General features: G+C 42.2%; 2 protein-coding genes across 14 annotated transcripts in view; both read right to left on the reverse strand.

Moving 5' to 3' along the window:
* Window positions 1–9,255: 9,255 nt before the first annotated feature.
* LOC147608379 (pentatricopeptide repeat-containing protein At4g21065-like) lies at window positions 9,256–45,864 on the reverse strand. Of its 12 annotated transcripts, XM_086789193.1 has the most exons (7): window positions 45,041–45,864; window positions 43,866–44,851; window positions 43,669–43,780; window positions 43,417–43,556; window positions 42,978–43,301; window positions 9,644–9,723; window positions 9,256–9,450 (listed from the first exon to the last, which is right to left on the reverse strand). In XM_086789193.1, the coding sequence occupies exons 1-3, from the start codon at window positions 45,436–45,438 to the stop codon at window positions 43,728–43,730; spliced, it is 1,437 nt and encodes a 478-aa protein (XP_086645319.1). In that variant the 5' UTR covers window positions 45,439–45,864; the 3' UTR covers window positions 9,256–9,450; window positions 9,644–9,723; window positions 42,978–43,301; window positions 43,417–43,556; window positions 43,669–43,727. The 12 variants fall into 12 exon arrangements, with proteins under 12 accessions (XP_086645319.1, XP_086645318.1, XP_086645317.1 ...); XM_086789192.1 differs by having other exon boundaries at window positions 43,669–44,851; XM_086789191.1 differs by having other exon boundaries at window positions 42,978–43,556; window positions 43,669–44,851.
* A 23,212-nt stretch (window positions 45,865–69,076) lies between these two features.
* LOC147608380 (MADS-box transcription factor 31-like) overlaps window positions 69,077–72,089 on the reverse strand; it is a 31,460-nt gene continuing 28,447 nt past the window's right edge. For both annotated transcript variants that reach the window (XM_086788979.1, XM_086788978.1), the window contains exons 7-8: window positions 69,540–69,685; window positions 69,077–69,418 (exon numbers count right to left, since the gene is read on the reverse strand). In XM_086788979.1, coding sequence (XP_086645105.1) covers window positions 69,340–69,418; window positions 69,540–69,685 — 225 coding nt within the window. In that variant the 3' untranslated portion in view covers window positions 69,077–69,339. The remainder of the gene's footprint in view (window positions 69,419–69,539; window positions 69,686–72,089) is intronic.

Below are 72,089 nucleotides of genomic sequence, written 5' to 3' on the forward strand. Positions count from 1 at the left end.
AGTGGGTGTACAAAGTAAAACATAACAGTGATGGAAGCATAAGCAGGTACAAGGCTAGATTGGTAGCCAAAGGATACGCGCAGACATCTGGCATTGATTATGAGGAAACTTTCAGCCCAGTTGCCAAGATGGCAATAGTGAGAGTTGTGATAGCAATGGCCACGTCAAAGCAATGGTCTTTACATCAGATGGATGTAAAGAATGCATTCTTGCATGGGGATTTGCAGGAAGAGGTGTATATGTTGCAACCACCTGGTTATAAGGATGTGAGTCACCCCGAGCATGTTTGCAGGTTGAAGAAGGCCTTGTATGGCTTAAAACAAGACCAAGAGCATGGTCTGACAAGATTTCTGAATATCTTATTACTATTGGCTTTCATGTAGCCAATGCACATTTCTCGCTGTATGTGAGACACAGTGATAGAGAGGTTGTGCTTGTTGTCATCTATGTAGATGACCTGATCACTACGGGGGACCATGATGCAGAGATCTTTGATGTAAAGATCTTGCTTAGACAGAAGTTTGAGATAAAGGATCTAGGGGAGCTCAGATATTTCTTGGGCGTTGATTGGATTACTGTAGAGACAGTATGGCGGCATGGCGGCATGGACATATTGTCTAAGTATGGTATGACAGGCTCTAAGCCTATCGCAGTGCCATTGGATCAGAATGGCAAGTTGAGTGCAGATTCAGGAGAGATTTTAGAGGATCCTACTATGTATAGGCGCATAGTAGGAAGCTTAATCTACACGACGATCACCAGACCAGATTTGAGCTATGCTGTTGGGTTATTGAGTCAGTTTATGCAGGTTCCTCGGAAGCCGCATCTGGATGCATTGAGATGCATACTGAGGTATGTGAGGTCTACTTTGCATTGTGGACTATTTTATGAAACTGGGATAGAGATATGTGTACATGGGTACACAGATGCTGATTGGGCTGGTAGTATCTCAGATAGAAGATCTACTAGTGGCTTCATATTTTCTTTGGGGAGTGCTGCTGTGACTTGGAGCATCAAGAAGTAGCCTACGGTTGCTCTATCCAGTACAGAGGCCGAGTACAGAGGTGCTGCTATCCAGTACAGAGGCCGAGTACAGAGGTGCTGCTATGGCAGCATGTGAGGTAGCTTGGTTGAGAAAGCTACTTGCAAATTTGGGTCTATCAGTGAATAGACAAGTTGTCATTTTCTGTGACAACGTTAGCGGTATACAATTGGCCAAGAACCTAGTTTTTCATGCTCGCATGAAACATATAGAGGTCCACTACCATTTTATCAAAGAGAAGTTTTTGGCAGGAGACGTTGACCTTCTTTATGTCAGCACACAAGATCAGGTCGTTGACATCTTCACCAAAGCATTGGGTACATAGAAGCTCTGCAGATTCAGGACTTCGCTTGGTGTACATGAGATGGAGTTGAGCTCGAGGGGGAGTGTTGAGATATCGAGCTCATCTATAGTTGGACACTGATGACCCACCTGGGGAATAGGCCCCACACTTACACCACTGGCATGGTTGGTGAGATCATGGGTGATATGCGGCCAGTGGGATGACAGGCTATGTGTGACAGCCATTCTAGAGACTGGCATAGTTATAGCACGAGCTCATTTAGTTGGGTTCACACTATAGATAACCCTAGTATGTATTTGGTTGAGTACCTTTTCATATGGTGTGTACTCTTATCTTTGTATATGGTGTGTTGAGTGTTGAGTGAAGAAGAAGAAGATTTTCAGCCTCTCACCTTGTGTGTTCTCTTTTAGGGTTTTGTGAGTGTGTGTGTGCTTGCAAGAGCTCAAGCTCTCTTCTCCCCTGCATCTTTTCACCAATGTGTGCATGAACCACATTTATAATTCCAATGATGCACTAAACTGGCTCCCACTCCTCATATGATGAGGGGTACACATTTGCAACCATAGACTGGGACAGTTTACCCAGTTCATTAGACCATTATGAGAAAATGAAAGATCGACAAAGCGATAGATTAACTTACATTTTGATCTATGCGAGGGCAATTTTATGTCATCTGGATTCTCAAGCACAAGCTCATTATGCATATATATATATGCTACACTAGGAGTTCCTTGATGGTTATCTTTCCAGCCGCTATCTTGAAGTCTTTCACTCTTCCTTTCCATGACGCCCTAAATGTATTCTTGTTGCTTGTCTTTCTTCTCTTCCTTGACTGCATAAGGACCCATGTGCCCTTGGTGATTAGCAATTCAGTCCACAGATTTTGTGCATTGAGAGAGTTGGATACAAGTATAGCAAACAATGATGATCTTGGTCTCCTTGCCCTAGGAATTGAATCATCTATGATGGCATTAGTGGGGCAAAATCGGGATGATATAAAACGAGATTTACTACCCATATTTTCAAGAAGAAATGGAGTACAAAAGGCTGAAGCTTTAGAAAATGGAGTGCAGTAGCAGAAGATAGAGGAAATCAAAAGAGCGTGAGATATTGTTTAAGCCCAAGAGGAAGTTTGAGAAGGAAGTAATTTTCTCTCCTTTGCAAAGATGTGTATTTAATACATTGATACGAATAGAAGTTTCCCTCCCTACAAAAGTGTAGGTGTGTTTAATGCATTCGGGTGTGAAAAGTGTAGGTGTGTTTAATGCATTCAGGTGTGAAAGTGACTATCAAGTGTAAGTAGAGTACATTTTGAGGTGAAAAAGAAGAGTTTTTGGATTTAGAAAAAAGAAATAACCTATTTTTCAACGTAATGTTGCCTTCTTCATGATTGGATGCGCTCCTTTTTCTCTCTCTACTAAAAGGCCCTACGAATGACCTCCAAAGTGTCCTAATTGGTTGTCCCGAGTGGCTCTAGCCTCGGCCCATTTGGTTGCATAGTCGATGGCCACCAAAACAGCGGGGTGGGACTTTGGGGTGATGGGGCCCACAAAATCAATGCCCCACTTCTCGAAGGGCTCCAAGGGTGGGGAAGCATGGGGGATAGGCAAGTAGTGCCTACTATCTGGTTTGGGTCCAGACCTTTGACATATGTCGCATTGTTGCACCCACTTTCTACAATCAGAGAACAAGGAGGGCCACCCTAGACCAGACTGCATGATCTTCCGGGTGATAACAAGGCCAGGCAAGTGACCTCCACCCGGTCTGGAATGTGCATCCTTGATGATGAGGGGAACCTCATGAGGGTTGACACATCTCCTCAACACTTCATCCTTGCCCCTCTTGTACAACTGTCCTGCAACAATGAGCTAATAAGGCCTAGTCTTAAGTAGAAGCCTCCTCTTTGCCCTGGCATTGGCATTCTGGGGAAACCTAGCTGTGTGCTAAACAGCATCACAATGTCCTCATACCAAGTAGGGGTGGCATCCACCGCAAACAACATGCTGTCCGGGAGATCATCACAAATCCCATCTTTAGAGGTTGGCTCTCCACTTAGAATTCTGGACAAATGATCAGCCATGACATGGTCCTTCCTTGGGCGGACCATAATCTCAAAGTCAAATTCTTGAAAGAGAAGGAGCCATCTCCAGATCCTGCCGGCCACCTAGGTTTTATTCAACAAATACTTCAGGGCTTGATGGTCCGTGGTCACCACCACAAAGTGATGCCCTAATAAATAATGTTTGAATTTTTGAAATGAGTATACTATGGCCAAACCCTCCCGCTCTATGGTGTAGTAGTTTCTCCCAGCCCGATTGAGCTGCCTGCTTGCATAGTGAATAGGCCTGTCCATCTTCAGTTCTACATCTGGCTGTGCTAGCACTGCTCCTACTGCTATTGCACTGGCATCCGTGTGCACATGGAAGATTAATTCCCAATTCACGGTGATGAGTACTGAAGCATGCACCAGCATGTGCTTGAGAAAATTGAAGGCTCTCTCTTTATCAGGGCCCCAATGGAAGGGAACATCTAAGTGGAGCAAGCGGTTAAGTAGAAAACAGATATCTGCATACATGTGGACGAACCAGCATTGGTAGCATGTATGCTCGAGCAATTCCTATATGCCTTTAGGATTGGAAGGAGGACCTAATCTAAGAATAACAATGATCTTGTCGGGATCTAGAGAAAGACCATCGGCTGAGATGATGTGACCCAACAAGGCACCATGACCCACAAGGAAGTGGCACTTGTGAAGGGAATAAGGCGGCGGAGACCGGATACCTTGCACTTCACGAACACCAGAGTGAGTTGAGGAGGCAGGTGTTCCTCTAGAACCACCACCCTAAGCATGCCTTTTTTCCCACATCTAGAAGTCATCCTTGGGCTTCGGTGAGGTATACCCTTGCTTGGTGCCTCTTGGGCCGTCGCCCACTACTACGAGATGTGGCTTCACCCCTAGTTGCCTTCAGATCCATCCAATGCTAGACCAAGCCTATCAATTGCTCTCATATTTCCAGGCTCAAACCACATAATTGAGGAAGGGTGATTTCCACCTTTGCTCCTACCAACTTTTCCTCCCAACTTAAATTACTAACCTTGGGTTGGGTCTGCCTTTCAAGGTGTGGTGGTTGGGAATGACCAAGGCGGGTGCTGCTTCCTTCTCCATGGTGGGTGGTGTTTGAATGAATTCCTCCACGGCCTCCTTATAAGCTTATTCCACAATGGATGGGTAAACTACACCATCAAGAGGAGGAATTGGTGACTTTGGGGCTCCTTGGGATCGGGTGACGGCTGCCACTATTGGAGTGCCAGTGGAAGGTGGCACCACAGCTTCCACCATGTCAACCAGTGGGGTTGTATGACAATCCCGGGTGTAGTGGTCTTGGCTCTCCGGGCAATTGAGGCATGGGGACGAGCCCTCTAGTACAATGCATTGAGCTTGCATGTGGCCGCTCCCCCCACAACGGTAACATATAAGAGGTCGGGTGGGGTTGTTGGGAGGATGACGATTGGCAAACCTTTGGTTAGGCCAAGCCCCATACGTGTTGTTAGCGGTCAGAGGTACTGGAGGAGCTGCCCCATAGACCACCAAGGGTGGGTTTTGATGGAGTTGGGGTGTTTGTGGGACCGGCACGGGTGGGAGGTACAGCTGATAGGTTGTGAGAGTGCCTGCTTGATATGGGATTTGCATAGGCAGGGGGTTGTATGTTAGGGTTGCTCCGAGATGAGGGGTATTGGTGTATGCTACGGTGGTTACTGAGCTCCCTCAGATGACGTGGCCTGGGGCAGTGGAGGGGTTTTTACAAAAGTAGCCATGGGGGAGGGAATGGTATGTGGGGCAACTAAAAGTAGGAGGGGCCAGGGGTGACAGGGTTAATATAAGCTTGGGATTGTGGGGTAGCTACTCCAACTGATTGAGGGTTTAAGAAGGGTGTTGGATTTGGTTGGTGGTTAGGGGCCTCGGAGGAAGTTGAAGCACTATTGGTTGGGGTCACCATGTAGTCTTCGGGCGAAGGGATTAAGTGGAGTGGCACCTTGCTTAAGTTGTTGTTGCATAAGGCGAAGTTCCTTGAGGTAGTAACACTCCTTGTCCTCACTGCCCGGTGGGACAATCATTTGGAAGATGGCCTTGCAAGCTACATATTGGGCACCATGGACTCATCTTGGGATCTTTGACCTTGAGCTTCTCGATCTCCTTCCTGAGCGCTACCACAGCCATGTCATCTTGTTGTGACCTTTTGAAATCTGCAAGCTCCTTCTTGAGCTTGGCTAGCTTGTCCATGGAAGCGGATATAGAAGCTACCGTCGGGGCTAGAGGAACAATTGGAGGAGCCGAAGACATGCCCAGGATAAGTGGGGACCAAGAGGTACTGCGCTCCTCCATGAGGCAAGCATTCTCCAGCTATGTAGCTCTGTCCTGAAACTCTTACAGGGTACCTTGAAGTGGAAAGGTCCCCCTCATCTTCATCGCCATTTGAGTAGGGAGTGCCCGAAGCACCCACTGTTGCAGCATGTAGTTTCCAGGATCTTGGGGTAGCCGAGCGACCAAAACTTTAGCTCTTGTGACAAGTTGGGCCATTGACTCCCCCGCCTTCATGGAGAGTTGGTTGAGCTCTTGAGAAATGAGGTTGATGTAGTTCCCTAGCCGAAAGGTAGCCAAGAACTATAGCCTGAGGATGGCCCAATCCGGGAAGTGGTTGACGGAAATTGATTGTTCCACCGGTCGGCACTTTCTTCCAGCGTTGTCAGGATCAAGACCAAGCGTGCATCATCTCGGTTGAGACCTCTTGAGTCACACATAGTGAGGAACCACTGCACATGGTCTTCCACATCTTAAGTGATGGTACCTTTGAAGGTTGGTAGTTTAACTTGCACGTGGTTAAGGACAATAGCCAATGGCTCTGGGCCTGGAGCTTCCATAGGGTTAGAAGAGGAAGATGCTGAGGGAAGAGTAAGGGAACGAGGAAGAACCCTATGATGACTAGTTCGAAGAAGAGAATGAAGGGGTGAATCACCTCATCTTTAGGTTTTGAGACTATCCTTGACCTCTAGGAGATTCCCACTGTGATTGCCAAATTTTGTCTTAGTTGTGGATGACTCCTCCGGTCCGCGCTAGGAAACTCGAGGACTGCCAACACAAACACTAGGGTTGGGAAAAAGGAAGCATGGATCCTCTCAGGGAAGTATACCTACCAAGGATGAGTCGACCTCACTAGCTAGACATGCAAGACCTATGCTCTACACTGTCTACCGTGCTCTCCGACCACTACCTAGCACCACAGTATCCCTACAAGCCTCTCACTCACACCACACCCACCACACTGACCACTCACTCACCTCACTCACACACAGAGAGACCAAACACAACAGCGTAACACTATATATCAAGATACAAAAAGGAACAATACAAGAGAGACTCTACTCTAACAGAGAATGTGCTACAATGTATGTCCTACAATGTATGTCCTACAAGAGAGTGTGTGTCTGAGAGAGTGTCCCATGCTGCTGCCGAGAGAGTGCTCCCCTTATCTCCTCCTTGGGTGTCCTCCTCCTCGAAATCCCAACCCTCATCATGTACTGTAGAGGGAAGATCTAGAGGGAAGATCTTCCATCGAGAAGGACGATGGTGCTCAAGAGGAGCTCCCCATCCCTCGGGAAAGGGAGAGGGGTGTTGCCTCCATGAGTGCCATCAGAGTTGGCCATGCACGTCGAAGATGTTGGAGAGCACTGGCGGTGATGGTGGTCGGAGATGTCAAAGGACACCGGCAGTGACGACAGTCAGAGGGCATCCGTGGTGACGACAGTCAGAGCCGTTGGAGGACACCGGTAGTTGGAGCGATCGAAGGGCAACGGCGATCGGAGCGGTCGGAGGGCATCGACGGTGATGGCGGTTGGAGCCGTCAAAGGGCACCGACAGTCAGAGCGATCGGAGCGCACCAACGATGACGGCGGTCGAAGCGGCGAAGGGCATCGGCGGTGATGATGGTTGGAGCCGTCGGAGGGCACCGACAATCGCACCGGAGGTGATGGTGGGAAGCTCTTGGTGGAGTGTGGAGGACCTGGCTTCCTATCCACAGATGGCATGTTGCTTCCATTGGTTAATGGATCCAGGATCAAGGCTTACCACCCAAAGACTACCCCTATCATTTCCACTTCTTCATAATTGCCCCCTTCTGAACCTTTTTTTTTAACGGGGGTTTTTGGTTACATTTCATCTGCAATTGTCTCCTTCCTCCGCTCATCAATTGCTTCTCTTCCCTATCCTTCCACTCCTAAACATTTCATCGGATACAAATCTCCCATCACAAGAAGTCATACTGTTATCCACAAACTAATGATCAAGTAGAAAGTAGTAACGAGATACTATGTGCTAATTTAATAAAGACAATGGAAGATAAGGACTAGGAGCATAAGCTAATAACAACACTTTAGAATTATAGAATAGCTTACAAGGTAGCTATAAAGACTTTAACCCAATTTTGCCTTTGGACTTGAAGCACTCATGCAATATGTAATAAATAGGGATCAAGAATGTTTAATTGGAAATGCTCTAACCAACACCTTGAAAAGCTGGACAAAACAAGATTAAGAGTTGTTCATGGAATGCTTGTTAAAAACTTGAGACATAAGGAATGGTTTAATAACAATCTAAAGGATAAGGATATCAATGAAGGTGACTTTGTCCTCATGTATAGTATAAGCGATGGAAAGCACAAGCTAAAATGCGAAGGATTAGGACCCTTCACGGTATCTAAGATCGCATTTCAAGGTTTGGTGAGAATCAAAACATTGCTTGGAATTGAAATTGAAGGGTACATAAATAGGAGTAAGTTAAAGTACTACTAGAGCCCTTTGACTAAAGACATGTTATTCCAAATTCAAAAAAAAAAGGGAAACAATAAGGGAATTGAACTCGAGAAAAACACAGAGAACAAAACCGCACAAGAGAGGCTTTGTGGACAATCCTCTCTATAATGCAACATGGCATCAACCATAGATCCAAAAGAAAAGCTCACCAAAGGTGTCCAACAAAGTTTTGCACAATGAAAGAACTATCAAGATACTTACACTTTTTGACAACGGAGCATGCCATAATCTTTTCTCATATGAAACTCGGTGTGATTTGAACAAGCTTGTGTTAAAAGCAACTCAAGTATGTGCAACAGTTTCTTTTGATTCCAGAGTTGTTGAAGTTAAGAGATTTAAATCTTTCAATTCACATTGGAAATAACCCCGTAGATGGCAAAGTTTTATGTCATGAATTCAAGAATGATGAATGAATATTTACTCTTAACATCTCTTGGGAAGGTGGAAGTAATTTAATTGTGATGAATCAACATAAACCTCCAAAAGCTCTTACACCAAAGATAGCTTTATCATTGACCATTACATACCTTCCATTCAAAACTGGCCAATCTTGAGTGCTTGAAGTAGAGCTAGCAAAAGAACAAGAAGGGTATCAAAGTAACTCTTGAAAGCTTAGGGATGCTATGAAGGTAATGCTTGGAGGTTAAAAGGACAATAAGGAACAAGAAAAGACTCCCCATACATGAATGGATCAATGCCACCAAAATTCAGCATGGAATTTCAACCAAGTAAGTGGATCAAAAGGGAGTAGTATAGGAAAACGCATAGGGGGAAGCAAGTGGATTTTGACTCTGCAGATCTAGAAACCACTGGAATTAAAAGTCATCATAGTAAGGAGACAAAAGATATAGTTTAGATTGCCAAAGGAAAGGAAAAGGTGTTTGAAGAACAACCGTCTCAGGACCAACAAGGGATTGAACCAACCTTGAATTGGAAGAGGCGTTCCAAGAAAACCGTTATAAATATTAAAAGGCGTAAATCTACTAAATGGTGAAAAAGGTTTAGTCAAAGCAAAATCTAGAGTGGGACAACCTACACCAAATGCATCGCCAAATCCATGGGAATTTTGGATCTGTATTCATTCACCAAAACTTACAGATATACACCATTACCCAAAGTGTAGCTACATGGCATAAGGCAAGGTATATAACTTGCTCAAATAAGGAAAAAATCAATGATCTCTTCATTCAATATCCAGCTTTATTCGAAAGGCAGGCTCCGCAATGCCTGACGATACCTGACACACCCATTTAAATGTTAAATAAAGAAAATTCCAGAAAAAAATCCAAAAAGCAACTAAAACTCTCGTCGGCTTTGTGAAACTCATAAATACACATAACATGAAACTCATAACAAATGTCAGATACTAATTATACACGAACAATTTTCAAAAATCTTAAAATGTCAGCCCTAGGATCAATTAAAAATACCAGAAATCGACGGCCACGATTGAACTAGGTTGAGCAGAAAATTTTGAATGAAAAAAACTCGCCTCACCCTTCACATTATCCTGCACAAGACAGGACCAAAAAGAAGAAAATAAGAGGCTTCTACCAGGCATGCTGACTTGATACACTATCTGTGAAAACCCAAGGCTGGATTGAGCCACACTCTCCATTATTTGATTTGGCAATAAAGTGTTTATACTAAATCATTTAGAGGTAATAACCAAATTTATATGTTATCCAGGAACCTGCTGACAGAATTGTTCCTTCATCATGAAGACTAGCTACTAATATTTTTGTGCAACTGAGAGACTGTGTGATAGAGCTTGACCATGAAAAGCCATTCTTTCATACTAAGTGCACTATTGCTTCACCATATAATTTGTGCCTAATATAAGTCTTGCAAAGAAAACACCAAAAAAATCGATGAAGTTCAATCTAGTCGAACCCTCACCATTGCCTCCACCAATGTTGGAATATGATGTAATTACATCATGTTCAATGCTGTAATTACATCGTGTTCAATGCTAGAAAACCGCCTAATTGATGATATGGATAGCCTGGGCCCTGCTTGCAAACCAGGATATGTAGATTTCCACATAGAGCTGCAAACTCTACATGCCAGCGAACTTGAAGCCAGGGAAACAGTATACATGACGAGGGGCTGGAAATGGTCACTTGAAAGACTGTCGGGAGGATCCATGGTGGATACAGTAAGCTTGGAGCTTGGGTAGAAAACCGCCTAATTGATGATATAGATAGCTTGGGCCCTCCTTGTGAACCAGGATATATATACCTAGATGAATCCAAGAACATGCCCAAATTCACCTTTTAGGAACGTGCATGTTATATACTCATGGTAGTCAACCCACAAGACTATATAACTATCAACTCCAGCATGGACTAGATACTACGACATCCCCACTAACGTCATCAGTGACCAATAGTGGGTGTAGAACTTTGTATCAAGATATGCTCTCACACACGCACTCCACACACACACACACACACATAAGAGCGTATATTCACACAAAGGCCTTCGTACTGAGTTTCTATCAAACCTCTAGAGATGCAAGGCAGACTCAGTCATAATGAAGCCTAGCACTACGGGAAGTAGCAAATAGAAAGAATTCGTACAGCAAATAAGTAGTTGATAGGGAAAATGCACCGCTAAAGATGAAAAGAATAAGCACAATATCAACTAGCCGCAACTCGGACTAAAACTTCACAATGTGAAATTTGCATGTCTGCTAATACGGCTGAACTATGAAAACACAATACGTAAATGTTCTTTCTGAGTTTTTACTATAAATTTCTGATAAGGTTCATTTTTCCTTTTTAAACCTTCAACAACACTCTGATACTTAGATTTAATGGGATCAAGACAAAGTTACCTTTAATTAAGCAAGGCAATTGGCAGAAACTTAGAAAAGTTCTATCTGTATCGAAAGTAGAGTAACCGTACTAAATGGATGTGAATGGATGTGATGAGATGTGGATGGATGTGATGTGTTGTGAATCTGAATAGATGTAAATGGATGTGATGTGATGTGTTGTGAATCTGAATAGATGTAAATGGATGTGATGTGATGTGATGTGGATCTGAATAAATGTAAATGGATGTGATGTGATGTGATGTGGATCGGAATAGATATTCAACTCCATTACGCATAGTATGGACTAGATACTATGACATCCCCACTAACGTTGTGAGGTGAAAAAATGAAAAAAGAACCATGCCTCTATAGCCCTTCACCTCCCAAACTTTGATAAAACACCACGAACGAGGGCACCACCAGCCACCGGCTGGAACACTTCTCTCAGTTCATCACACCACCCACGCCAGAAAGACAGCACAAAACAGGGGCACCATAGACAAGGTAAACACCCAGCAATATATTCCCAGTCAAAACATCATACAAGCTTCTCTCGACACAGAAGCCTTACTCACACAACCATCTCACATACACAACACTCAGGCCTGGATTTACTGCCAAGGGAATTCCACCACGGCCACACCACCTCAGGAATTCAACCTTGCGTCTGACGACCAAACCTCTACAACCACAAACACATCAACACTCTGACTTGTCACTGCCGAGGATACACCACATCCTCAATCACCGCGAACCTCTCGCTTGCGTGCTGTGCCAACCACACCAGAAAGAACCCAGCCACTCTCACTCTTCAGAGGGCGCCCCACCAGCTAACCCTCAACTCTCTCTACAGCCCATCACTCCTGTGTGTGTCGCCAGCAGCAGCTACCCAAACATCTCTCTCTCTCTCTCTCTCTCTCTCTCTCTCTCTCTCTCTGCTGATCCTCTGCCAGCCTCACAACAAACCCAAGCACCACCTGCCCTTTGAACCCCTTCTCTTTGACGTGCTATCAGCCCCACCAGCCTCTACAGCACCTCTGTTCTTCTCTTCCAGGCGGCCCCCTCTCACACGTTGGTCACCAGCCACCGCTACACATCCAAAACCCTTCATCAGCACCCCTCTAGGCGGCTCCCCCACCTGTCTCTGTCGGCTCACTGTAGCTCCAAAGGCGGCCTCTACACGTCATCACCACCTTTCGCCAGCCTGTCACCTCTGTCCACTTGTCCACAACCCTCTGCAACAACTGCACCAAAGCGGCTCTCTTCTCTCACACGTTGGTCAACCACACGACCACCAGTTCTCGCCTCTACTCTCCGCGCTGCAAACGACCACCACCTCGAGAGCCGCCAGCAGCACCTCGACCACCCTCTGGCATCCGGCTCCCTCTTGCGCTAGTCAGCTGCGCTCGCTTCAGAGGGCTCCCCTCTCTACAAGCCGGCACCTTCCAGCCACACGCCTTCAGCCACGCCGCTAACCCCCAGGGCGACCTCCTCTCAGTGTGTGCCTGCGGCGGCTGCGCCAGAGCTGCTCTACGCCAGCCTCACCTGCGTTTCTGAGGCCGTCCCCAACCCAAAAGGCGTCCTTCTCCTCTTCTACTCGGCGCACCCACAGCCCACGCTTCTCACATCTTCGCCAACTTTCCAGAGGTCTGCGCTGGCAGCCACTCACACCTCCATGTGGTCATTCTTTTATTGGCCACGTTATAGTGTATTTTATTATTCTTATTTTTCCTAAAGCCTCAAGGATGGCTACAATCACTCTTCATTTCACACCATGCTCAAGGCTACATTGGCCCATGCTTCCACACCCTCTTTCAAATGCAGCTTACCAGTGCCCAATTATCTCTTGGACGCGCACACATTCAGAGCCATCGAACGGCTGATATCACCTCCAGCGGACCACGTTCCGGACAGGCCTGCACAAGCCCACAGCCAAACCGTCCACCCTGTACATCTGCCAACGCATTCAAAACCAAACTCTTCACACATGCCATGCATCCATATGTACACAAGCCCAAAAAACCTCTCAGAAAAACACCTGACAACGTCATCAGTGCCCAATACTGGACATAGAACTCTGTATCAAGATATGCTCTCACACGCACTCCACACACACACACACACACACACACATAAGAGCATATATTCACACAAAGGCCTTCGTACTAAGTTTCTGTCAAACCTCCAGAGATGCAGGGCAGACTCAGTCATAATGAGGCCTAGCACTAAGGAAAGTAGCAAATAGAAAGAATTAGTACAGCAAATAAGTAGTTCATAGGGCAAATGCACCGCTAAAGATAGAATAAGCACAATATCAACTGGCCACAACTCGGACGAAAACTTCACAATGTGAAATTTGCATGTCTGTTAATACGACTAAACTATATACCTAGATGAATCCAGGAACATGCCCAAATTCACCTTTTAGAAACGTGCATGTTATATACTCATGGTAGTCAACCCACAAGACTATATAATTATCAACTCCATTATGCATAGTATAGACTAGATATTACGACATCCCCACTAACGTCTTCAGTGTCCAATAGTGGGTATAGAACTCTGTATCAAGATATGCTCTCACACACGCACTCCACACACACACACACACACACACACACACACACACATAAGAGCATATATTCACACAAATGTCTTTGTACTGAGTTTCTATCAAACCTCCAGAGATGCACGGCAGACTCAGTCATAATGAAGCCTACACTAACGGAAGTAGCAAATAGAAAGAATTAGTACAACAAATAAGTAGTTGATAGGGCAAATGCACCGCTAAAGATAGAATAAGCAAAATATCAACTGGCCGCAACTCGGACGAAAACTTCACAATGTGAAATCTGCATGTCCACTAATATGGCTAAACTACATACCTAGATGAATCCAAGAACATGCCCAAATTCACCTTCTAGGAACGTGCATGTTATATACTCATGGTAGTCAATCCACAAGACTATATAACTGTCAACTCCATTATGCATAGTATGGACTAGATACTACGACATCCCCACTAACGTCATCAATGCCCAATAGTGGGTGTAGAACTATGTATCATGATATGCTCTCACACATGCACTCCACACACACACACACACACACACATAAGAGCATATATTCACACAAAGGCCTTCGTACTAAGTTTCTGTCAAACCTCCAGAGATGCAGGGCAGACTCAGTCATAATGAGGCCTAGCACAAAGGGAAGTAGCAAATAGAAAGAATTAGTACAGCAAATAAGTAGTTAATAGGGAAAATGCACCACTAAAGATAGAAAGAATAAGCACAATATCAACTAGCCACAACTTGGACTAAAACTTCACAATGTGAAATCTGCATGTCCGTTAATACGACTGAACTATATACCTAGATGAATCCAGGAACATGCCCAAATTCACCTTTTAGAAACGTGCATGTTATATACTCATGGTAGTCAACTCACAAGACTATATAATTATCAACTCCATTATGCATAGTATGGACTAGATATTACGACATCCCCACTAACGTCATCAATGTCCAATAGTGGGTATAGAACTCTATATCAAGATATGCTCTCACACACGCACTCCACACACACACACACACACACATATAAGACCATATATTCACACAAAGGTCTTTGTACTGAGTTTCTATCAAACCTCCAGAGATGCACGGCAGACTCAGTCATAATGAAGCCTACACTAACGGAAGTAGCAAATAGAAAGAATTATTACAACAAATAAGTAGTTGATACGCCAAATGCACCGCTAAAGATAGAATAAGCACAATATCAACTAGCCGCATCTCGGACGAAAACTTCACAATGTGAAATCTGCATGTCCGCTAATACCGCTGAACTATATACCTAGATGAATCCAAGAACATGCCCAAATTCACCTTTTAGGAACGTGCATGTTATATACTCATGGTAGTCAATCCACAAGACTATATATAACTGTCAACTCCATTATGCATAGTATGGACTAGATACTACGACATCCCCACTAACGTCATCAGTGCCCAATAGTGGGTGTAGAACTATGTATCATGATATGCTCTCACACACGCACTCCACACACACATAAGAGCATATATTCACACGAAGGCCTTCGTACTGAGTTTCTGTCAAATCTCTAGAGATGCAAGGCAAACTCAGTCATAATGAAGCCTAGCACTAAGGGAAGTAGCAAATAGAAAGAATTAGTACAGCAATTAAGTAGTTGATAGGGAAAATGCACCGCTAAAGATGAAAAGAATAAGCACAATATCAACTAGCCGCAACTTGGACTAAAACTTCACAATGTGAAATCTGCATGTCCGCTAATACGGCTGATGAACTATGAAAACACAATACGTAAATGCTCTTTCGGAGTTTTTACTATAAATTTCTGATAAGGTTCATTTTTCCTTTTTAAACCTTCAACAACACTCTGATACTTAGATTTAATGGGATCGAGACAAAGTTACCTTTAATTAAGCCAAGCAATTGGCAGAAACTTAGAAAAGTTCTATCTGTATCGAAAGTAGAGTAACCGTACTAAATGGATGTGAATGGATGTGATGAGATGTGGATGGATGTGATGTGTTGTGAATCTGAATAGATGTAAATGGATGTGATGTGATGTGATGTGGATCTGAATAAATGTAAATGGATGTGATGTGATGTGATGTGAATCGGATTAGATGTTCAACTCCATTACGCATAGTATGGACTAGATACTATGACATCCCCACTAACGTCATTGGTGCCCAATAGTGGACATAGAACTTTGTATCAAGATATGCTCTCACATGCACTCCACACACTTTTTTTTTTTTTGGTAAATCCATGAACAGTATATTATCAATGAAATTTACATGAGAGTCTCCAAAACGGAGAGCCTCAACGGGAAATCAGAAGCAAAGAGAAACTATTTCCAGGCATGACTGATGAAGATCTCCTTGGTGGCAAGCATCATAAACAGATTGCCGTAAGGAGCTTCTAAAATACTGATAAGATTGCAAAAACGGTTTCCCAAAATATCTCATGTTGTGATCCTGCCATATGGTCCAGAAAGCCCAATATCTGACCCAGTACAAAAGTAAAGAGTAATGGACCGTGGTTGTAGGGAGTCTGCCAAAAAGCCAAAAGTGTTTCCCAAAAAAAGAGTTAGGGAAACGAAGGCGAAGTAACATGGAAATTTTGCGGATAAAGGCCTTAGTGCTGGAGCACGTCCAAAACAAATGAGGCACCGTTTCAGAAGGGGCCATGCATCGAAGACAAGAAGCAGATGCAATCCTTCGTTTAGCAAGAGTGACCCCCACAGATAAGGAACCTGTAAGACAACGCCATAGGAAAAGCTTTTGCTTGAGAGGCAATTTACTCCTCCATAAATTGCGAAGATTCTTTTGCCACCAAGCAAGTGATTTTGTCATATGCCAAAGAGAATTAGCATGTGAATGAATCCATGGTGATGGCTGGAGGAAAGAGTATGTCGTCCTAACCGATAGGTCAGAAAGAATAACAGGACGAGAATTTGAGCCCATCGGGTGTAACTGCCAATCCTGTAATCTGTCCCTGTTAGATAAAGGAGGGATGGGAAGAAAAGGCTGCACTCCACACACACACACACACACACACACACACACACACACATAAGAGCATATATTCACACAAAGGCCTTCGTACTAAGTTTCTGTCAAACCTCCAGAGATGCAAGGCAGACTCAGTCATAATGAGGCCTAGCACTAAGGGAAGTAGCAAATAGAAAGAATTAGTACAGCGAATAAGTAGTTGATAGGACAAATGCACCGCTAAAGATAGAAAGAATAAGCACAATATCAACTGGCCACAACTCGGACGCAAACTTCACAATGTGAAATTTGCATGTCCGTTAATACGACTGAACTATATACCTAGATGAATCCAAGAACATGCCCAAATTCACCTTTTAGAAACGTGCATGTTATATACTCATCGTAGTCAACCCACAAGACTACATAATTATCAACTCCATTATGCATAGTATGGACTAGATATTACGACATCCCCACTAACGTCATCAGTGTCCAATAATGGGTATAGAACTCTGTATCAAGATATGCTCTCACACACGCACTCCACACACACACACACATAAGAGCATATATTAACAAAAAGGTCTTTGTACTGAGTTTCTATCAACGCTCCAAAGATGCAGGGCAGACTCAGTCATAATGAAGCCTACACTAACGGAAGTAGCAAATAGAAAGAATTAGTACAGCAAATAAGTAGTTGATAGGGCAAATGCACCACTAAAGATAGGATAAGCACAATATCAACTGGCCGCAACTCGGACGAAAACTTCACAATGTGAAATCTGCATGTCCGCTAATACGGCTGAACTATATACCTAGATGAATCCAAGAACATGCCCAAATTCACCTTTTAGGAACGTGCATGTTATATACTCATGGTAGTCAATCCACAAGACTATATAACTGTCAACTCCATTATGCATAGTATGGACTAGATACTATGACATCCCCACTAACGTCATCAATGCCCAATCGTGGGTGTAGAACTATGTATCATGATATGCTCTCACACACGCACTCCACACACACACACATAAGAGCATATATTCACACAAAGGCCTTCGTACTGAGTTTCTGTCAAACCTCCAAAGATGTAGGGCAGACTCAATCATAATGAAGCCTAGCACTAACGGAAGTACCAAATAAAAAGAATTAGTACAGCAAATAAATAGTTGATAGTGCAAATGCACCGCTAAAGATAGAAAGAATAAGCACAATATCAATTGGCCACAACTTGGACGAAAACTTCACAACGTGAAATCTGCATGTCCGCTAATACGGCTGAACTATATACCTAGATGAATCCAGGAACACGCCCAAATGCACCTTTTAGAAACGTGCATGTTATATACTCATGGTAGTCAACCCACAAGACTATATAACTATCAACTCCATTATGCATAGTATGGACTAGATACTACGACATCCGCACTAACATCATCAGTGCCCAATAGTGGGTGTAGAACGTTGTATCAAGATATGCTCTCACACACGCACTCCACACACACACACATACGAGCATATATTCACACAAAGGCCTTCGTATTGAGTTTCTGTCAAACCTCCAAAGATGCAGGGCAGACTTAGTCATAATGAAGCCTAGCACTAAGGGAAGTAGCATAGAAAGAATTGGTATAGAAAATAAGTAGTTGATAGGGCAAATGCACCGCTAAAGATAGAAAGTATAAGCACAATATCAATTGGCCACAACTCGGACGAAAACTTCATAATGTGAAATCTGCATGTCCGCTAATACGGCTGAACTATGTGCGTGTAGAACTCTGTATCAAGATATGCTCTCACACACGCACACACACACACATAAGAGCATATATTCACACAAAGGCCTTCGTACTGAGTTTTTGTCAAACCTCCAGAGATGCAGGGCAGACTCGGTCATAATGAAGCCTAGCACTAAGGGAAGTAGCAAATAGAAAGAATTAGTACAGCAAATAAGTAGTTCACAGGACAAATGCACCGCTAAAGATAGAAAGAAGAAGCACAATATCAATTGGCCGCATCTCGGACGAAAACTTCACAATGTGAAATTTGCATGTCCGCTAATATGGCTGAACTATATACCTAGATGAATCCAGAAACATGCCCAAATTCACCTTTAGGAACATGCATGTTATATACTCATGGTAGTAAACCCACAAGACTATATAACTATCAACTCCATTATGCATAGTATGAACTTGATACCACAACTTCCCCACTACCGTCATCAGTGCCCAATAGTGGGTGTAGAACTCTGTATCAAGATATGCTCTCACACACGCACTCCACACACACATGCACACACACATAATAGCATATATTCACACAAAGGCCTTCATACTGAGTTTTTGTCAAACCTCCAGAGATGCAGGGCAGACTCAATCATAATGAAGCCTAGCACTAAGGGAAGTAGCAAATAGAAAGAATTAGTACAGCAAATAAGGAGTTGATAGGGCAAATGCACCGCTAAAGATAGAAAGAATACGCACAATATCCACTGGCCGCAACTCAGAAGAAAACTTCACAATGTGAAATCTGCATATCCGCTAATACGACTGAACTATATACCTCGATGGATCCAAGAACATGCCCAAATTCACCTTTTAGGAACATGCATGTTATATACTCATGGTAGTCAACCCACAAGACAATATAGCTATTAACTCCATTATGCATAGTATGGACTAGATACTACGACATCCCCACTAACGTCATTAGTGCCCAATAGTGGGTGTAGAACTTTGTATCAAGATATGCTCTCACACACGCACTCCTTTTTTTTTTTTTTTTGGGTAATGTCTAGTGCAGTATATTTATATGTTCACAAATTTACAAAGATGGGAGATCTCCATAAAGGAGAGGACCCCAAATGTCAGAAACATAAACAGAAGAGCTCTATGCAAGAAGCATCCATATCACCCTCATGGCAGGCATCATATAAGGATTGCCGCAATGAGGCTCTGAAGTAAAACGCACTCCACACACACACACACACACGCACTCCACACACACACACACACACACACACACACACACACACGAGCATATATTCACACAAAGGCCTTCGTACTAAGTTTCTGTCAAACCTCCAAAGATGCAGGGTAGACTCAGTCATAATGAAGCCTAGCACTAAGGGAAGTAGCAAATAGAAAGAATTAGTACAGCAAATAAGTAGTTGATAGGGCAAATGCACCACTAAAGATAGAAAGAATAAGCACAATATCAACTGGCCGCAACTCTTCGGCTGAAAACTTCACAATGTGAAATCTGCATGTCCGCTAATATGGCTGAACTATATACCTAGATGAATCCAAGAACATACCCAAATTCGAACGTGCATGTTATATACTCATGGTAGTCAACCCACAAGACTATATAACTATCAACTCCATTATGCATAGTATGGACTAGATACTACGACATCCCCACTAACGTCATCAGTGTCCAATAGTGGGTGTAGAACTCTGTATCAAGATATGCTCTCACACACACACTCCACACACACACACACATAAGAGCATATATTCACACAAAGACCTTCGTACTGAGTTTCTGTCAAACCTCCAGGGATGCAGGGCAGACTCGGTCATAATGAAGCCTAGCACTAAGGGAAGTAGTAAATGGAAAGAATTAGTACAGCAAATAAGTAGCTAATAGGGCAAATGCACCGCTAAAGATAGAAAGAATAAGCACAATATCAACTGGCCGCAACTCGGACGAAAACTTCACAATGTGAACCAGGATACGTAGATTTCCACATAGAGCTGCAAACTGTACATGCGAGCGAACTTGAAGCCAGGGAAACGGTAAACATGACAAGGGGGTTGGAAATGGTCGCTTGAAAGACTGTCGGGAGGATCCATGGTGGATACAATAAGCTTGGAGTCTGGGTTAGCATGAAGGATTGGAAATGGTCACCTGAGAGTGTCTAGAGGATCCATGGGGGGTTCATTAAGCTTGGAGCATCTGTCAAGATGAAGGATTCCAACCTAATAAAAAGCCAAGGAGACAGCTACCATGCTCTACAACCACCAACAACACCCTTGGAAGCACTAAAGAAGCCACTTTCCAGATGTCCATACCATTTTTCTTCCTCCCATTGGCACAATGAGGTATACCATTTTTCTTCCACCCACTGGTACAAAGGATGGTTGTATAGGCCAATGAGGTGATAGGCCAAGTGGTGAAGGTGTTTGTCTCGAACAAAGAGGTTCTGGGTTCAAAACCCCACGGGCGGATAAAAAGGGCCTACGAGTGCTGAAAAAGGGTAACTACCGGAGGATCTTGGGCCTAAGGCTAGTCGGAACAGGATCATTACATAGGTCAATCAAAAAGAGTGGGCACGTTTTCTTTCATGAATCATGTAGAGTATGCAACATAGGGAAGGTAGAGGATGAGGCCCACTGTAGGCTTTTTGGCAAAAAGCAAGGCTTCTCCAAGTATAACAGAAGCATGAGCCTCTCTTGAGCATCAAGTTTAAGAAGAATCTCTTCATCGCGTTGCCATCTTTGTTGAAGCATGGAGATCCTCTTCTCCATCATCATCTACTTACCATGAACCAAATTATGGAATTTTTCATCGTTGCCCGTTGATTCAGAGCACCTTCATCGGCTGTAGCGCCACGACATCACATGTCCGTACGACTGTACGGATCCGTACAGCCATACGGAACTGTACGGGTATGTACAGACCTGTACATACTGAAATTTCAGAAACCCTAAAACTGCTCCAAAAACCCTAAAAACTGCTTTTTGGAGGTTTTTATCACCTAAAAACCATTAAAACAGGTTTTATATCAATTTTCTTGCCAGAAAGAGCTTTTCCATGGTTTTCTTCATTGACAAGGCTGTAGGAGTTGTGGAGATTACTCATGGGATGAGGGAGTGATTCTTGGACTTGGACTTGGACTTGGATTAGGATCTAGACTTGGACTTGTTGGACTTGGATATGGAACAAGAACTTGGACATAAACATGGAGTTTGGACATGGAACATAGAGCTTAGACATGGAGCTTGGATTTTGGACTTGCATCTAGATTTGGACTTGAACTAGAACTTCAATATAAACTTGGACCTGGATATAAACTTGGATTTGGATTCATTGGACTTGGATTCATTGGATTTGGATATTGGATCTGGTACTAGCCCAGTGCTCATACTTGTGGGTCATCCCCGTGGTGTGCTCGGCATCAGAGATCTTGTGCCTCGACATCGACATCGACATCGACTTGGATATCCCACATCAGCATATCTGTTTGTTTTGTACTCATTTATTGTATTGATCTTGGCCAGCATGCCCATGGATTGTTCCTGAATAAATTCTTGAAAGGAGGCGGGGCCTATTCCCCGCTCAATGTGGTGTATTGTGCAAGATCCCCATTCCCTTTTCTCTCTCCCCTCTCTCTTTATATCTTTATCTCTTGGACACGTGGTTGAGTCTATCATGGCACACCCCGCTCGACTTACAGCATTAGAGGTGGTTAACACAACTGTTGATGTGGTGGCATCTCTCATGAGAAATGCACAACTCAAAAAATAATGTAGCACTAATGATGGTGGCAGCAAAAAACGTAGAGAACACATATGACACATAGCTAATGTAGCTTAACTTGGCATTGATACCAAGTTATCATTCATGGTGCCAAGAGAGGAGCATGTGCAAAGAGAGATGGAGGTTCAAGCCATGATGAGTTGGTGCATAGAGATAAAGAGATAGAGTAAGAGGGGCAGAGAGAGAGAGAGAGAGAGAGAGAGAGAGAGAGAGAGAGAAAGAAAGAAAGAAAGAAAGATTTTATTAACGTCTTCCAAAAGACCGAACTCGGCCTATGAGACAAATCGGAGGACCTGTATGGGGTATCCTCTGTCATCCCAACAAAATGAAAAAGTACTGAATAAAAAAGCTGAATCTGGGTGTGCAGGGGATGGAGCTCTATTACTAGGAGAATGCAAAGCTATATGCATGGAGTATACAATCATGATATGCAACCTAGCTAGCTCCATCCTGTACCATACTGGGGGTATAAAATGGTATACATCAGTGAAGGGGGTGTCCACAGCTCCCTGAAGAACATGCCTGGGTGTGCTCTGAAGCGAGCCAGTCGCTCCGCACCCTCTCTGTGAAACTGAGCTCTGATCTCTGTCATCTCTCTCTGGTATAGGCGTGGTGTCCGAAAGCCAGGTGTCCTCTGTCTCCTGCGGGCTCTAAGTGTCTCTGCTCTCTGGAGAGAAAGGGCTGGGAGGGGTATGGATCTCTGAAAAAATGTAGTAATCTGTGTCTGTCGCCCCCCCTCTGGAGCTGTCTGAGCCTGTAATAATGTCTCTCTGTGGCGCTGTATGTCTAGAATGTATCTCCCCAGTATGCGCTGGTCTGCTGTCTCAAAGATCTGGCGTAGGGAATGTGGCTCTCTGAATAAAATGGGATATCTCTCTCTGATGGCTGTATATGCTCTGCATCTGCATACATAATGCTCCTCACTCTCCACCTCCTCTCTGCACAATCTACATACCCTCTCCTCTCGGGGGATCCGTGCTGCTCTGCCAGTCTCAATCTCCAATCGGTGTGATGAAACTCTGAGCTGACCAATAGCCACTCGGGAGCCGTGTGGTAAAAAGCCCTCCATGTATCTAGGCCTCTCTATAAATCCATCATCAGTGATACTCATGAAGTGATCTCTGTAGTATAGCATCTTCGGTGGAAGAGGCTGTGTAGGCGATATCCATGTCTCTCGTGTATAGAGCTGCCATAGATCCTGTCTCAATACTCTGTTCCTCTCACTATGAGAGAGACGGATATGTGGTGCATCCCTGTCATACTGGAATGGTGGTAGATGATCCATGTCTAGGCCATGCTGTGAGAACCAATGTGTGACCTGTGCATACCATGATCCTCTGTCTCCTGCCTCAGCCAACTCAAATGATGCTCATTATAATAGAACCACCTAAGTACATGTTTTTTTAGGCATCAAGCCTTATCTTTTGACCAAAACCAAATAAGGGATGTTCACACCCAAAGAGGGTGTTCACACCAACTAACTCCAAAATCCCCAACACGTGCTTCATTGTCACATGCATCCCCCGCACTTGGATGCCACGTGTACATATCATGGACATATATGTACAGTACAAGTGTAAGGCCTATGGTGGTTACTTGGCCTCTTGTGAGCCCTTGACCAGGGATGAGTCAACCAAGGATCCACTACAGAGCATCATGTTCAAGTATACAAGTCCCGTACATGGTCATGGTCATGGTCAGGGTCAGGGTCAAGGTTAGGTGTGCATGCCCCACACATGATTTCAGAGCATGTCCCACAAGTCTTTGTAACCCTCTGGAATGATTGGGCACTTATTAGGCTTGCAGCCAGGTGTATAGGCACCAATCTAGTCATAGGAGTCAATGTCCAGGACCACCGTATGCATGGTAACTAGCAACACCAACAAGAGGATTTGGACAACTTTGGCATGAGGCCAGATGGTGGCATTTTCGGTAGCCCTGGTGGCTTGCTCAGGACCTATTGGGGACCCAAGGGACAGCCAGCCCTAGGCGCCCAAGTGGAGAAGGCCACCTGTGAAAATGCATTTTTTAGATGTTTTATTTGTCTTTTTTGCTAGTCGTGGGCTTTATGCACAGCCAGCTTATATGCAAGTTGGCCAGCATATTCAGCCCAATTCTCCCCTATTTATAGATTGCTCCGGCCCTTGGATCTACTACCTGACAACTCTGCAAAGTGTGAGACTTGTGCATAGCCAACACAAGGGAGAGGGGCCTGGCAGCCAGCAGCGTTTCCAGAAACGCAGCAAGAGGTGGCCTCCAAGCCTACAAACGCAAGAGCCAAGGTGTTTCCATGCAGCACAAGGTGGAAGGCAGCCAAGACAGCTCAATTCTGGGTACTCTTGCAAGTGTCCACGTCAGTGTGAGTGCTTGTTTACAGCCATACAGTCAGTCGTTTACTCATTCAGCAATACAAGCAAATACACACTCCGTGGTGGGGCCCTTTGGGACCCAATACTTTGTATTCTCTTCCTCTCTCGCTCTGCATTCTATCCTCTTCATATTGTTCTATTCGTCATCAAGATTGAAGGTGCTAAATCCTCTTAATCAAAGTATAATCCTTGTCTGTAAGCTTCCACATGTTACACTGACATAATGACATTAGAGCTTTGCCTTTTGGTGAAGAGATTCAGCCAGATTTTTTCAGAGCTTGGATGATCCAATGTCCCACCTGGCACCCACCCTTACCTCATTGCGCAGGGATGAAACCCTCGCCAGTGTCTTGACCTTGTGGTGATGTGGACAAGTGTTTTCTTTTTTTAGCTAACTGGTTTTTTCCTTCACGCATGTGGTCGCCTCGCTGCCCTGGTTCTGTTCATACAACTCTGAACTGAAACCAACCTGTCCATACAGTCCGACGGTCCGTATAGTACTGTTGTACTTGCTGCCAGACTGTAACTGACTTCTGTACCAACCTGTTGTACAGCTGAATCAACATATGTACCTGCTGTACCTGCTAAAGGTGCCTTACAGTACACATACCTTGGATTTTTACCACTAATGAAAAATGTTGTTTACTGGCTATATCAAGAAGGCACAGCGAAATGAAGGCACGTAGGGTTAGGGTTTCCTACAAGAGGAGCTATGGAGGCTTGAACTCCATCTCGAAGTGAGACAAAGAGAGAGAGAGAGAGAGAACGACTGTAGAAAGAGAAGGAGAGAGAGCTTAGAGAGAGAAAAACAATGTCCTAGAGAGAGAGATTGCACAACTCAAAGTTAATTCGATCAATTGATTGATTGATTGATTGAGAATGAAGTACAAGCCTTTGATATATAGGTCTTTCCTAGTACCAAACCATTTGACCTTATTTAATGCATGCTTATCCACTTCCTAAGAGGTGGTTCACACGCAACTACACACTAACAGTTTTTTATGGGGTTGTTCACACATGGTTTACACACATACAAGCTCCGACTTATCCCAACAACCCCCCTTCGGAGCGAAGGTGGTGAGACCCGAACACAAAAAAAAGATACTACCTTCTAACCCCGTCACATATTGTGTTGGAGTCAACTCATCATGCACACCTCCCGTGTCATATGATAGCCATCCAATCACAAAATACGACCAAGGTAGCCAGGTCAGCACTTTAGTCACCTCCCTGGCTCACACATGGTTGTTCACATATGGTTTACACACATACAAGCTCCGACTTATCCCAACAACCCCCCTTCGGAGCGAAGGTGGTGAGACCCGAACACAAAAAAAAGATACTACCTTCTAACCCCGTCACATATTGTGTTGGAGTCAACTCATCATGCACACCTCCTGTGTCATATGATAGCCCTCCAATCACATAATACGATCAAGGTAGCTAGGTCAGCACTTTAGTCACCTCCCTGGCTCCTAACTAGGATAAACAAATAACAGGGAGCCTTTTATAACATTAAGGTGATACAAACATATAGGGCGGAGAACACAAACATTGACGAACATTTATTACAAATCAATTTTGGGGAGCCGGGTAAAGAACCCAACTCAAACACATGAAAACATAAATATGTTGAAAGTTTAATAGCTTCCACACCTGGAATGTCGATAAAGAGTCCTCTTGTGATGCCGGCGCCAAGCAATGGATGCCTGGCCAGTCATTTTAGGCTCAGGGGCCAGGGCTGAGAACCTTGTAAACCCTCAATGTGTCGGTGGAGGCTTCAAATTGATGAAGGACTCAAATTGGAAAAGCCCCAAATTTTTAAGGCTTCAATGTGTCAATTTTAGCCAAAAATTTGGAAATCCCCATCTTTTAAGTGTTGCAGAGGCTTTAATTAGATGCTAATGGCCTACTTTTGGAGGAAGCCCCAAAAATTAAGCATGTGAGCACCTTCAATTAGACAATTTTGGGTAAAATTTTGAAAAACCCCAAATTTTTGCTAAGTGCAGATTCAATTTTGCTGATTTCACCTGATTTTTAGAAAAGCCACAATTTGATTTTGCTGTAGAATTTTGCAGGTATTGATGAAGCTGATGATGATGTTGATAATGTCTTCTCTCCGTAGGTATAAGAAGCGGGTTAATGCTGCTAGCAGTGGGCGAAGCAAAACGAGCTGTTGACAAGGCTTATTAAGGTTTATTAAACCTTAATAGGCTGAGTAAGGCGTCGAGAAGAGCCAACAAGATGTGTGGGGCTTTGAACATGTCAAGCAACACAATCACAGGGAGCTGTTGCTGAAAACTGCCTGGTGTGGAAGACTGCTGGGCAGCATAGAGAGCGATGGCAGCCTTGGCGACAAGCAGATGACACAAACGACTAGTAGGTGGCACACATGGAGAAGAAGCCTAACCAGGGATACCAAATGAAGGCACGTAGGGTTAGGGTTTCCTGCAAGAGGAGCTATGGAGGCTTGAACTCCACCTCAGAGAGAGAGAGAGAGAGAGAGAGAGAGAGAGAGAGAGAAAGAAGAAAGAAAGAAAGAAAGTTGTATGAACGTCTTCAAAAGGCCAAAATGACCTATGAGACCAAAAGGTTACATCATATCCATGAGGTACATCATCCTAGGTACAAAATAGTAATAAAGAAAGATAACAAAAATCTAGAACTATAAAATCTGATCTAGGTACATGAGCAGAGAGCTCTCATATCACCCTAATACATCCCTCATGGGCTGCTGTGACATGGTGCTCAAGGTGGTAAAACTGAGCTGGCGCGAGAAGGTCCTACAATGATGGGAGATGATGGCCCGGATCCTCTTGTGGTGGCGTGGCCGTGGATGAGGGCCATGGGGTCTGGGGCGTCAAGCTTTGCATAACTCAGTGGCTCTGCCGAGTGTCACACCTCTTGGCCGAGCTCCTGCACTAGCCTGTGGTCTAGGTATGATGGGTGGATCGGCCCTCAGGGTGCTGGTATGGAAGAAGTCGGTGAGAGCTCTCTGTGCTGGTCCTCGAGCAAGTACAGCTGATCTGGATCTCACTAAGGATTCCCTGTGTCTACGGAGCTCTAGAAGAAAAAGTCCTAGGCATCTCTGATTCGGGAAGTCCATGATCCTGGAAAGTGGTCCGAACCCAGCTCGGAAGAGGCAGTGGAAGCTCCCCCGAATCTCATAGTATACAGGGCATCAGCATTTGTAATGATCCTCTGTCTCGGGCTCTGTGTGACAGAGCTAGCAGATCCTGTCCTCTGGTGCGGCATATCCTGTCCTAGGCCCATATCTAGCAGTCTCCACTCTCAGCTGATGGGACGACATGCAAATCTGGCCGATCGCACATCTCACCCCAAAGGATAGGTGTGTGTCCATGTAGCGTGGGCGGATGATGAACCCATCCTCTATCAGGCATAGGAGGTGATCTCTATAGAAGGCCATCTTCATCCCCGGTGGACGACTAAGTGAACTCCATGCCCTCTGAGTATCTAGTCTGACAATGTCCTTCCTAATAACCATGTTCCGCTCTGTGCGGCTGAGAGCAAATGACGGGGCCTCTATGCTGTACTGGAACGGGGGGAGTGCCTCCATCTGCATACCGTGCATGCCAAACCAAGTGCCTACCTGTGCATACCAACACTCTGTATCTCCCTCAAGTGTCAACTGTCTCGAGGACTCCAGGGCTAGCCGGGGGTATCTATCAAGTGGAAGCTCCCATAGCCTGTGCCAGTATGTCACTGTCTGGAATAGAGCTTCTGTCACTATCAGTGCAGCCCCAATCTCTGCCCGCACAGTCTCATGTGGCACTGATGGCTTACTCCTAATCATACGTGAGATCATCGCCACTAGGGGCCTCTCCATCAGCTTCCACCCATCATATACCTCCTCTGTATCTGTCTTGGCCGGCTCTCTCCTCTGTCTCCTCCTGGGGGCACCATACAGTAATATAGGTGTAACTAGAGTATCAAATAGCCAAAGCTTCGTCCTCGGCTCCTAAAACTGTATCTGTGAGCATTGCCTCTCTAGCGAGCCAAGGGCTGCATATCCCCTCATCAATCTAGCTTCGGCCGCCTTCCGCATGGAGAACTAAGGTCCAGCAAAAGTGATCCCAAGGTATACATATGAGGTAACATACTCCACAAGCTCTCCACTGTATGTAAACTATACTGCAGATCTACTTATCCACTGTGAGGAGGTGTTAAAGATCATGACCTTGGTCTTTCCAAGGTTCATAGTGAGGTCCCGGTCCTCGCAAAAGGCCCGTAATGTATCCAAATGCCTCTGCAGCCCCTCTGGTGAATCAGAAATAAGAACAATATCATTTGCATACAAGAGGATCGGTATCAGGACTCTTGCCAAATGTGCTCTTGGTCCTCCCTATCTGTCTATGTAATCCGAGATCTCGTCAATGTATAGACCAAATAGAGTAGGAGACAAAGGGCAGCCCTGCTTCACCCCGATAGTGCTGTGTATTATCTCTCAGTCACCTCCTGGAGCCCGTACTTTGCCTGTGACTGACTCATAGAGTGTAATGATCCCCCAAAGCATCTCTGCTAGCACTCCCATACCCTGCTAGCACTCCCATATCCTGTGATGACTGACTCATAGAGTGTAATGATCCCCCAAAGCATCTCTGCTAGCACTCCCATATCCTGCTAGCACTCCCATATCCCGTGAGCTCTCCCCTCCTCAATGATCCCCCCGTAGTGTAAAGATATGATCTAGTGTGGAGTGCCCTCTCCTGAAACCTGCCTACCTCGGTGCTCTGAGCCTCTGCTCCTCGGACCATCTACTAAGCTCATGCTCCAAAATCGAACCATAAATCTTGGACAAGGTGTGACCAATCATGATAGTCCTATAGTTGTTGGGGTTGGGGTTGGGGTCGGGGTCACCTGCTTTCAAGATAGGTACAATAGTATTCGATGACCAGCTGACGAGGAAGCCCTCACATAAAGCCCTGTTAAACATGTGAACCAATAAAGGGGCTAGCGTGTCCCTAGCATGGGAGAAATGCTCGGTGAGGAGTCCATCATGATTCTGTGCTCTCCCAGTCTGCATCCTGTCAATAGCATCTCTCACCATGCTGAGGTTAAAGAAGGAAGAGTGTGGGGGACGAGGTTCGGGTGGATGGGGGAGAGGGGAGAGGGGCTGCTCGGGGGCATGGTAGAGAGAGGTGGCATAGGTGTGCCAGGTGCTGGGTGAAGTAATCGGAGTCGAAAGGCGATGATCCTGGAAGATCCTCCGGGGCTCCTTACAATCCCTTCCAAGAAATAGCAAGTATAGCTCCTACTCAAGCCTGGCTAGGTAGGCTCTCTTCTTTCTCCGTGTGAGACGCGAAAGATCACTCGCGCCTGCTGGTGAGTGGTGAATCCTAGCGCCATCCCCCAATGTAGACGGGCTCGGGTATCACAACATTCCTCGTCGTACCAGCTATTCTGTGGGACAGTCCCTCCTGGTGATGTAGGGGTGGTCTGGAGTGTGGGAAGGCGGCTGCAGCGGACGTATGGAGGGTGGCTTGAGGGGTGTGTGGTAAGTCCATCAAGTGGGATGTGGGAGTCGAGGTCGGAGAGGATGCGGTAGACGTGATCAGAATAGATGGAAGAGGTATCTCTGGTGAAGTGGTACCTCGGACGGTGATGGAGCAAAGCAGGTGGTTGGATGGTGTATCGGCATGTGAGGGAGAAGGCCAAGTATGCATGGTCAGCTGCAACACCGATGGGGCGAGGAGAGATGGTAAACTCCGGAATGAGTGGGATCAGAGAGAGGGATCCCATTAGATAGTCCACTGTATTGGCTCCATGTCCGAAGGGGTAGGAGGTGAAGGAGTTGGATCTAGGTCATCTAGCCAGGCCATTATAAATGGCTAGCCTATGAGCCCCGCCGAGGGCTAAGAGATACTCTCCATAGTCTATGCGGGCTGCTATATCCTGTGATGTCCGCTCCAGCTCCGTACCCACCGTGTCAATCTCCTGGTACATGGGATCATCTGTCTCATTCAGGGACTTGATTGGAGAGTGCCTTCATATTTTTGGACAACATACTGGTATTTTCAGCTACGGTTGAGCAGCATAACATTAACGTGGAGAAAGTTTTGAAGTGCTGGAAAGCAATGAACTCTATGTTAATGAGAATAAGTTGGAGTTTTATTTGTTCGAGGTTCACTACCTTGGATACATAATCAGTGCCGAGGGCATCCGACTTGATCGAACCAAGGTGGTCAAGATAGTCAATTGGGAGATACCACAGACAGCTTACGATATCCAATCCTTTGTAGGCATATGCCAAGCATACTCCACCCACATCGACAAATTCTCTTACCTTAGCGGATCTTATAGATCTGCTTAAGGGTGTAAAGACCAGAAGGCAGTGGATCCAAATGATTCCATGAGCTTTGGAGGCAATCAAGAATCTCAAGGTGGCTTTGTTAGAAGCTCCTTGTCTAGTGTTGGCCTCATGGGACGAGCCAGTCCAAGTAATCATTGATGAGAGTAACATCGCGATTGGAGTTGTTTTAAACCCTAAATTTTCTAGCAATTCGGTGGAATGATCGAGTACCTTCCAAGAAAGGCCAATCCAATGGCCAATGCTTTGAGCTAGAAGAGAATCATGACTTTGATTCAAACACTAGACTCGATCTTATGGGTACGGGACTAGATGACATGAAGCATACATACGCGGATTCCGAAGAATTTGGTACGAAGTGGGAACAGGCATCGGATGCCATAGGACCATGCCACTTATTGATACGAGATGGTTGGCTTTCTACAAAGGCCGACTTTGTGTCATGAAGTCGTTCATGGCAGCTCTTCTCCATGACACCCATGATGCTATCACTGGTGGTCACAGGGACATGAATTCGACTTTGGAGAAGCTAGAAAGACAATACTGTTGGCCAAGAATGAGGCGAGATGCGTTCACTCATGTGCAATATTGTGACGTTTGTCAGAAAGTGAAAGCTCCTAGTGGGAAGAAGATAGAGTTGTTACAGCCTTTACCCATTCCCAAGGACCTTTCCAAGATATATCTATGGATTTTATCACAAATCTGCCTCCCAATCCGAGTAAGCATAATACTCAATGCTCAACTATTGTTGATAGATTTAGCAAATTTGTTATGCTTGTTCCTTGCAGGGCCAATGTGACCACCGAAGATGTTGCCCAATTGTTCATTCGGCATTGGTACCCGATTGATGGAATTCCTAGGACCATAGTGTCAGACCAAGATGCCAAGTTTACCGGACATTTCTGGAGGGCGTTGTTTGACAATTTTGGTACTAAACTGAACTTTTCCAGGGCATTCCACTCACAAACAAATGGCCATACAGAAATCTACAACCAGTTGGCCTTCGACGTGCTAAAGTGTTATGTCCACGATCAGCAAGGTAAGTGGGAATCATATTTGCCTTTAGTTCAAGCAGTTTTGAGAGATTCGTTTTCTTCAGCTATTGGTGGCAGGACTCCTTATGATGCAGCGTTTGGAAGACCATTCCAATCACTATTGACCAAAACCTCATCTTTAGTACCTGAAGCGAACAGATTGGTAGAGTCTTACCAAGAGGTTCTGGAATCAATCAAAGATAGGTTGGCTAAAGCGTAGGAGGCCTACACTCAACAGGCCAATAAAGATCGAAAGGGATGTGAAGTTCTTGGAAGGAGATTGGATTTATATTCGGATTATAGAGCAACGGCTGAAACAGGTGGGCAAGCAATGTCCAAAGTTATCGTACAGGTGGGCAAGCGATGCCCAAAGTTATTGTTCAAAAGCATTCTATATAGAGAAAGATCAATGAGGTGTCAATGAAGTTGAAGTTACCTCCAAGCTGGACTATGCACGATGTGTTCCATGTCAGTTGGCTATGTCAGTTGGCTAAAACCATTTGTAGGTCCAACCCCTTCAGAGATTAAAGACGAAGCACAACTAGACATAGTTGACAAGCTGAAGTGATGGTTCGCGAGTAAATCCTTATGCACAGCCTCAAGCACGGCTCCAGCTGAAGACAGAGACAGTTCCTCACGAAGTTTCAAGACTAAGAGACTCATGAAGCAGTTTGGCTTGACAAAATTTTTTGACGACTATCCGGCTTTATTGACAAACTATCTAGAGGCTATGCAGCTTCCGTCAAGTTAAGCAAAAGAAGGATGTCACGTGTACCCCGCACTTGGATGCCACGTGTACATAATTGTGTAACATGTACAGGACCTAGAGTGGAAAGTGATCCCATGTGAGCCCCATTCGTCGACTATTAGAAATACACCAAAATACCATGTGACATTGGGGATACAGGCATCCGGTCATTAGGTTTATAGCCAACTTGGTGTGAACAACCTCTTAGTTAGAGTCAAAAGATAGAATTTAATGCCTATAAAAGTGTCACGTGCATCCCGCACTTGGATGCCATGTAGACATATCTGTACAGAAGGTGCACGACCTGGGGTGGAAAACTGGTCCCATGTGAGCCCAGTCCGGGACGAGTCAACCAGGGTCTCGCTCCAGTCGTCCGAGGTCAAGTGTGCATTGTCCTGCACATGCACATGCACATGCACATGCGTCCAAGGTCAGGTGTGCATTGTCCTACACATGAAACAGTGCCAGTCCGCGCTGTGAGTCTCCCTCTGGAATGATGTCAGTGGTTCTAGGTATCTAGTATGATACTGGATGCCAGATCACTGTGTAGACAGTTAGGGTTTGCATATAGGAAAGGGGCCAGCCCATAGGGCTACCCCAAGGACAAGATATGGGCATGGGGGAGGTGTAGAACCACCCCCATATGGGCCAGCAAGGCCTCGCTCGATTTAAAGAGTGGATACCACCAGGTGAGGATTGTGGAGGGAGACATCCCCAAGACAGCCTTCCGTATGGAACGGGCCCACTATGAATTTGTGGTCATGCCTTTTGGCTTGACGAACGCCCCAACTACATTCAACCACATGATGATGCGTGTATGCCGGGAATTAATTGGAAAGTGTGTGTTCATATTTCTGGACGACATACTGGTATTTTTAGCTACGGTTGAGCAGCATGACATTAATGTGGAGAAAGTCCTGAAGTTGCTGGAAAGCAACGAGCTCTACATCAATGAGAAGAAGTCGGAATTTTATTTGTTCGAGATGCATTACCTTGGATATATAATTAGTGCAGAAGGCATTCGACTTGATCCAGCTAAGGTGGCCGAGATTGTCAATTGGGAAGCACCTCAGACAGCTTATGACATCAGATCCTTTGTGGGTATATGCCAGGCATACTCCACCCACATAGACAAGTTTTCTGACCTCTCGGCGGATCTCACCGATCTGCTAAAGGGTGTCAAGACAAGAAGGCAACAGATTCGAATGACTCCACAAGAGTTGGAGGCATTCAAGAACCTCAAGGTGGCTTTATCAAAAACGCCTTACTTAGCCCTTGCCTCGTGGGACGAGCCATTTCAAGTAATCACCGATGCGAGTAACATCACAATTGGAGGTGTATTACAACAGAATGATCATCCAAAAGCTTACATGTCTCGTAAGTTACTACCCGCAGAGAAGAATTACTCAGTCTACGATCGTGGACTCCTTGCAGTTATACAAGCCTTGAAACATTGGAAACATTTTCTTTATAGCATCTGGTCATTAGGTTTATAGCCAACTTGGTGTGAACACTCTAGGTGTGAACAACCTCTTAGTTAGAGTCAAAAGATAGAGTTTAATGCCTATAAAAGGGTATTGTACTTAGTGGTCATCATCTCTCATATCATTCATAATACAATCACCTTGTGTTGTGCCCAACTTGCTCTCTTTTCTCTCTTCTTCCTCCTTAACCATGGAGAGATTCCATCCTCCATAGCTCCATGGTTGGACTTGTGATTGCCAACATGGTATCAAAGCCATGCTTCTCAATGATTCTCAATGCTTAATCCTTGCTCATCATCAAACCCTAATCATGATTTGTGAGTAATTATCTATTTTATCATTTTTCACCATTTTCTCATGTTTGGTCATCTCCCTTTTCTACCCGTTGCCGTTGTTGCTTTGAGTACTATACACACAACCATTGCTTAAGCTATAAATTGGAGATTCTTGCTAGCTCAAGGGCGTGCCGGTTCAATTGAGCTCAATCACGCACGAAAATGCTAGCAACAGACAATTTCAAAACGTAGAAAATCTGGAGTATTTTGATGAATTCGCCTTCACCGTTTCGAATTGATACAATTCCTCTTAGTCGTACTTAATATATTGTATAAGCAACAAGCTCACAAAGTTTGAGAGCTTTTGGTCTACAAGAGTAGCCGGGAGCAGCCGGTTAATAAAACGCAAGTTGTTTGGGAAAAAATGCATTGTCGGCTTATTCGATTCAAATAGGCGCAAATCCATCTGCACCAAGGGTTTTTGGGTGCTACAAATCCACCTGTAGCTTCATATTTTCGAAAGAATCATCATACAAATTAGTTGCTGCAGCACTGGGCTTGCCTCTAACAGTCATTTTGGTCAAAGAGAGATTAAGGTGTGCATACTAATGAATCTCATGATTATGGGCTTCAATCTCAACTAGACATGTTGCTACTAGTGTCCCTTCAAGATTTTTTGAAGAAGATTTGTGAAAGGGCTTCAATTTCACACTCCAAGTTGCCCCTTCTTCTGCACTCCAAACAGTAAATTACCTATTTTAATCAATCATTAATTGGCACTAATCCTTGTGTTCTTGGACCATTGAGGGTTCAATCATACCATTGGGGACTTGCTATTACTTGCCAAAGGTTCATATCAAAAAAACCCTTTGATTTCCCCCTCCGACGGTCTTTCCAAATCAAGGTATTTTTTGCTCAAATACAAAAAATTGCTTTCACTAATACTTTGATTAGTGCTAATCATCTAAGGTTTTCAGGGCTGTTAATGGTTCATATCTCACATTCAAGTGTTGCTAAACCTCTGCAAAGCATCAAATCAGATTTGCCTCTTTATTTGAGATGTCAATTTGTTAATCCAAAATCGGGTATAAATCTGTATCAACATTGTTTGGGACAATGGGATTTCTGAGCTTATATGCTTCATGTACCGCATCTATCATGCTCATAAATCATTTGTACAAGGGTAAAACACTAGCCATTGATAAGGCTAAGATCTCCTTAAGCAGATTCAGCGCATTATCATCCGAAAGGGATATGCAATCATCATCTGAAAGGGATATGCATCATCATCATGTCAGGCTTTATGAACACATTGAGAATATGATCCATCTTTGCCTACATGGATTTCATTACACAATGAAATCAAGGATGAAGAAGACCAAGGGCTACATCAACATCAAGATCTACATCGACATGAAGAAGATCAAGAGAAACATCGACATTACGAGCTACATCATCAGCATATTGATCATCAAGGGGGAACTCCCCCTTTATTTCTAATTCCTATTTTATGTTGAGTCAAGGGTTCTCTGCCCGAGTCATCCCCCAAAATCTACCTTTTGGGTTTGTTATATAGCCTTGATGTTACAAAAGACATATGTGCCCACCTATGGTCACCCCTCATTGACTGGCATTGTAAACCACCATGAGTAAGACCTACGAACACTTGGATGGTCATCATAAACAACTTGGATGTTACAAAAGGCATGCGTGCCCACCTATGGTCACCCCTCATTGACTGGCATTGTAAACCACCATGAGTAAGACCTACGAACACTTGGATGGTCATCATAAACAACTTTGTAAACAATACCTAGAGCTAGTATTGGCATCATAGTAACCATGGATATTTTGTTGAGAAAGGGTGTTAGAAATACACCAAAATACCATGTGACATTGGGGATACGGGCATCCGGTCATTAGGTTTATGGCCAACTTGGTGTGAACAACCTCTTAGTTAGAATCAAAAGATAAGTTTAATGCCTATAAAAGGGTATTGTACTTGGTGGTTCAATCATCTCTCATATCAATCATAATACAATCAATCACCTTGTGTTGTGCCCAGCTTGCTCTCTTTTATCTCTTCTTCCTCCTCAACCATTGTGACATGTGAGAGCTTAAGACCGTAGTAATCACAACCTTAGTCTAACTAAACTGCACTTAATGATGTTTAAGAGATAGACAAATATGTGTCAATGCAATGCAGCTATATTAGATGAATGAATGCGGTTACAATGAGATCCAAATGGATCTATACTGCTGAAAATGCTGCCTATATGCTGAATATGCTGCCTATATGCTGAATATGCTGAATGAACTGAATGAACTGCTGTCCACTATCTTTCCCTTGTCTCCTGGGAAGGAAACGCTGAAGGGATACTTTGGAACAGTTGCTATGCTGACCTGATGATGAAACGCAGAACTGATGGGCTGAACTGAGCTGAATGTTGCTGCGTTTGCTGAAGATGAATGCCGATGATGATGCGTTACTGATATGCTGATGCGTTGGCTTGATATGATGCTCCCAAGGCTTCCTGGAGGAGATGCGTTGGAGAACACACTGCTGAATGCTGCTATGATGGACTGGTTACTGTATGCTGATGATGATAGGCTGAAAACGCATGATGATCCAGATGAGGATATGCTTGAATGGCTGAATGGAGAGGCGCCTGTATATATATGCAAGCATGCTGCTGGTCGGCCAGCATAAGGGCTGTCGGCCAGATGCCATGTCCACTACTGCTGTCGGCTGCCCCATAAATGCCTGTAAAAATGCCTATAAAATTGCATAAATGCCAGTAAAATACCTGATGATGTCTATGATGCTAAAATGATGCCATGTCACTGTACACCTGACTGGTGTGCACGTGACATTCCCTGCTGCTAAACTGTTGCTGGGTGGATACCTAGCAACCTTCGACTCCTCTGTGATCCTTCTCCTCCGAACCACTGCCCCCTTCTGTCTTCTGCTGCCGGGACTGAGGCCGTCTGCAGGAGTGAAATCCTTTGAGCCAAGACTCCATGTACTGCGGGAACTGAATGGCAAATACCTGAGTCACCCCTGACCTGCCTGTGGAAACCTTTCACCTACCATCTCCGTCGTACCTGAAGCTCTGAACCTCCTGAGGCGATGTTGGAGCAAACTTCCGTCTTCTGTGGAAGAGAAACCCCCTGCTGCTGCTGCCAGTTGAAGCCCAAAACTTATGTCCTTCTTTGATGATGGATGTCCTTCTTCCCTGAGAGTTCATGGGCAACATGTATGCAAGAGCAACCCTATATGCTGTGCAAGTATGCAGATGGATGGGTTACTGATGCAGACCTAAGGGAAAATCCCTAAGAGTGGCTTGCAAAATTTTGAGAACTGGGTTTAACTGTGCGGAAGCGATTAACATGATGTCTGACTGAATGACTGATGAACTGAACATGCTCTAAGGCTGGTTACCCTGTAACGCTCTGATACCAATGTGACATGTGAGAGCTTAAGACCGTAGTAATCACAACCTTAGTCTAACTAAACTGCACTTAATGATGTTTAAGAGATAGACAAATATGTGTCAATGCAATGCAGCTATATTAGATGAATGAATGCGGTTACAATGAGATCCAAATGGATCTATACTGCTGAATATGCTGCCTATATGCTGAATATGCTGAATGAACTGCTGTCCACTATCTTTCCCTTGTCTCCTGGGAAGGAAACGCTGAAGGGATACTTTGGAACAGTTGCTATGCTGACCTGATGATGAAACGCAGAACTGATGGGCTGAACTGAGCTGAATGTTGCTGCGTTTGCTGAAGATGAATGCTGATGATGATGCGTTACTGATATGCTGATGCGTTGGCTGGATATGCTGCTCCCAAGGCTTCCTGGAGGAGATGCATTGGAGAACACACTGCTGAATGCTGCTATGATGGACTGGTTACTGTATGCTGATGATGATAGGCTGAAAACGCATGATGATCCAGATGAGGATATGCTTGAATGGCTGAATGGAGAGGCGCTTGTATATATATGCAAGCATGCTGCTGGTCGGCCAGCATAAGGGCTGTCGGCCAGATGCCATGTCCACTACTGCTGTCGGCTGCCCCATAAATGCCTGTAAAAATGCCTATAAAATTGCATAAATGCCAGTAAAATACCTGATGATGTCTATGATGCTAAAATGATGCCATGTCACTGTACACCTGACTGGTGTGCACGTGACAACCATGGAGAGATTCCATCCTCCATAGCTCCATGGTTGGACCTATGCTTGCCAACAGGGACAAGTCAACCAGGGTTCCACTCTAAGCATCCAAGGTCAAGTGTACAATTCCCGTAGATGGTCTTGGTCAAGTGTGTATTGTCCTACACATGAAGCATTGCCAGTCCGTACTATGAGTCTCCCTCTGGAATGATGTCAAGTGTTCTAAGTGTTTGGTTTGCAACCAAATACCAACCATCTGTGTAGATGCATGTAGATTTAGTCCTAGGCAGCAACCTGGATACCATGCACAGGGCGGCCAGCTACAATGTGAAACAAGAGCTGCCCAAAAAGAGCCAATCTGCAAGTCGTGGAGAATTATTTGCAGGCCGACTGCTTCTAGAGCAAACCGACCAGTATCAATAGGGGCTATAAACAGCCAAGCATAGAATTCAGTCAATCATCTGAACATTCACAAAGGGTTGCTATATTCAGGACAGTCAAGGGGAGTGCTACAGCCAAGGTGAAGGTGAAAGGTCAAGAACCAGAATTCTTTTACAGATTTTGCATCATTCAAATAAAGCAAATACACCATTCATGGTGAGGGCCCTACAGAGGGTATTCGGGACCCTCTCTCTCTCTCTCTCTCTCTCTCTCTCTCTCTCTCTCTCTCTCTCTCTATATATATATATATATATATATATATATATATAGAGAGAGAGAGAGAGAGGGTCCCGTATTTGCATCATTCTAATAAAGCAAATACACCATTCATGGTGGAGGGCCCTACAGAGGGTATTCGGGACCCTCTCTCTCTCTCTCTCTCTCTCTCTCTCTCTCTCTCTCTCTCTCTATATATATATATATATATATATATATATATATATTTCTGCACTTGTCTTTCTATCTTGTGCATTATCTTTGTCGCGAAAGATAGCCAAATTATGTCCATTGAAGTTACCGATTCTACTAAAGCTTCCGCATGTTAGACTATCAAGTCCCCAAAAACCCACATCATCATGCAATTAAATGTAGCTCGGGCGTTTGTTAGACCAAAGTGCATCACCACGAACTCATGTGAGCCGCTGAGTTCGGAATGTGATTTTGGGGATGTCCCATTCACAATTCATACCTGATAGCACCTACTTTTGAGGTCAATCTTCGAAAACATCTTCGCTCCATTCAGCCTCTCTAATATCTAGTCAATCCGAGGCATAGGGAACTTGCTCTTGATAGTCCACTTGTTGGGCGCTTGATAATCTACACAAAGCCAGGAGGATCCATTCTTCTTTTTCACAAAAAGGATCAAGGTTGCGAATGGAGACACACTAGAGCATATGAAACAAGATTGTAGCAATTCGTGGAGTTAACGGTCCAACTCCGTCTCCGTGCCTTTCTCAGGTGGTCCTCCGTTCTAGGAGGGGGAAGCTTAGGAGAGAGGTATCTTCTAGAACCGGTCATGTAGGTCCTTGTACCTCTCAGAAGCACTAGTAACTATCTGGGTGGTATGAACATAGATCACCGCACACGGTGCACCTTCTGAATATTTCATTTAGCCTGGATATGGCTAATGACCAGAAAGTTTGATATCCTTGGTTCACACTTAATGATCATGGGAGCCTTGGATACATTTCGGGTAATCCGAAACGTGTGCTACTCCCAGTCAATGTCTGGGGTGAACTAGTGAAACCGTTGGATCCCTAAGATGATGTTTGCACCTACAAGAGAAACAACCATGAAATAACGCATAAATTTTGTGCCCTAGATAACTAATTTAGCACGGCGAGCTTCAAACTCGATGCTCGTCGTCATACATGTGCTAAATCCCTCCACTTTCTTATCTACCGAGGTCAACAAGAACCTGGCTCGCCGAGCGGCCTATTCCATGACCACGTCCTCTATACTGCTGCTATCAAATAGAACGACAACTCTCTGGCCACCTATGTAGCCAAACATCTTGCGCAGTTCATTTCGCTCATACTCCTAGTCATGGTTTCCCTTCTGCTTATCTTCAAGCTCTCAGCTAACAATGGCGCCAACCGTAGAAGTGGGAGCTGGAGGACTAGCGACAACCTTGGAAATTAGTATGGGAGGCTAGCTCACCATAGAAGCTGTCAAGGCCAGGGTGGTGGTCTAAGCAAGGGTCTTTGTAGGGCATGCCTTAGAAGTATGTCCTTTTGTATGACAAAGAAACATCGCCCCTCCTTATATTGTTCGTGCTCTTTGGGACTGAGCTTACCACCTGTCTTGCCAACCAGAGCCTTTTCGTCTGGAGTAAGGCGAGGTCCATTGTTCAAGTTCTCGGAGCCAAAGGTTCCCACGATAGACAACGACTAGGTCCGGTTCTAGCTTTTGCCATTGGCAGTGGCTGCCTTGGCTACTCCGGGCTGGGAGATCTACGGTTTTCCATTATTGTATGTCATCTCGGCACTTTGCACAAGCGAAAGTGCCCGATCAAAAGTCTTTGGTTCAAACATGTGCATATCCGCTTGGATTTGTGGATCTAAACCATACAGAAATTAACCTGATTTATCCTCATCTGATTTTTGCAATTGTAAAGCCAAGTTAGTGACTTTATTTGTAAACTGGAGGACTGGCTGCACATTCTTGCACAATCCCCGATACTTATCCTCCAGTCACTCGAGATAGTGAGGCGGTAGAAACCACTTGTTGAGGTTCGTATCTAAAGATGTGAAACATAAAGAAATTCTTCCAAGGCTCTCTGGAAGGAAGCCTCTGACCACTAGCTTACACAACAATGCTCTGCACACTATATCCAGATCTACAATATTCAGCCCCCCTTCCCATCTGAGGTGTATGGCAGTCTCCCAAGCAACTCTAGCCAAAGTGTGTGTACCATCCAAAACCTTTCCAACAAGGAGCATGCACAAATCCCATCATAAGCATAACTAATGTATAAATTTTCACGTCCTATGGGACAGTCAAATCCTAGGTTCCTATTCTCTAGGTTACCACATGGTTTGTTAAGTGGGGGTCTATCAGCTCTGTTGTTTTAAAGAAAGATTTGGTCCCTCCTCTTTCCACAAAATAGGACATCGTTGCCATCCATTTTTTCTTTTTTAGAAGCCTTGATTTTCGTTTGAAGGTTACGTTTGTGAGGATTGCACTACACCAATTATAACTCTTGCCTCTTTCTCACTCAATAATCCCACCACATACATATGCATTTGATTCATCTCTAGTTGCGGACCAATCTCCGCAGTTGGCCAATGCATCAACGAGAGAAACACCAGCATAAGGCAGTGAACCAACCTGAGGCAAGCAGTGTTTGGTTAACCACCAAAGCTCTGGGGCCAGATCCAATTTCCTAGAACTCCAATGAAGAAGTTTCTTCCTTATGCACATATGTATTGGTGCAAAGTATCGTGCAGGAAATATATCAACCTCACCTTAACACCCCAAATATCTAGCCATACATCCTCTGTCAATCCAAGTAAAGCCAAGCTCTACACCTCAATTGACTCTTTGCAATCACTAATCCAAAAACCAAAAGATTTATGCCAATTAATGAGCCCCTGCAGATAGGCAAAAATCCTCCAATGCAATCCGAAAGGAACATAAACGTATGTGTGAGGCCTCGAGGAACATAGCAGAATCATCAACAAGCTCAGAGTCCGAAAGCTCGTCTTCACTGCGCAAAGGCAGACTCAAACCAGAAACTCCTACAGTGGAGCAAAGAAGGATGCTTATAGCCTTGGCAACAATGAGATATAACAGGGGGGTTAAGGGGCATCCCTATTGTACAAAACGAGAGATCTGGAAGCGATCACCTCTATCGTCATATGTGGGCACACTATTGTGAGCGTCTTGATACAAGCATGAAACACCCTTAATCCAATACCATGCATCTAAGGGTTCCTTCAAGGAAATCCCAATCAATCAAGTCCAGCAATAAGATGGCTAGGGGCTGGTCGATTCCCTTAGCCCATTCAACCTCCTCCCAAAAAGAGAAGATATTATCAACGATGTTTCTTCCTTGAACAAACCTTCTGCCTGCCATGAATCAAATCCTGCAATACTGGCTAAAACATCATGCTTATTGCCTTGGCAAATATTTTGTATGCAGTCCCAAGTAATGTGATAGACCTCCAGTGACCAAAATTCATCTCATCACCAGGGGATGCTGGCCATTCATCCAGTTATAACTTTAATCTTCAACAAAACTATAACATGACTATATCGTGGAGTGGTGCAGGCGGGATATGTTTAAAGGTGTAAAAGACTGAAAGAATTGAAACAAACCAGATAATGATGCAATCAACCCAAGGTAAGCATGTTGCTAGGATGATTGGTGATAGATGAGACTCAAAACATACAGAAAAAAGGAAGAGAATAGTGCAATAACGCAATAATGCATTAAAACAGTCATGTAAATCAGCGTGAATGAGAACAAAATCTCACCTGTTTGGACCAGGGGCTGAACTGAAATATTGAGAAATCTGAAGGCGAGCACTCCATGGTCTTAATGTCTCAGGGTGTTTCAGGCTCTCTCTAAATAGCCCAAAGCTCAAAATGTTCTTAAAGTGCAACTGCAAATATGTTGTCTGGCTCTAGAAAATTAGTGACATCATTGTAGACTGGAGAAATAAGCCTCGTGATATAAGGATCTACATATGCTCACTCCCTGTCAGGCACTTCAAGCAAAAGCAGGCTAATCTCTTCATCTGGATTTGTAGTAGCAGCATAGTGCACACTATGCACAAACAGGATGAAATCCAAGTGTGCCTGCCACAGTACAGTAGTCTACCTTCAAGAACTGTATATGTTCTCAAAAACAGCTTCAAATCCTCCGTCGGCTATAAACTTGGGCAAAGAATAAAAAACAATCATCTTTGCTCACCTCATACGCATCATCGGGCTGAAGTTGCTACCAACTCTTCCTTCAATAGCATTACCATCGGTATCCTTGATTTTAAGCGAATCTTTAGAGGCACCATGCATCTCCATTGTCATCTCCTAACAATGGCTGTGATTCTAGACCTAAGTGTGGCACATACCCAACTCGCTTCAGTTGTGCATCTAATCTCCTTAACTTCACAGACATCTCATCACTTTTGGGGTGGCTTTTGTCTCCTACCACAAAATCATGTACCTTATTTTCGATCTCAATAAACGCCTTCCCAGGCTTCTTCCATGCATAAGCACAATCTTTCAGCTCTTGAACTTTACTTGCATCTTCCCACATTCCAGCATCCGTATAAATGCTATTCATGATCACATACCCAGATGAATACTGGTTATTCATTTTAATTAGCTGACTAAAGCAGTTTTTTGCTAGATCCACATTACCATGTCTCTTGCAATGACTTAGCAAAGATGACCACCCCACAAAATTGGAGCAAAATGGGATCATTTTAAGCATGTCTTCAGCTTCATTCATCTGTCCTAAGCGACCAAAAAGGTCAACGAAACAGTTATAGTGGTCGACGATCAGTGTACCGCCAAGGTCTTCTGTCAACAATCGGAAGCTTTGACAAGCTTCTTTCAACAAACCCAAATGGCTGCATGAAGTAAGAAGACAAACAAATGTTACATCATTTGGTTTGAAACCTTGTTGTTGCATGCACTTAAAATAGTGGAATGTCGACGTGTAATCACCACACTGAGCATATCCTGCAATTAGTGCATTCCATGTCACAATATTATGCTCCAAAAGTTTGTCAAACATGATTTGGGCATCCAAAAGGCTCCCACATTTCGCATACACATCAACAAGGGTGCTTCCAATGTGCACATGTAACTCAAAAGTGCTCTCAATAATAAGGGAGTGGATCAGCCTTCCCTGATTCAAGGCAGCAATACTGCAACATGCTTTTAGAAGGCTGACACATGTGACATTGTTTGGTTCAATACCATCCTGGAGCATTTTCCGGAAAAGCCGAAGCGCTTCCTCACCAGGTCCATGGAGTGCATATCCTGCAAACATGGCAGTCCATGTCACCACATTGCGCTTTGGCAATCTGTTGAACACCGTGCGAGCATCCTCGACCCGTCCACATTCATTGTACATGTCAACTAAGGTGCTCCCAACATAGACATCTACTTCACTACCATTCCTCACAATGTCACCATGGATTACCTTCCCATATTCCAAATCCTTTGTATCAGAACATGCTTTCAAGCTGCTGACAAAGGTGACATTGTCTGGTTCCAAGCCCGCTTTTTGCATCTGTTTAAGAAGCCACAAAGCCTCATAACCGCACTCATGATGGGCATATCCAGAGATCATTGCACTCCATGTCACCAGATCCAACTCAAGCAGTCTATCAAACACCCTGCGAGCATTTCGAAGGCTCCCACATTTAGAATACATGTCAATAAGTGTGCTACCAATGTAAGCATAAGACTCACAAGCATTCTCTACAATATGAGCATGTATTACCATGCCGTGATCTAAGGATGACACGCTAGAGCATGCCTTCAGAGCAGCAGCGAAGACATGCTCACCGGGGTTTATACTCAACTGTTGCATTTGACGATAGAGATCGAGTGCTTGTTCACCTTGCCCAAGCATGGTATGTGCAGAGATCATGGCATGCCATGTGAAAACACTCAGCTCCGACAGGTTGCTGAAAACTTGGTTTGCTTCCAGCAAGCTCCCATACATGGCAAACATGCGAATCAAGTGGCTTCCGAGGAAGGCATTCGACCCATAGCCGCGTTTAATAATGAGGTCGTGGACTTTCCTACCAGCAGCCAAGTCTTTCCTGCTGATACAGGCTTGCAAGAGGTGATAGAAGATGCCTATGGACATGTGCGGGCCATGCTGGTCCACCATGTCCATGACCTCCAGTGCCTTCTTGAGCTGCCCTGCCTCACAAAGCTTTCTGATGTTTCCCAAAATAGCATTGTCACCCTGCATGGTTGCCTAACTTGGCTCCAAGCGTTCATGCTGTGCTTGAAGTGTCCAAGGGTCATATAAATGGAATCCACTATAAATTGTCAGCTCATGGATTTGCGAGTGAAGGACCGCTCGCCATAGCTAACTCGCGTGCCAAGTCTAAGCGTTCATGCTGTGCTTGAAGTGATCCAAGGGTCATATAAATAGAATCCGCTACAAATTGTCAGCTCATGGTTTTTCGAGTGAAGGACCGCTCGCCATAGCTAACTCGCGTGCCAAGTTGAGAAAGGGAACCTATAGCCGGACTCGGACGCCGTGGGAGCGTGTAAACACGACGGACTAATACTTAGCTTCTCATTGTCTCCGGTATACCTCAAGTGCAAGTGTACGGCACAACAGTGAGGTAGAGCAATTGGTAAAGCGTTTGTGTGTTTGGGGTAAGGTCTTGTGATCGAGTCTTACTTCCAGCTCGCATCCGTAAGGACACTACTTGGTACAAAAAAAAATCTCGCATTATAAAAAAAAAAAAAGTGCAAGTGTTCAAGCGTTAACTATAGTTTAACTTTTCAATATCACCATCAAGACAAGATTATGTGCAATCTCCCCCCCCCCCCCCCCCATGTTGTGTAGCTCCACTTCCATGACATGAGTGCTTAGAGAATTTTATTCATAAAAATAGTCTAAGGAGCTAAGAATAGATGTACGTACAAATTGGGCTTGCTTTTTCCACTTTTAGGGTATTGCTTTACATATTTTTAAGCATATCAAAATCCCTAAGGTTTGTACAAATAAAAAACCTTTGCCCAAATGTAATTGCTAATGGGCCGCCTTGTTACATAAAAAAACTTTGTGCATATTTGCACAATTCCATTAAGCTGAATCCTGCACAAATTAAATTAAGCACTTTTTTTACAATTATTAATTCATCAAAAATATGAGAAAATATATACCTGTAACACCGGCATACCTTCTGCATATCATATAATAGCAACAACAATTTGGCTATATCAACTTGCATTTAGTTAGCGCCATACCACTTGCGCAACACACAAAGTAGTAGCCCATTTACCAACAAAATCATCATTCAGTCAGTGCTTCATCCCTTGCGTTTCAGCAACGCACTGAAGCAGTCACCTATATCCATACACACCTTCTTATCGGCTCTACCTTCTACACAATAGCAGCCTGCTTGATCAACGTAGATATCATCTTCGAGCTTCATCACTAATCTTGCAGCGCCCAACTTCAGACCATTTATCAAGCACTCCACTCCATACATTAGACATTCATCATCCACAATAGTTTTGTGTTTTTTTACCTTTGACATCTACATCCTCACGGAGTGCCACCGTTGTCCTCAATGCGAGCCTTCTCAACATTGACCAAGCCTCTTGCTTTAACTTCGTCATTGCTCTTTCGTCGGTCCACTACTCAAAGTCATCTCATATCAGAGGGACTCTTGAAGTCATCTCACATCAGAGGGACTCTTGTATTGGATTACTTCACCATTATGCATACGGTTAACCATTCATCCATTTTATGCTCTGTTGATTTTCTATAATCTCTCGCACATTTGGTCCTTTCGTTCTTTATGCCCTCACATAGTATTAGAGCAATCGTGAGCAAAGGGATTGAAGACCGTGAGAGCACATGGCATGGATCGTCTACACATGATTCCAGAGGGCCAACCTTTGTCACCAGAAGTTTATTCTCCTTACTTAGATCTAAACCACATGGAGGATGGGACTTCTTACTCATTGGAGAGCCCCATTTGAGGTCTTACATTGGGAGACGACTAGCCTGTCTACACCTACTCACCCTCTACCTTTGGCATCTCATCCTTTCTCTTTGAGCTTATCAGACTTTGCTTCCATAGGGGGATACATTCCTACAGCCAATGTGCCTATACTGGACCCCGGTATCCAGCCTCATATGGAGAGCCTTGTTGCACAGTCTAGCCGCCAACAGCCTGGACTTTGGTTTGGTTTTTTCTCTCAAGGAGGATAGGTACCACCATGGTCATCTAGAGATCCATTGTCATCAACTCAACCAGAGATCCATGGTCATCCAGAGATCCATCGTCATCAACTCAGCCGAAGACCATGTCAGGTTCGTATGTACCTTTAAGTGCTTATGTGTCTAATACTACCTAGGTGTCTTCTTCTACAGTACAGGTTTAACATATGGTACCAACTACTATCCTCAATCCATGGAGTAATGTGAACCCAAATAGAGGAGGGTCTAGGAGCAGAGTATGCTCCCAAACTACTCGTATACAAGGAGGTAACATTGTTTTCTCTTCTGTTTCACCTTCTATTCTTGCTCCTAATGCATTTTGGAATACTGTACAACCTTAAACACAAACCCTCCCACCCAACCCATGTTTCTTCCTGCTGGTGTTGGCATGTAGCCATTACCGATCGCACCTCCACATGGACCTGCACATGGGTTTTACCCAACACAGGGATCTCTCTGCACTATGCCCACCCCCACTGGCACTATGTCGCCACCCAGCATTCCGGGGTATGAGGTAGTTTACCAACCCATCACAAGCACTATACCAGGTACCAGCTTATATGTCTACTCAAGGATTTGTGCCTCAGCTAAGTATTCCACCTATGCTGAGTGCCTAACCTTATTTCCCATCTGATAGAGTATCTTCACCAAGTCCTACACATTTGCCGGGTATTAGTGGTTATTTTGGAGTACCACCTAACCCTTTACACTTCGAATATGGGACCAACTATCTTGGATCCCACCATCTCCTTCCCTTCATGTCTCTATGTATGGAAATGCTTTCACAGAAAAGACTTGTTTCAATGGGGATAATTACACGACTTGTGCTAACCTTATGGAACTGGTTTTCACTTCCTAAGGTTCTTGGAACTTGGTGAAGGGACTTGAATCGAAACCCCTACCCCTCACTCTTGAAGTCATCCGCTATTGGGAAGCTAGGAATGGCACTACCATAGTGGAGCTCATGCAAGGTCTTCTGCCAAAGTTTCATTCACAACTCCAGGAGTTTCCCTATGTCTCTGATAGATGGGCACACCTTGTAGAGAGATATGTAGCAAGTGATCACACACGTCGCATTAATCTCAAGCATCAAATCCAAAAATTATCTGTTAAAGAGGGGGATGACGTAAAAGTCAAGGTTACTGAGCGTCGGCACCTTAATGCAAAGCATGCCACCATTGGCTTTGCCAAGTCTTAGGAAGACCAGCTCATTACATTATGGAACAAGTTGCCACCTAGTTTCTTTACTTTTGTCACATAGACCATTAGTTTGGAACCTATGTGTTAACCAGGGTTAACAAGAGCTACTACCATTATCTTATATCAAGGAGTCAAGGTAGATACACCAAAAGGTCATACATTCAAGATATGAAGCAATGGTGTCCAAATCTACAACTTGGACGAGAGCCCGTAATGGTCCTATAGAATACTAATGGTAATTTCCACTTAAAGAGCGTGTGGTAGCAAGTTAGAATGAAGTCCCAAGTGATGTACTTCATGGATATATTATGAGAGTATTCATTATAATATCATTAGGCCTCTTATGAGCCTAAAGTGCTCGGTCGGTCACAGTTTAAGTGAGTGTGAACACTTATGGCCATTTATATAAGTGAATATCTCTCATAATATAAAAGACTCTCCCATTGTACAATAGAGTCTTGCTCTTGCCAAGCCTCTTGCTAATCTCTCTTTAATCCATGCTAGTGAGTATGTGTGAGTAAAGTGAGGTGAGAGGAGGGACGAGTACACTTAGTGTAACATGGCGGTGTGTCAATGCTCGCGGGGCGAGAGACGCGATGGAATTGCTTCTCAAGGAGTTGTATATCTCGGAGACCTCAAGGGTTACTAGCTCAGCCATTGGAAATTCCTCACGACATTTGCGGTTCACTAGGGAATCTCTTGTTGGATGTGTTTCAAGGAGGGTTTGGATGAGCCATAACATTTTTGGCACCACTGCCGTCAGCGGGTAATCATCCCTTGGCTTTTTTCATCATTTTCCTCTAATCTACGCATTACCCATTGCCCATTGTCTTGATTAGTGGTTTTCTATGAAAAAGATGTGGTTTTGATGGTGATTTGATGTAGAATAGCTCTCTTTTTTATTTTATAAAGAATGCCTTTTTGCTTAAGTTTTAGCTTAAATCATTGTTTTGGTTGTTGTTAATTTGGTTTTTAATGTTCCTAGGGCTCGTACATAGAGTGTTTTAGGCTTTCTTTGCTTCCATTGGATCAAAAAATGTAATAGAATGCATTTTTTATTGATTTTTAGCTCTCTTTAGAGTTAAACATAGAGCTAAAATCATTAATTTTTATTTGATTTGTGTATTTTTGGTTTGATTTGTATACATTAGAGTGTTAGCAAGTATTAGGAGTAGCTTAATCCTTTAAAAAATTTCATAAAAACTCTTAAATATCCTTGAAATCGACTAATCTTCCTTAATTGACTGGTTTTTATCATTAAGAGTGATTAATCCAATTTAAGAGACAAAAAGATTAGAAAATATGTTTTTTGGGATCAAATTTGATGATGTGAGAAGTAAGAATTAGTATTTTTCAATGATTTGAGAGCATTTAGATGCATCAAAATACCTAATTACATCAATTGAAGGAATTTCTCTCTCTTTTGCTTAATTTTGTGCTTAATTTTGCATAAAGAGAAGAGACTAAAATTAAGAGTTTAAATAGTCTCTAACTATGGATTAATTTCCACATTAGTTGATGCACATAGCTTATTATGTCTTCAATGGTGTGAATTAATTAGTTATTAAGGGTTAATTAAAAGGGAGGAAGATTAATGGAAGGATTAATTCTTACTCACCTTTTCCCATAACTCATTAAGGGTAATGAGCATTGAATGAAAAGATGCCAATGAGTTATCAATTTGTCCATTTTGGGAGTCATTTATGAAGGGTGTAAGGGGGTGTCATAAAAGTCTTGACTTTTTTGACTCCCACTTGCCTATTTGGGAAAATACCCATATCTCTTCAATTTAAAATTCAAAAAATATTCCCTCTACACAAGGAAACTCAAATTTCCCACTAGACTTAAAAAAAAACTCGTGAAATAGGTCCAGTTTATGGTGTAAAACAGACTCCCACGGTAAATAAAAATAAAAAATTGTGTGAACTACCCATTTCACGTCGTGAAACAGGTCTAGTTCATGGCGTAAAATAGACCCTTGTGGCAAAAATAAAAAATAAAAAATTTCCTGAACTACCAATTTCACGATGTGAAACAGGTCGAGTTCTCAGCGTGAAACTGAACTCGCAGCAAAATAATAATAATAAATCTGTGAACTACCTGTTTCACATCATCCAACAGGTCCATGGCGTGAAAGAGACCCCCGCGGGAAAAAAAATTCCGTGAACTACCCATTTCACATCGTGAAATAGGTCCAATTCACGATGTGAAACAAACCCCCGCAGCAAAAATAAAAAATAAAAAAAATCCATGAACTACTTACTCATTTCACATCGTAAAACAAGTCCAATTCATGGCGTGAAACATAACCTCGTGGTTTTTTTTTAAAATCCGTGAACTACCATTTCACAGCATGAAATAGACCCCAACGGAAAAAAAAACCGTGAAACCTTGTTCACGAATTAACGGTTCACAGATTATCTATTTCATGCGCCAAAAAAAAGTGTGAAGTCCATTTCATGTTGTGAAACCCTAATGTTTCATGTTCGTGAAAGGGGTTTGTTGCCCAAAAAAAAAAAGTCTAAAAAACAGTCCTGCTTGAAGGCTCATATCTCCTAGACTGTGAATTCGATGAATGTGGTCTAGAGCTCATCGAAAAGCCGGCATTGATCTCTTCAAAATTGGTCCGAAGTGTCTGAAGTGTCCAAGGGAAAAATCCATCATTTTGGTGACCAACAACCTCGAAATTCGACCCAAAAATCGAGGTAAAAGACATGCCTCAATGAACTAAAAATCACCCAAAATAGCCTTGAAAAAGATTGCATACCATTTGTGGGAAAGGCCAGTCGATGGTTCATCACATTGATGCGAGAGATTAATGTCATGGCAAATACGATGGAACAACTGATTCTGTCCAATTCATACAAATGTTTGAACAAAGATTCGAATACTTTGGAAATCCAAACTACCCTACCAAGGTACATGCGTTGAACCTATACTTAGTGGGAAAGGCCAGTCGATGGTTCATCACATTGATGCGGGAGATCAAGATGAACGTTAGGACCTTGAAAATAGCCTTTATCCATGGCTTTTCAAGACAAGGTGATCGGTGGAGTGCAGTAAAAGAACTCTATTCAATTTAGTGTAAACAAAATGAAACCATTAGAGATTTTATCCATCGGGGATAAAAATCTTAGACTCACGATGTGAGCCATGGGAGAAACTAAACAATGCTCAATTGAAGAGATATTTCATGATGGGCATAAAGAACAATAGCTTACACAACTTTATCATTGTATTCGATCCCTGAAACATTCGATCAATGTTGTAAAGAAGCAATATGTTTAGATGACAAAATGATGGAGGATGATCACAATACGAGATGTTCCTCATCTAAACCAAGTGAAGCAATGGCTAAAGAAAAAATGATCTTGAAATTTTCATTTCCTGAATTCTATACAGCCTTGCTTAAAAGATTTGAACCAGAAACTCCAAAAGAGGATGAGCCCTCTCAAAACCAAACATCCTTAACGCCTATCAAAGTGATGGCTGAAATGCCTTGTGTTCATTGCCATCACTATGTCCATCCCAATCCCCAATGTGTGTACAATAGGGCTGTCTTTTTGTATTGCATATATTGCAAAACCTTTGGTCACGACACACCTCAATGTCCCAATTCACCTTCAATTAACTTAAAACCTCCATCTCCCATGCCCCAAGTAGAAATAGTCAAAAGAGTAGAAATTACTCAAGAATTAGTTAAGCAAACACTTCAGTGTTTCTATTGTCATGGACACACAAAGTGGCAAAATGAACAGTTTGGAATACTTCCATGCCCACAGTCTCACTGAAGCATTATAACCTGTATGTAAACGATGTGGCATTAATCACATATTCCAAGACTGCTAAGGCGAGTTACTTCACTGCAACTTGTCTCATAGAATACAACTCTTAATATCTTGAGTGTGCAAAACGAGCAATTGTCCATGGTACCCTTGAATGTTCTTACACGCTCACATGTTAAGGTATGAGAAACAGTAAAAACGAATGCAAAAGAAAACACTCAGAAATGTTCTTACACGCTCACATGTTAAGGTATGAGAAACAGTAAAAACGAATGCAAAAGAAAACACTCAGAAATGGGTAGGAGAGCATGTTTAAAATAGAAACCAAAAGAGGAAGTAAAACCTTCTAAAGCCAAGAAAAACAAGGGGCAACAAACTGTCAACACCAAAGTTGAAATAAAGGACAGGGGAAAGGAGATTGTGGAGGACCTAACCCCAAAAGAGCCAAAAGCTATAGATGATGCAGAGGCATCCACCTCAAAGTCTACCACTCAAACCACAAAACCCATGGGTAAGACAGAGAACAAAAAAGCAAAAAAGAAAGTTCATTCTCGTCGCATAGGCAAACATAATGAAAACCTAACGATCCAAGGAAAGTTCAAAAATGATATAAGTTCTAGTATGTCACTTAGTGAGGCTGAAACAAGTTATGATTCGTCACTTAGTGCACCTCATAGACCAATCAAGAAACTAGAACCCGACCAACTACCCCAAACTCAAAATCATGATTACATGACATATGCGCAATGCAAAAAGCAAGCTCAGGAGAGCATGTTTAGAATTGTTGAGTGTTATACAAGATCACCGGTTGTGATTAAACCTCATAATGTCAAACCAAAAAAAGCAACCAAAATACAAAAATCGGAGGAGTATCACTTCCCCTTTCAAGAGGAAGACGTACTCTCTATAGAAGAGTCATTAGAGGCAAATTGCACGAATGATGCGGTTGAAAAAGCACATGAGGAATTCGATGAATCCCTTACAAAATTTAATCAATCTCTCAAATCTTCATTTGGAGGAGTGCTCTTCTCTTGTGGTGAAGCCAGCATAGCATCAGCACTTGCACCTTTAAAGGCTAAACATGAGTTATACCAAGATATCAAGAGCTACATAGAATAGGATTGCGAGGATTTATAAGTTTCCAAACAGACCTCAGTTAAAGTTATCAAAGGACCAAGTATACCATTGTACACATTGGGCACTCATCCAAAAGATGAGAGCCAAAAAAAGGATGAAAGTGAATGGGAATATGAAATCAACACGAGATCTGAAGTTGAAACAAAAACTAAAACATCCATAGTTCCACTTGAAGATTCTATCGTGGTATGGTTAGATTTCCCTACGGGCAATGATGATAAGCGTAAACACGCATTGATTAGCCCTCAAGATAGTCATAACATCATGACTATAGACACTTGGGTGTCATTGGGACAACCTAAAATCATCCCTAAAGATTATTAATAGTCTTGCGATAGGTGCCAATGGACAAAACATTGAAGTTTCAGGTTGGTTTAGCTATGCTACTCAAATAATAAGTGGAAATATAGAATTTAGATTCCATGTTACCCCATATTCCCTTGATTATGATATTATCCTTGGTGGAACTTGGGTACGTGACTCAATGTACTTAATTGATTAATCCATGCAAACAGTCACCTTGAACACTCGTGCAGGCATTGTGAAATTGATTTACGGGAGAGAGAGACCTTGGAGGAGCTGGAACTTCCAACATATCTTACTTAGAATATCCCAAGAATTATGGTTGGATTAGAACTTTCCAATAAAATCACCATAATCCAAGCACAACTTTATCCACAATGAGAGCATAATCTCATGATCCTTGAGTTATGAGATTTGTTAGGTCAACCAACACTCATGTCTCATCCTGATAGAATTTCACTCACACAAGACGTAAATATGCCAAGTTTGGAGTACTTTCAATATACAATGTATATTGAAACTAACCCCCTTACGTATAAATTTTTTGTGGTTGAGTATGTGTTGGAAGTAGATTTGATCTTAAGGCATAAATGGACTATTGTTGCCCAAGTATCATTGTGTTTTGCTAGCAATAAGGTCATCAAGATGGTCAACACAAAGTTGGCAATACCATACTACACGGAAGAGAATCCAACCCTAATGGATTTCTATGATGCTGAATGCAAAAAGCTATAAGCCTCTTCCTTGGAAGCCCCTGTACACAAAGACGTACCATTTGCATCAATGATCGACACAAATAAAGCATATACTCCTCCAACTCCATCTTCACCAACAAGAGAAAGATCTTCTATGTCGTCCAATGCCAAAACCTCGCAATCAACGGCTATTCCTGACAAAGTCTCCCAAGTGCAACCATCTACCTCTAAAAAGGAACTCAAAGGAAAAGCCTTAGAGTCAACGACTCTTCATCGACTAACCTCACCAAAGGAGATGACTACATGCTCTAAAGCCTTAACATCAATAGCCACTCTGCACAAGACTCAAGACTTATCGACAACAACGCGCGCCCATGAGTCTCAAAATCGCAACCTCAATGCCAACCAATGTGAAGGAGGGCCCAAAACCTTCTCAAAATCGCAACCTCAATGCCAACCAATGTGAAGGAGGGCCCAAAACCTTCCACTTCATCCACAAAGAAAATTTCACCAAGATAGCCAAGATCAAGGTATCTTAATGGTATTAAAATGTGGGTGGAAAAGTAGCTACTTGTAGCTCAGGGCTACTACAAAGGTGCCGATCCAATTTGGGTGCCTCGACGCAACACTCCAAGGCCAAGGAAGAATAAAAGTACTCCACAACATCATCCACAAAAGCATATGCGAGTTCCTCAAAGAACTCCAGCCACTCAACAAATGTGGGTACGAAAAAGATTACTGCAAGCTCAAAGGTACTACTAAATATAGCCTACATAGGGTCCATACAGACTGCATAGAGGCCATATAGAGACTATATGGACCACATATGGACAATACATTCCATACATGGACAATGCAATCTCTGTATATGAACCGTATATGGACAATACACGTAGTAATAGAAACTAGTGGAGGACGAGGAGTGACACTGTAGGATTACAAAGAGGAGGAGGAGGAGAAGGAGCAGTAGTTATAAGATGAGGAGGAATAGAAGTAACCATGTATACATGTAGGTTCATGATGTGATGTATGTCCATGTACGGATGCATGGTTCATGATATGATGACATGCATGAACCATGTACGGATGCATGGTTCATGATATGATGTGATGTATGTCCATGTACGGATGCATGGTTCATGATATGATGACATGCATGCCCATGATGGTGATGAATGTATGTCGATGATGGTGGTAATGCATGCATGTGTATGTTACATATAGTAAGATCATATGTGGACGATGCATTGGGTATGTTGATGTAGACATGTCACTACTACTTCATTAACCCACTTCCACATTAGTAAACCCATAGAATAAAAACTTACCAAAAAAAATGCTTGGTGTGCCAAATTCTCACTAAAAAGGTAACCTCAATAGAAAAAATCCTTAAAATACCTTTGACCCAACTTGCTTCAATTGTAACGTCACTTTTTTCAATCTTTCAATCAAGAGTCCTCATCAATCCATTGATCCAATCACACCCATTCACATCTCATCACACCCATTCACATCCATCACATTCATTGCATCCATATCACACCCATTCACATCCATCACACCCATTCACATCCATCACATTCATTGCATCCATCACACCCATTCACATCCATCACATCCATCACATCCATCACATTCATTGCATCCATATCACACCCATTCACATCCATCACATGTAGTTGCCACCTACAGAGTGTCCACTGACTAGCAATCTGGTAGTTGGCAATCTGCTTGGCGAGCCCAAAATTTGCTATTTCCCCTCAGCCGTAGGTCATCTGTGAATCTCTTGTACTACTCGAGCGAACGTTGCTTTAGGAATCAAATTGTGCACCGTCTTCTGATAGTGCCTGATTTGTCATTCGCAAGGCCACAATACATGGCCTGCACCTCCATTTATGGCGTCTTGGTGAAACATGAAGGTACATGGGGCCTCGGGACGCTTGCCAATAGAAAAATACAGACGCAAAAGAACAACAGATTGGGTCCCAACAACTGTCCCCCAATCGTGTGTCAAAAGCATTCCCGCTTGAGAATTTTTATAGATTTTATTCCATCAAAATAGGTTACATGGCTATTTTAGTCCAAGCTTGCTCTACAAGTTTTCTTTTTATAAAAAATTGGATAGTAAAATATTTCAAAAATCTCACTCCCGTGACAGTCCTCCCGTTTGAGGAGACAACTGTCCTCAATTGTAACTCTCAGCACACAAGTGATCAAACACATTAATTGTTCCCACATACTCCCACCAATGTCATCACACGCATTGCACGTGTCTTAGTGTTGATCGGATTCACTCACAATCAAACTTACATAACCTTTACACGCGTCACACGTGTCTTAGAGTTGATCGGATTCACTCACAATCAAACTCCTACATTGGATTCACTCACAATGTTTTTATACACGTTGCACGTATTCACAGAGTACACCACATGTCTCACATGTGTCACAGATGGTTGGATTCACTCACAACCAACTAGGGTCACCCTCTAAAGAATCAAATTCACTATCGATTCTTATACCACACTAAGTCACCCTCATCAAGAAGATCAATTCAGAATAGTTTATCGAATTTACTCATAATCAAGCTCACACATGCATCATCACACATATTACAATTGGTCGAATTCACTCACAAACAACCAACACTTAATTATCCATCACAGATAAATATTTCATCACAAACATGTAAAAGAGACATTGTATCAAGAACTTCTATGTATAATAAATTCTAGTGTCACATACCACCAAAAATTATCCCACACAAATCTAGAGATAAGTATGCATCGAAATACTTCACATAGGATTAATCTCATGTCCCATACCACAAGGCTAATTCATGGTGAAAATTTCATAAAGTATAGTTCAAGATGGAAGAGCTAGTTCCTCCAAAGAAGTTCTACTTTTGATGCATAAGAACTCTCCTTGAAATTTACAAAAAGTCTTAAATAAAATTTGCTGTAGAGAATCAAATGAATATGTTATCCTAAGATTCGGAGTAGTCATCCTGGTAGTCTTGTTCGTCATTCATCATCGATCATATTGAGTCCAAGTGAAATAAACTTAAAATAACAAATATTAAATAAAACTTGATGACGTCAAAATAAAATCCAAAAGTAAGAGAGTCTTACCTTGATGTATTGTTGGCTACAAAATGAAAAGGTTAGGAGAAATAAAGAATTTAAAACAATTTGTAAATAACTAAAAACGTAATTATTCGGTAAAGATGAGGACTTATCGTGTGTAAGTCAAGATGATAATTGTTGGAAAAACTGAACATGGCTCCATGGTAGAGATCATTTGTATAACCTGCACATCATGCTTACACCATGCATAACAACATGCTTACACTCATGCATAAATCAAGATGATAATTGTTGGAAAAACTGAACATGGCTCCATGGTAGAGATCATTTGTATAACCTGCACATCATGCTTACACCATGCATAACATCATGCTTACACTCATGCATAAATCCAAAACTATTGTCTTCATGATTATGTCATAAATTGCTTAAGAAATAATCACACATCCTAGAATAATGATGGCCTTGAGGTAGGTGCATAATATGAGAAATCTACCCTAATCACATGAGTCCTTGTGGAGGTGAGAAACTATTTAAAACCATGGAATCAAACGATTGGTCAAAATCATATAATAATGATCATAACCGTATAACAATAACGCTTGAGTCGATCTCGTCTCATGACGCCACTAGAGCGATCCATATATCTAGCAAGCGAGAGGCCAAGAATACGTAATCTTGATGCTGATGATAATCACTTTTTCTTTCTTTTATTTTCTTCTCTCTCCTCCTCCTCCTCTTCTTCTCCTCTCTCCTTCTTCTTCTTCTTCTCTTTCTCCTCTCTCCTCCTCCTCCTCCTCCTCTTCTTCTTCTCTTTCTTCCCTCTCTCGCGACTCATCTCATGCAGCCATGCGGCTCTAATATATCCCATATACCGTTCTTGCTAAGCTGACAAAGAGGGTACAAGGGGAAGATTGGATGCCCTTTTTCTGTCATGTCTTAGGGGACATTGTGCTACCTGGCTGGCTGATGGCGCCTTCTTCGTGTCCTGATGGTTGTGTTGCGCCGGCCTAGGTTGGAAGATGAGGTGAGAGAGAGAGAGAGAGAGAGAGAGAGAGAGAGAGAGAGAGAGAGAGACATAAGGTGAAGAATGAGAGAGAGGATGGGGGATTAATAGAGAAAGAGAGAGAGAGAAAGGGAGGGAGAGAGAGAGAGAGAGAGAGAGAGAGAGAGAGAGAGAGAGAGAGAGAGAGGTCAAAAAGAGAGTACTAGGCAAAATTTGGACTAAAAAAGGATCCTCTACGAAATGCCATGTCAGCTTTTTCTAAAAATTGGATTGATGATTAAATTTCTATAAATCAAATCAAAATTTAATGGAGATTATAAATTGAGAATTTGCTCTTCGAGATCCTTCCATTAATATATAGCATGATAAGCAATTTTACATATTCAAGAAGCTCTCAAATTAATGATGATGTGGCATGATGGTAGTACTAGTACCAGTAACCCATACTAATACTAGTATTAGCTTGCTAGTACTAGTACTAGTATTTTAGTACACTAGCTTTAGTACTAGTAAGCGAGTGTACTAGGTTACTAGTATTAGTGCTAGTACTGGTACTAGTAGCACTGCTTCTAGTGCTACTAGTATTCTTGGTACCAGTACTAGTAACACTAGAATGCTAGTACTAGTAGCAATGGTACTAGTGTTACTAGTAGCACTAATTCTAGGACTAGTATTCTTGGTACTAGTACTCGTAGCACTAGAAACATAGTAGCATTCGTAACAATAATTCTAGTACTAGTGCTGTACTAGTAGCACTAATACTAGTACTAGTGTTGTACTAATACTAGTAGCACTAGTACTAGTAACTATGCTAGTAAGTGAGTATGGTACTAGTAAGCTAGTACTCTAGTACACTAGCTTTAGTACTAGTATGCTAATGTACTAAAATAAGCTAGTACTAGTACTAGTGCTACTAATACAATATTAGTACTACTTGTACTATAGTACTATTGCCACTAGTACTATTTAGTAGCTCTTACTAGTAATATCCTAGTAAGATCATATAGTATTAGTACTACTAGTACTATAGTACTATTGCCACTAGTACTATTTAGTAGCTCTTACTAGTAATATACTAGTAAGATCATATAGTATTAGTGCTACTAGGTAAGCTCTTTCTAGTATAGTACTAGTAAGAGCTTACTAATAACACTAGTACTATAGTGCTAGTAAGAGCGTCAAGTATTAGTGCTACTACCTAGGTAAACTCTAGCACTAGTATTATAGTACTAGTGCTATAGCTCTTACTAGTTTAATAATAGCACTAGTACTAGTTCTATAGCACTAATACTGTACTAATCTAGTGTACTAAAGTATTTTAGTACACTAATATTTTAGTATAATAGCTTACTAGTAATAAAGCTAGTGTATTAAAGTACTACAACTAGTATTGGTAAGCATGTCGCATTATCATTAATTTGAGAACTTCTTAAATATAAAAAATTATTTATCATTGAAAAATCTCAAAGAGTAAATTCTCAATATATATTTTTTGATAAATTTTGATTTGATTTGTAAAAATTTAACCATCAAAGTGTGTGTGTGTGGTCAGTGTTGTTGTTGTTGTTGTTGTTGTGTGTGTGTGTGTGTGTGTGTGTGTGAGTAAAAGAAAGGTAGGGTTTTTTATGCATGTCTTAAGTTTTTTTGTTCGTTGGGAGGATTTTTGTGTGTTATCTTTGTAGAGTGCATTGTGCCATATGTTTTGTATACTAGGTTTTTAAGAATCCAAGGTGCACTTACACCTAGGGAGAGTGGATTGGTTAGAGAAACTCTCAACACTCTCACACAGCAAGAAAAAGGGTGTGTACTTATGTGTCTTTGATTAAACACACATGTATACACACAAAGGTTAAGCACCCAAATGTATACGTCCAAACATCCATGTACACACACAATGTATTCGCACATTAGTATATTTGACACACATCGACGTACTTATATATAATTGTATGTATGATTGATAGATGGAAGAGGTGACTTGCATTTTTTCCTAGCCCATATGAGAAGCACTCTTTCCTTTGAGGAAAAGGTGAATTTGGTTGGCGAGTTTGAGCATCGTTATTTCCATGTTCCAAGTTGGTCTGGGCCATGGCCAGCGGTTTATGCTGTTAATTGGAATGATGTTTTCCAGATTTGATAGAGATCAAGCACGACAAGTATTCGATGAGATTATCAAATGTGTCCCAAAGCATAAGCTCCTTCGAAAATAAATATGGTTGTGTAATTGTTTAGCAACCATTAGTGGTAGATTGTATAAGTATTTTTTATTCTTTCTTACTATCTCTAAGTTAAAAAAAGATCATGATTGTTATTAATATATAGCTTGATTATGTTTCATGCAGAGACATGTCATTAAATATCTTGAAGTTGACCTATGACAATAACAAATTGTTGGATACGATCTTCTTTGAGGAGATGCCACAATTGGTTTTTTTGGATATCATTATAGCCCAAAATGGGTTGTTCTTGGCTTTGATGGGTGGGATGATATTAATCCTCGATATATTTATATAGTCTTAGATCCTTATAGGCTAGATGACAATCTCAAGCTCCTCTTAATCAAAAAGGCATTGGGATTATTAGATGGCTTTTACATTGTGGGTAGTAGATGTAAGAGCTCCGAGGAAAACTGCTGGATTTTTAGGGAAATATTGAAATGCATTCCATTGAAAAAGTTGGTAAAGATAACGTAATAAGACTTAAGATAACATAATAAGACTTAAGATTATTGATGGATTGGCCTTCTCTCTTTCTCTCTCTCTCCTCTCTCTCCCCTTCTGTATGTTTGATTGTCTATTATCTCTTTCTCTCCCTCTCTTTCACACTCACACACATGAAATATACCAATAGTTATTATTGTGCTTTATTTGGTGTGAAATATAGTTAGGGGAGGGTGAAAAAATAGAGAGATCACATGTTTGTTATTTTATGTGTGTTTGTATGTGAATGTGTAAAAGCAAGCACAAGGATGATTGAATCAAAGTTGGTGCTTTTCGAGTATAATTCTCTCTTCAACTTGAGGTTAGTTCTTTTGATGCCATCACTCTCTCTCTCAGTTTTTGTGTTAAAAAGAGAGAGAGAGAGAGAGAGAGAGAGAGAGAGAGAGAGAGAGAGAGAGGGGGGGGAGGGAGAGAGGATTGTGTACATCAAGATACTTTTTATATCTCTTCCTATCTTATTTTGTTGTTGATAATCTGATTGCAAATATTAGTGTAATATTTATATGTTAGAAACCTTTCATTTTTTGGACTTCTGCCTTTGAGATTGTTCATAATATATAGAATATACAAATTGTAGTAGTCTTGGAGAATATATGCATTTATATTAATTAGTATACATTCTTTAAAAATCAAAAAACTTCTCATAGACAATTATATGTATCACTGTGTTTTTCTTTTTTGTTGTGGTATACATGTAGGTTACTAGGGTTAGGTATATGTTAGCACAGATACATAGAGATAATTGTAGAGCTTTAAGATATTTATTTTGGATATGAAGCTTCAAAATGATAACTGCTCCAAAGATGTAGTGGCTGCTGTGGATGATTCTTTCGATGAAGAACTAGCTTTGTCTACACTGCCTCAGTTTATGAATGTTTGAGCTGCAAAACACCTTGCTCGGTCAAGGTCTCCATCTGGAAAAACAAGCTCTAAACGTCTACAAACTATTGCGGATACATGCGACCGCACTGAGAAAAATTTGGTTGCTTGCAAAGAGTACTTGGATGCCCTTTGGGATGAGATTCCTAGAAGTGGCAGCCAAAGGGTGAGTTGACTCATCATCTCCATCGCGTCCATGACAGTAGCTGTCGCATGGAGGAAAACCAACTAGACATGCTTTCTTTCATGGAGAACATGCATGTTCAAATTGGGGAATGTCTACGTGGATGTAATGGGTAATGTAAAGAACACGAAAGATCAAGTGCGTACATTAGGCATTGAGGTATTGAGCCTAAAGATATCTATTAATCGACTCAATACAATTATGAAAAAGATGTGTCGTGTTTTAGAAGCCAGGGTAGTTGCTTAGAGATTTTGTGAGAGCAACTATGGTGATATATTCTGGAGATTGTACTCTTCATTCATTAGGAGGCCTTTCTTACAAGTGCCATTTTTGTGGTGCAATAATTTGTAAGTGTGAGGCATCAAGAAAGCTTGGAGAATATGTGGGCAAACACTGTTGTGGAAGTGGGAAGGTCTCTTGACTATCATTGGAAAATCCACCACCTGCATTGGTGGAGTTGTGTGGTAATGATAATGCAAGTAAGGAATACAGAAAGAATATACGCTCTTATAATAATGCCTTGGCATTTGTTTCACTGGGTGCTCACTTAGATAGTCAGTTCACTAGGGGAGGAGTATTCAATTTTCGAATCCATGGTACCACCTATCATCATGTTGGTTCTGTCGTGCCTGATGAAACCCGAGATGTGGCTCCTCGATTTGCCCAACTTTATGTGTATGATACATAGCATGAATTAGAGAATAGACTTCATGGGATGCCCTCTTTAAATCATAACATTGTTGAAAGGCTGCAAGAAATGCTGTATGTACATAATCCATACGCCCGTGCACTTTGTTCAATGAGAGAAATGTTGCTGTCAAGTCCACATACAGATTTGAGAATGGTCATCACACTGAAGCTCGATCAACCTCATGGCAATACTCGGTCCCTACAGGAATTGAGGTAGCAGCTATCATGCCGGGTCAAAGATGATATTCATGTGGGGCATAGAGACATTCAAATAATGTCGCGCACAGGTGCTATAAAAAAAATATCTAATTTGCATCGCTCATATATGCCTCTATTATATGTTCTTCTATTTCCTCAAGGAGAGGTTGGTTGGCATGTTGGAATTCCAATCAATGGTAGGAATAGAGAAGGCTCAAATGAGGATACAAAGACTGTAACTCAACGATAATATTATGCTTATAGACTGCAGATTAGGGAAGATACAAATGCATGCCTTCTACGGGGTGGTCGTCTTTTGCACAGTACATTGTTGATGCATATAGTAGCATGGAAGAATCTATATTAGTATGGATATGCAATAATCAGAAAGCATTGCATGCTAAAGTATACCAGGGTCTTGCAGATATGGTTAATTTAAGCGAAGAGGTTAATAGAGTTTCTGTAGGCATTGCTGGACGAAGGGTGGTACTGCCATCTACACATATACTGGGGGACTATTGTTAGAAAGATGGGTAAACCTGACCTGCTTATTACCTTTACTTGCAATCCCAAGTGGGATGAAATAACCAATGCTTTAATGCAGGGTCAAGTTGCCCAAGATCGACCCGACTTGACTGCACGAGTCTTTTATGAGAAGCATAAGGACACGATGCACTTTTTGGTGAAAAAATCAATATTTGGAACAGTATTGGGATTTGTTTCTGTTATTGAATTTCAAAAAAGAGGCTTGCCACATGCACATATATTATTGATATTGGAAAGTGATGTAAACCGATTGAGATCCCTCACTATGATATGTTGGTATGTGCTGAACTTCCTGACAAGGTTATGTTTCCAGAGTTGCACAACATAATTAGTCATTGCAATGTCCATGGACCATGTGGTGAACTGAATATGTGCTCTCCTTGTTGCATGGTTAATGGGAGTTGCAAACATCAGTATCCTCAAAATTTTTGCGAGACTACTAGCATGATAACAATGGGTATCCAACTTACATGCGACGAGATGATGGTAGTTTCATCAAGGTAAAGGATCACATAGTAGATAGTCAATGGGTTATTCCATATAACCCTTTTCTCTCTCTGAGAGGTACAAAGTCCATATTAACATAGAAGTAAGCTCTACCATTACAGCTGTAAAATATTTGTATAAGTACGTATACAAAGGACATGATAGAGCTACTATAGAGTTGCAAGACAGAAATGGGGTTATTGATGAGGTTAGTCAATATTTGGATGCACGATACGTTTCTGCTTCTTCAGAGGCATGCTGGTGCATATATCAATATGATTTGCATGATGAAAAGCCCAATATACAAAGGTTACATGTTCATCTCCCAATGCAAAAGAATGTGCTTTTCAATGACCAGGATGACTTGCGTGAAGTGGTTAGTTGTGACAGAAACCAAAGAACATCTCTCACCACCGAATGGTTCAAAGCCAATCAATTGTATGCGGATACAAATAGCTTACTCTATGTTGATTTCCCTTACAAGTGGGTGTGGAATTCGGCTCTTCGCTCATGGACTAAAAGGAAAAGAGGAAATATGATTGGATGTATGTATAATATTAGTACGAGTGTAGGTGAGCAATATTACTTTACGGATGCTATTCACAGTGTGTAAAGGGTGCAAATCTTTTGAGGATTTGCGAACAGTGAATGGACATTTGTATCCATGTTTTAAGGCTGCATGTGAAGCCAGAGGAAGGCTGGAGAGTGATGAGGAGTGGTACATGTGTCTCCATGAGGCCGTAATTTAGAATACAGGATTCTAGCTACGTTAATTGTTTGTCATTATAATGGTTTTTTATGAGCCTATATACTCTAGGCTACTTTGAAAAAATTCTCTGCCGAACTTTCAAAAGATTTTTTCCATTCATTGCAGCAGAGAGGTTGTGTTGATGTCGGCGTTTGTCATTCTATAGTAGCAAAGAATGAGACTTTGTTGCACATGCAAGATCTCTTACACCAGTATGGAAAGCGGTTAGCTGATTTTGAAGGTGGGGTTGCCTATTCCAGATAGATCAAGTGTTGCCACGGTCAACAATGGTTTGCTGATGAAAGAGATGATGTTTGATTCTGTTCAGCAGGCTGGTTTATCTGTTTCCATGGAAAGGAGTCTTAAAATAGTTATCAATCAAGAGCATTTGATACTATCCTTAGAGCTGTTTCTTTGAACCAGGGTGGTGTTTTTTTCCTTGATAGACTAGGTGGATCAGGCAAAACTTATCTTTACAATGCCTTGCTATCTCGATTGCATGGAGAGAAACACGTTGCCTTGGCATGTGCATCATCTAGAATACCTGCATTGTTACTCTCAAATGGTCATACAGCTCACTCACGATTCAAAATCCCATTAGTACTCAATGTTTCTAGCACATGTGGAATCAGCTATAGTAGCCCATTAGCAGAGGTGTTGGAGCTTGCAAGGTTAATCATTTGGGACGAGGCTCCAATGATGCGTAGGTACATATACGAGGCACTGGACAGGACATTATGCAAAGTGATACAGTGTTTGGTGAAAAAGTTATGCTCTTTGGTGGTGGTGACTTCAGGCAAATCTTACCGGTTGTGCCAAAGGGATCGCGTGAGGACATTGTTGATGCAACGTTATGCCGGTCATATATTTGGAGATATGTGAGTGTATTAAAGCTCACCCAAAACATGCAGGTTAGACCGAGTGCTTATAATGGTATAGAACATGAATTTGTCAAATGGACATTACAAATTGGGGATGGCACTATAGATCATAAAAACAATGATGGTAGAGTGGTAATTCCACCGCAAATGTTGATCCATGGCAACTCTGTTTTGAGTTTGGTAGAATGGGTATACAAAGATCTTCACAGAGAGTTAAGGATTATGCATGCTTCATCAAAGACCGTGCTATTCTTGCACTACGAAACTTAGAGGTTGATGGCAAAGTGGTAATTCCACTGCAAATGTTGATCCATGGCAACTCTGTTTTGAGTTTGGTAGAATGGGTATACAAAGATCTTCACAGAGAGTTAAGGATTATGCATGCTTCATCAAAGACCGTGCTATTCTTGCACCACGAAACTTAGAGGTTGATGGCAAAGTGGTAATTCCACTGCAAATGTTGATCCATGGCAACTCTGTTTTAAGTTTGGTAGAATGAGTATACAAAGATCTTCAGAGAGTTAAGGATTATGCATGCTTCTTCAAAGACCGTGCTATTCTTGCACCACGAAACTTAGAGGTTGATGAGATCAATGAACTAGCCTTGAGTTCGTTACCTGGTCTTGAAAGAGAATACCTCAGTGCAGATTCCGTTGTTTCTTGTTGTGAGAATGATTCAATACTGTATCCAATTGAGTATTTGAATAGTTTGAACTTAGGTGGTGGTTACCCTCCTCACCGCTTACTTCTAAAGATTAATGCCCCTATGATTCTGCTCCGTAATTTAGACCCGTGAGACTGGGACTTTGTAATGGTACTAGATTGATATGCAAGCAATTTAACTCAAAGGCGATAGAAGCAGAAATCATTACAGGTATAAACATTGGAGACAGAGTCTTTATTCCCAGGATAACATTTATGCCTACTATGCTTCAATTGCCTTTTGACATGAGAAGGAGGTAATTTCTTGACAGGTTAGCTTATGGGTATGTCAATAAATAAGTCCCAAGGACAAACATTGAGTATATTGGGAATTTATTTGGCCACATAAGTATTCACACATGGACAACTGTACGTTGTTATGTCACGTGTTAGATCATGCAATGCAGTGAAAGTGTGTGTAAAGCATATTGTGGAATATAAAAGCGGCACAAAAGATTCGAATGCAAATGAAGTCTTCACAACCAATGTTATCTACAAGGAGGTTTTGCAAATGGCACGCCGAAGAATGTAAATGTAAATGGCAGCTTCCAAATGTTAGAGACTATATTTATACATATCTTTGTACAATGAAGTAAGCATTTGAATGGAGAATGTTTCCAAAGATGTGCAAGTGCAATCTTTGTTTTCTTTTGGATTACTTTTATATACAGTGCTATTATATTATTCGTTGCTTGGCTCAAGCTACTGAGTACACACACACACACACCTAGAGCTATATATATATGTGTGTCTGTGTGTGTGTGTGTGTGTGTGTGTGTGTGTGTGTGTACACACACACACACACATAGAGAGAGAGAGAGAGAGAGAGAGAGAGAGTTATATTTGATATCAAGAGTATATTGCTTAGGATGAATGTGGCAAGGAGATCGTTTTCATTCGTTTATGGTGATGGACAAGATATTCAAGGTAAAATTTTTAGACGCTTGCTATAATATAGGTATTATTATTCTCCAAGATCTATTTAGTATTCATGACTGAATTGTAGACCCTCCATTTTGGGAAGGACAAGCAGCAACATCTCTAATTATCAAACTATTAAAGAGCACTGGTGTTTTATGGTATATATAGAAACTTCCTTTTTATGTAGCTTTTGTGTTTTGTTTGATTAATTTATATATTTATTGAAACGTTCTTTTTGCAACACGGAATATCTTTACTGTTTAGAACCCAGATTATTGTTGGATTCGTATGGTCGAGACACTTATGATGAGAGCTTTGGGCTCGTAAGAATTTACAATCTAAGTCTGCGGAAGGTTGCAGATCAACTTCATGTACATGTAATGTTTGTGGATTATGAAAAGCTTGATAAGTTAGATTTTCGGTGTATAGACACTGGACAAAACAAATTTTTGTCGTTTGCCTCAAATATTGATCTACCAAATGAGTTATGTAAGCTTTTATCCTTATCCTACTTTTTTTCAACAAGAATTACACTTCAATGCTAATGTTTTTTATGGCATACATTTTGCCAAATGGAGGCATGAGATATAGGCTACCAAGGAGAGAGAATCCAATTGTCCGAAGATTGTTTTAAAGCCGTGTTCAAGTGTGTTAAGATTGTCATCATTTTATGGATTTGTAATGCTAGATGTATATTTATATGCCAAGTTTGGTGCTTTAGAAGCTTCTATATGGATATATATGGCAATCATGATGTGTTTATATAGAACGTTGGCAAGTTGAGGACGATGTATACATATATGTATGAGTGAACAATATCTATGGATATTATGGGTGCGTATGCCTACACAGACACATATTTACATGTGTGTATGTGACATGCACACATGCATTCATAGACGCACACATACACATATCTTCCAATTGTAACATGTATGGTTTCAATGGATTACACGTACACATACATATACACACATACGTACATACATTCATACATCATTATGCGTGTTTGTGTAACTTGATGTGCCTAGCTTCTAGAAGGAAAGAAAGGGTGATTTTACACATATTTCTTTTGCCTGTAACTACATGGAAATGCTTCCTTGAAAATGTAAAATGCTTCCTGCCCGTCGGAGACAGGTCACGACACTACTTAGCTTTAAAAGAAGCTTTGAAATTGTAACAAATTTCTTTCATATCAATAACATTAAGAAAAGATTTTGGTACCCTATTTAAATTATTTAAGTCTGATTTAATGTAATCATTTGGTACAAAAAATACCCAAAGTACACCAATGTGTTTTGGAAATTGAAACGTAGGATTCCACATTTTCCCTTTACTTTTCATGATGCTAATAAATTAAAGAAAATGACCATACTTCTTAAATAATGGAGTTACATACACTTTCCTTTTTATGAAATCGAGAAACTTTTGGAAAATTGTATTCTATTATTGTATTTTTTAAATAGACTCATTTGGTTTTAGAGAAACTCTTAATCAGCCATTTCTAATTTTCAACCATTTCTAAGTTGAGGCTACCCTTTTGCCAAAGGGTGGATGATGGATATAACACTATTACAATTAATTTAGAAACAGTGCATACCCCCAAAAGTGGAACATTTTTGCCATGCTCTTCTAGAAAAGAATGTTGCATGAAAAACCATCAACAAAACAAAAAAAGTGCCACTTATTCTTCGCAAAAAAGAAAAAAGAAAAAAAAGAAAAACTTGATTATCTTTAGCTTAATCTTCGCATTCACTCGGGGACAAATTAAGGTCCTCGTTAATGACGGATCTCTTTGGTGCATCGCTTGAATCCACCCTATAGCCATGTATATCATCCAAAACACCCAGTTTAGCACACACGCCAGCTAATGAAATGCACTGCAATCAACTGATCCTCTACTACTAGTAGTGACTCATCTACGTCTTTCTGCACGTACCAAAGCTGCAAAGGCGCCGCACCGGCCCCTTGCTGCTGCTGCTGCTGCTGCTGCGAACCGGAGCCTGATACGCACGAGAGATGAGATTCCGCTAGCTTGGCCAGAAGGCTCGAATTTGCATTTGCCGTCTTCCTAGCACCTGCCACCTGCAATAATTCCTTCATTAATAATTTAATATTCTGCCTCTCCATGCCATGTACATTATATAATTAATGCTAATGCAGCAGCTCCGTCAATTTAGTACTACTGATTGTGTACTTAATTAAGCGGAAATGATTTAAATAACCCAAAGGCTAGAGGAGCATTTATTGTAGCTTAAAACAATAATCTCTAGCGTTTGCAAGAAATTTATTAAGCGATTCCTTTCATTGCATGGAGATATGCAGTAGATAGCAAAAGATGCAGTGGCTTCAGAAATAATCTCTCTGCATGGATGAGAGCTGCTAAACTATACGCGAATAAGATTACTTGACGAGATCAAGAACAATTACGTAGATCAATGTCTTATATATATATGGAATGACCACCCCCATCATATTCCACTTTAAGCAGGCTAGTTTCAGAGGAGCAGAAAAAGCCCAATTATGGCGGCACCCCTTATTCATATTGTTGTGAGGGCCACATGGACATCGATCTCAACATCAATGTCCGTCTCTTAGGCAAGATGAGGGGCAAAATATTGTCCAATTTGGTTAGTTTCGATAGCACAATAGGCTCCCAAGGTGCCCAGAACATATAGCCTAATAGCCGGGACACACATATGAACCTGTTTTATGGTTATTTTGATGATGTTTTTGGACCTGAAAATGGATAGCCGAATTGAAAATGACTTGTCATCCAGAGGCTCTTAAGAACACAAGCATCTGGAGAGCATGACCAACCTGTGGAATCAACAAGAATCTTTTGTATGCACAATAGGTTAGCATGCATGAACTAGCTCTAGGTCTAGACCCAATCATCATTGACATATTTATGAAATATTCAATGGATTATGGTTACATCACGTCTTTTGCATGTTTGCTAAATAGTAGGATAAGCGTTACTCAAGAACACGCTTTCACAATGCATGTAACCTATAGTTTGTGCATGTTGAATTGGGGCTTTTGAAATTAGGGTTCTTGTTTTAGGGCTTGCAAACAAAATTAGGGTTTTCTTATTTGCATTAGTAAGTTGAAAAGTCCAATTAGAGTTTATGTGTTTTGCATTTTCAGCCCATTTTTGCATATCAATCAACAAAAGTCTTAGCCTAAGTCTAACCTAGGAAGAAATATATTCTCCCTTGGATACTCCCTCGACAAGAAGCTCCATCCAAATAGAGAAATACAACTGGGAATTTGATGAGATAGGCACAAGCCATCGGTTGAGAGTTTAAGAGATTGAACCTAAGTAAAAACGGCAAAAAGATCTTCTTGAGGCCCATTAGAATCAGGTGGACAAGGAAGGCGGGAGGAAGAAGCATGGCATCGACAAAATCTAGAACATGAGGAAGCTATTTGTCCAGGACAACCCAATAGGAGCCTAGGACATGCCTCAAAGTTGGGCACAATATGAACCTGTGTTACTGTTGTAAAAATGATATTTTTGGACATACAACCTATCCCTATATAAAGGCTGTCATAGATCCTCCCAAGAAGCTCTCAAGTGTTGGAAAGAGCCCCCACATAGAGGTAGCTCGAGGTATCTCTAGGTAAGAACAAAATATCTAGAGAGTATCACCAAGCTATGTAATCAACAAGAATCTTTTAGAGGAACACTAGGTAGGTTAGCATGCCTGAATGGGATCTAAGCCTAGACCCAAGAATCATTATACGGAATTGGTTGTAGATTAAAGTTACATCTCTTGTCTTCTGTGTGTTTCCAAAATAGTAGATTAGGGTTATATCTCTCCCTTTTGTGTTTGTTAAACAATAAGATTAGCATTAATCTCTCTTGATTAGCAATTGTCAAGAACACACTTCCACAATGCATGTAACACCCTACCTCTCTTTTCCCTAGTGACATGTAATTTTGTACCAATTCTCATAATACAAAAAAAAGCATATGAATATTGACTCTCGCAATACAAAAAAAAAAACATATGAATGTTGTCTCTTGCGGTATGAAAATAAATAAATGAGCATTGGAATATGTGATTCTACACATGGATGTTAGAGGTAGCAACCCGACATACTCCTTTTTTGTTGGTATATGGTTTGGAGACTATGCTTTGCCCATGGAGTTAGCCATTGTCAATGTTCGGTCAAGACTCGGCATCTGTCAGGATCCTTGATGTGACTCCTAATCCTGTTTCCAAATAGGAGACACATCCAGATAGGAATGACTCTAAGTGCAAATCCCGATGAGAATGCATATCTTAACAAGAAAGTGCTCAACATAGACAAGGTATCAAATAGACTTACACAGCATAGAAAAAGGAGGATTGCACAAAAAAATCACTTGTATCACTAGATTAGATGCTTAGCCCAAAGTACAATGCCGATCACTCTCTCAGTTGTTTTTTCTACTCTCTCCTCTATCTCGTATATCTCTCTCTGGATAGTTACCCTTTTC

Source organism: Cibotium barometz, chromosome 53 (genome assembly GCF_041138505.1).
Source record: "Cibotium barometz isolate CiBa-2024 chromosome 53, ASM4113850v1, whole genome shotgun sequence".
Classification (NCBI taxonomy): domain Eukaryota; kingdom Viridiplantae; phylum Streptophyta; class Polypodiopsida; order Cyatheales; family Cibotiaceae; genus Cibotium; species Cibotium barometz.

What these genes read in the sequence shown, in the direction of transcription:
- LOC147608379 (XM_086789190.1), bottom strand. Translation starts at nt 45,438, where the DNA reads ATGCAGGGTGACAATGCTATTTTGGGAAACATCAGAAAGCTTTGTGAG. An exon ending in CTCTATCGTCAAATGCAACA is followed by an intron (nt 44,852 to 45,040) that starts GTTGAGTATAAA and finishes AAATGCTCGCAG; the next exon opens with GGTGTTTGATAGACTGCTTG.